This window comes from Malus domestica, chromosome 05 (genome assembly GCF_042453785.1).
Source record: "Malus domestica chromosome 05, GDT2T_hap1".
In the NCBI taxonomy this organism is placed as follows: Eukaryota; Viridiplantae; Streptophyta; class Magnoliopsida; order Rosales; family Rosaceae; genus Malus; species Malus domestica.
Window position 1 is genome coordinate 22,219,378 of NC_091665.1, and position 72,089 is coordinate 22,291,466.

At 39.6% G+C, this 72,089-nt stretch overlaps 1 protein-coding gene and 1 pseudogene across 1 annotated transcript; both read right to left on the reverse strand.

The window, feature by feature from the left end:
- Positions 1-39,664: 39,664 nt before the first annotated feature.
- LOC139196139 (pathogenesis-related protein 1-like) lies at positions 39,665-40,246 on the reverse strand (annotated as a pseudogene).
- Positions 40,247-66,183: 25,937 nt separating this feature from the next.
- Positions 66,184-67,089, reverse strand: LOC139196440 (pathogenesis-related protein 1-like). Its single transcript, XM_070822390.1, has one exon. The coding sequence runs from the start codon at positions 67,062-67,064 to the stop codon at positions 66,579-66,581; it is 486 nt and encodes a 161-aa protein (XP_070678491.1). The 5' UTR covers positions 67,065-67,089; the 3' UTR covers positions 66,184-66,578.
- Between the last annotated feature and the right edge of the window lie 5,000 nt (positions 67,090-72,089).

The following is a 72,089-nucleotide window of genomic DNA, read 5'->3' on the forward strand; positions in this document are numbered from 1 at the left end:
ATGGCCGTTCAGAGGATGGGCCATGGATGCCTTCGAAAAAATTACACCATCTTCTGGGTCCGCAAATCATGCATGGATACTTATTGCGACAGACTACTTCACCAAATGGGTCGAAGCGAAGTCATATGCCGAGTTAATGTTTAAAGAAGTTTGTAATTTCATAGAAGAAAACATCTTGACTAGACTCGGCGTACCAGAAACAATCATAATAGATAATGGTACCATCTTCACATCCGATGGGTTTAAGTGGTATACGGTGAACTTGAAAATTCGACTTGAGTAGTCTACCCCATATTACCTGCAGGCAAACGGGCAGGCCGAAACAAGTAATAAAGTTTTGATTGGTATTCTAGAAAAAATGGCGAGAGAAAGGCCCAGTATGTGGCATCTAAAGCTAAACGAAGTGTTATGGGCCTATCGAACTTCACTCTGGTCAGCCACTGGAAAGTCTCCATACGCGTTGACTTATGGAAACGATGAAATGTTGCCCGTCGAGCTAAGTATAACTCGTTGTGAATAATCGAACAAACTAGTTTGTTCAGTGCCGATTACATTCAGGCCATGAGACAAGAGTTAGAAGATTTAGAAAAAGCTCGGCTTGATGCTTATAACTTATTAGTGGCACAAAAGAAGATCGCCGAGGGAGCTTATAATCAACGAGTCAAACAAAAAACGTTCGGCGAAGGGGAGTTGGTTTGGTAAACGGTACTACGGGTAGGAATTAAAGGCCCCAGGTTCGGCAAGTGGTCGCCGAATTGGGAAGGGCCATTCGTTATTCATAAAGTTCTCGGCAATGGGGCATACTAATACGTAAATAACTTAACACACAAATTAAACCCTCTTGCTGTCAAATTGTAGTATAAATGCAAGTAGGGATCGTTCTAAACCGGGGATTAGGAGGGCTTGCTAAAACCTCTAAACTGACTTAAAAACATATAAACAAAGTTAAAAACACTAAACTAGACTCAAAGAACTTAAAACAAACTCAAAGGACTCAAAACAAGCTAAAAACGTTCAAATCTGCCTAAAACACAAACTGGGAAGATTTGGACTCTAACACACTTTTGGGACACCTAAAAACACAAATCAAAATAGATTTTGACTAATAAAACACTTTAAAGTAAATGGGGTTTTGGTTTTGACGAATTTGAATACAAAACAAGTAAATTAAAGAACTAATGAAATCTACACGAATTTGAGTAAATTGAATGGATGGAAGGCTAGCTAGAAGGTTTTTCTCCACACATGACATACTTTCACATAAACCAATTTTCAGTTGTTCTTTCGATCAATCATGAAACTCAACACCCCAGGTTAATTAAGTCCGCTTAAATTAACCTTCAAGTTCTCCTTAAGTTATTGAATTGGATGGGAAAGCGCATACAACAATTCAAGCATTCTTCAAAAGTTCTTTACGTGAACATCACAATAAAGATACAATCAAAGATCATTAAGCATTATGAAAACTATAAGTATTGACGAGGCATTCGTTACTATGATGGGCATGAAACTCCTACCAAGAATTCATTTAACGCGATCGTTTATAAGCGACCTCCACTACTTGTGAATATAAGTTTGTAACTATTAGGTGAAACTCCCTTATACTCTAGCATCATATTCATGCATGCAAACTAAGTGTGCACTCTTAATAAACATACACGAATAAGTTATCAATCAAGCAGTTAAACAAATTGAATTCACAATTGAAGGTAATCAAATCATATTGCGAGTATGAACATGGTTTCGAATTCCCCCTAGCTAAGGGGGGTTTAGTTTCTCATACTTACAAAGCAAAGATAAACAAATTTAGACATTGAAAACAAAAGAAAGAAAACACATAAACGCTCTAACGATCCAAGTTGGACAGCAAGCATGTCCAAGCATTTTCCTTCCCTTCCTTTACTACGGCACAAGGTGTTGGTGATTGTTTAAAGGGTTGGTTGTATGGAGGAATAGATGGTGCTCACGGCCAAGGAATGAATGTGTAAGTGTATGGAGTTGTGAGATGTGAATGTAGTGTCTTTGGATAGATCTCCCCCAAATTATGGTGAAGGGTGGATGTATTTATAGGCTAGGGAGATGAGTGTATGGAGTTGTAATGAGTGGATGTAATGGGTGTAGTGGGTGAGTGTTGTGGTAATGAGTGGATGTAATGGGTGTAGTGGGTGAGTGTTTGGTAATGAGTGGATGTAATGGGTGTAGTGGGTGGATGTTTGGTAATGAGTGGATGTAATGGGTGTAGTGGGTGAGTTTTTGGTAATGAGTGGATGTAATGGTGTAGTGGGTGGATGTTTGGTAATGAGTGGATGTAATGGGTGTAGTGGATGAGTGTTTGGTAATGAGTGGATGTAATGGGTGTAGTGGATGGATGTTTAGAGTTGTAGTTCAACACAGCTTTGATCTCGAACTGGTTTGGAATTCTGAGCGAGGAATATGAGAGTTCCTTGGTTTCAAATCAGACTCATTCTGCTGGGTTGATTTGATTGTGCACTCTGCATTCTTCTCTGCTTGTTTCTTCTGCATGAGGTAAAGGTGTTGGTCTGTTTCTTTCTTCAATCTTTCCAAGTGCCCACCTCTTGCTTTCTTTCTCCTTGTCCCTAGCTAAGGATGAATTGGCAAATTGTCTCCACATGCTTCGAGGTATCATTTTCACTTCCCTTATCTGTTCCCCAGGCAGATGTGGTAGACGAAGAGGAAGCATAAAATGATGAAGATGAGTACTCGAGAGCGAGGCTAGGTAAGCAATCAGGAAGGGGTTCCAGGCAGTCGATTCTAGATCGGAAGATTGATACCAAGTTCTGGCTGATTGCTCTCTTTCTCTTTGTCCTAAAACAACGACAAGGAGAAGGACATGGAGAAAGCATGATATGAGATACTCTTGCTTTCAACCTTCATGATATGAAATACTTTTACTTTGGATGGGTTGTTTGCAGAGGTACCCCAAGGAATAAGGAACACTGAGTGACTTGAGAGGGTTCGTTGGAAAGGCATTCTCGGAGATGACGGAAGGTTATGTATGTCTGCCTTGCCATGAAGGGTAAAGGTCGACATTTATAGGAAATAATAACCGATACTGTTTTTTCACTCTTGTCGGCAACCGTTGGATGATTGAACAGTAAACTTCACGTGCTTTCTACTTCACCAGAAATCGTCGACAGATTGCCCGTGATTTCCGTAAAGCTGAGTGTGCATGTGATAGACGCTGACACGTTTAGAAAAGCAAGTGCCTCTTTGATATCTGGAATTGGCGTTTCGACGAACTACCGGTGATTTTCGCAAAGCTGACTTTGCATGTGATAGATGTTGACACGTCTGGAAAAGCAGATGGTTGGAATCGGCGCTTCGACAAGCTGCCCGTGATTTCCTCAAAGCTTTCTCTGCATGTGACAGATGCTGACACGTCTGGAAAAGCAGATGCCTATCCGATATCTGGAATTGCCTCTTCGATCTCTGAAATCCCGTCGAGTGCAGAGGTTGCATGTGACAAGTGCGGACAAATCTAGAAAATAAGATTGGCCGTGGTTTCTGAGCAAGCCCATCTTTTGAGAAAGCTAGCGCCTCTTTGATTTTTTTAGTTGGCCTCTTCGATTTCTGAGCTCGCCTCTTCGATCTCTGAAATCCCATCACATGCTGATTTTTATAGAGGTACGCAGGACGTTCAAAGCACACTTGAATTTCTACTTGTAAAAACTCCCTTCTTGCACTTCTACGATCTTGACTTGTCTGACCTCTTCTTTCTTTAACACTTCTGAAAATGTCTGGCCCCTCCGATCGTTGTTTTGCCTTGAACCTTGGTGAAGAGGCTGCCATGCCTTCTCCAGACAACATATGGCGCCCATCCTTCATATCCCCTACTGGTCCTCTTACCATTGGGAATTTGGTGATAAAGAATGACCTGACTACTGCGGTGGTAGCCCAGAACCTTGTCACTCCTAAAGATAACAGACTGTTTTCAAAACGGTCTGATGAGTTGGCTGTTAAGGAGTCTCTAGCTCTTAGTGTGCAGTGTGCGAGTTCTGTGTCCAACATGGCCCAACGCCTATTTGCTCGAACCCGTCAAGTTGAATCGTTAGCGACTGAAGTGATAAGTCTCAAACAGGAGATTAGAGGGCTCAAGCATGAGAATAAACAGTTGCACAGGCTCGCACATAACTATGCTACAAACATGAAGAGGAAGATTGACCAGATGCAGGAATCTGATGGTCAGATTTTACTTGATCATTAGAGGTTTGTGGGTTTGTTCCAACAGCATTTGCCTTCGTCTTCTGGGGCTGTACCGCGTAATGAAGCTCCAAATGATCAACCTCCGATGCTTCCTCCTTCTAGGGCTCCACCGACTGCTGAGACTTCGCCGACTACTGAGACTTCTCCTAAACAGCCTTTGTGAAGGCTCCCTCTTGTATTTATTTGCTTAATGTTCCTTTCTTTTTTTATGAATGTAAAAATACCCTGCATAACTGTCAGTGTTTCAAAAATAAACCCACACCAAAAATAATTAAACAAGCAACAAATAAAAATGATAATCATGGCAAAATAAAATTGCGGAAAAGGGAAGGTTTTTAGAAACGCAAAACTGATTGTGGAGCGATTCAAAAATCTTCCTTATTTGAATACATGGGTTGCCTCCCAAGAAGCGCTTGCTTTAACGTCTTCCAGCTGGACGAAACTTCCTTCTAAACTTGGATAGGGCCCATAGCATGGAATTGATCCTTGAATGGAAGGTGATACTTGATGTGATCCGGCAATGGTTTAAATTCTAGTGTAGGTGCCTAAGTCATCAAAATCAACAAGTTAGTATATAATAAAATTGAAGTTGGAGAAAATGGCTTACTTACTTGCTCCAACACAAATTCAATTACGAACACCACATCTTTGAAGGTTGCAGGGATATGAGACTTGGCTAGATTTGGTGTTTTGAGAGTTATGACTTGTCCCGTGTCATAAAATCCAACTTCTTTAGGAATTTTAGTCTCAAATGTATCTTCTTTGATGAATTCTAGACATTCCCCATCCACTTCTTGCTCTTGATTCTTTGGAAAGGTTTCGAAGATGTCTTTCTCACTCTCTTCTTCCTTGGACTGTATGATCCTGCAAGGAATAAGGATATTTGGTGAAACGGGGTCAGGACAAATTGAATTTAGGCTTACCTTGGTTGTAGTGGACGACATAGAAGGCATATGAGGTTGCGACAATGGTGGTTCTTCCCTTGCCGTGGCCTTGTTATTCTCCTCTTCTTCGAGCAGCAGCTGTTCATCCATGTTTTGGCTTGGTTTGGATGTCTTCGGTTCACCCCCAACCTCCATAGCACTTCCCAAAGTGATAGCATCATGGATTTCAAAATCTTCCTTCAAATTTTCAATAGTTGAGTTGGAGAGTTCACTTTGCTCTTAAATTTGTGCCATGAACTCCATAATCTGCCCAATTTGCTTCTCCAATTCTCCCGTCTTCTTGGCTTGATTTTGCATCTCTTTGTTTCCATTTTCTACTTCCTGGTTCAAAGAGGTGAGTAACTTATTAAACATATCATTATCCAAAGACGTACCTGAATTAAATTGGGTAGATTGTTGTGGTGGCTGCATAGGTCTTGAATAGAATTCCTCTTCTTGCTGCCAATACCCATCTTGTTGGAATTGTTGAGGTTCTCCCCACATGTAATCTGAATAATCTCTCCAATCCGAATTGTAAGCGTTGGAAAACATCTTGTCCCCTGATTGGCTATGGCCTTGATAACCCCAAGCATCTTCATTTGCAGGGAATTGAGAACATTGATGAGTTTGATATCATTGCCCATAGGACACACCATCTGTAGGGACACTTTGCATTGTGGTCCTTTCGGCATATTGTGACAATTGAGAAGTAAGTTTCGCCAATTGAGCTTGAATGGTAGCAAAATCCATGTCTTACTTCTCTAGTACTTGAAATCAAGGAAACAAAACTAAATCAAATATCATAAGTAAAAATAAAAGACACAAATAGAAACAAAGTCAGTAACTAAAAAAAAAAAAAAACATGAAAAAGAAACAACGGGGGATTAGCAAAGTTGCTAATCCCTGGCACCGGCGCCAAAAATTTGATGCGTAAATAACTTAACACACAAATTAAACCCTCTTGTTGTCAAATTGTAGTTTAAATGCAAGCAGGGATCGTTCTAAACCTTGCTAATCCCCGGCAATGGCGCCAAAAATTTGATGCGTAAATAACTTAACACACAAATTAAACCCTCTTGTTGTCAAATTGTAGTATAAATGCAAGTAGGGATCGTTTTAAATCGAGGATTATGAGGGCTTGCTAAAACCTCTAAACTGACTTAAAAACATATAAACAAAGTTAAAAACACTAAACTAGACTCAAAGAACTTAAAACAAACTCAAAGGACTCAAAACAAGCTAAAAACGTTCAAATCTGCCTAAAACACAAACTGAGCAGATTTGGACTCTAACACACTTTTGGGACACCTAAAAACACAAATCAAAACAGATTTTGACTAATAAAACAATTTAAAGTAAATAGGGTTTAGGTTTTGACGAATTTGAATACAAAACAAGTAAATTAAAGAACTAATGAAATCTACACGAATTTGAGTAAATTGAATGGATGGAAGGCTAGCTAGAAGGTTTTTCTCCACACATGACATACTTTCACATAAACCAATTTTCAGTTGTTCTTTCGATCAATCATGAAACTCAACACCCCAGGTTAATTAAGTCCGCTTAAATTAACCTTCAAGTTCTCCTTAAGTTATTGAATTGGATGGAAAAACGCATACAACAATTCATGCATTCTTCAAAAGTTCTTTACGTGAACAGCACAATAAAGATACAATCAAAGATCATTAAGCATTATGAAAACTATAAGTATTGACGAGTCATTCGTTACTATGATGAGCATGAAACTCCTACCAAGAATTCATTTAACGCGATCGTTTATAAGCGACCTCCACTACTTGTGAATAGAAGTTTGTAACTATTATGTGAAACTCCCTTATACTCTAGCATCATATTCATGCATGCAAACTAAGTGTGCACTCTTAATAAACATACACGAATAAGTTATCTATCAAGCAGTTAAACAAATTGAATTCACAACTGAAGGTAATCAAATCATATTGCAAGTATGAACATGGTTTCGAATTCCCCCTAGCTAAGGGGGGTTTAGTTCCTCATACTTACAAAGCAAAGATAAACAAATTTAGACATTGAAAACAAAAGAAAGAAAACACCTAAACGCTCAAACGATCCAAGTTGGACAGCAAGCACGTCCAAGCACTTTCCTTCCCTTCCTTTGCTACGGCACAAGGTGTTGGTGATTGTTTAAAGGGTTGGTTGTATGGAGGAATGGATGGTGCTCACGGCCAAGGAATGAATGTGTAACTGTATGGAGTAGTGAGATGTGAATGCAGTGTCTTTGGATAGATCTCCCCCAAATTTTGGTGAAGGGTGGATGTATTTATAGGCTAGGGAGATGAGTGTATGGAGTTGTAATGAGTGGATGTAATGGGTGTAGTGGGTGAGTGTTGTGGTAATGAGTGGATGTAATGGGTGTAGTGGGTGAGTGTTTGGTAATGAGTGGATGTAATGGGTGTAGTGGGTGGATGTTTGGTAATGAATGGATGTAATGGGTGTAGTGGGTGAGTGTTTGGTAATGAGTGGATGTAATGGGTGTAGTGGGTGGATGTTTGGTAATGAGTGGATGTAATGGGTGTAGTGGATGAGTGTTTAGTAATGAGTAGTGTTTGGTAATGAGTGGATGTAATGGGTGTAGTGGATGGGTGTTTGGTAATGAGTGGATGTAATGGGTGTAGTGGATGGATGTTTGGAGTTGTAGGTCAACACAATTTCACACACATGCTGATTTCTAGCCTTCAAATCTTCAAAAACGTCCATCCTCATGTCTCCATGCTTGCACTATCCAATCTTGGCTAAAAAATGCTCAAAAATGCTCCAAAATGCACTTTCTTGCCAAATTTGTTATTATGACCTACAAACACACGAAAATAGCTTAAAATACATAATTAACTAAGAAATAACAACACAAATGCACAAGAACAAGCTAACTAAGTCGCATAAATATGCTCCTATCACATACCACCTTAGGGATTGAACTAGTGTAATTCACAAGTTGCCAATCAATGGGAAGTTTTTAAAGAAATACTATCAAGTCACATGGGAAATGCGGGAATAAAAGTTCATTCCATTAAGTTTGCAAAATGGTGTACAAATAGAGTTGGTCGATCAGTTTACAACTAAATAATTCTAGGGTGATGAAGGAATGAGAGATTTAAGAACGGCCTTCAACTCCAACCACCTCACCTCGTCCATGGTGACCTCAGCTTGCCGATTCCTCATATCCATCTTTAGTTGTTCGACCTGCTTCATGCTAACCTCGTATTCGGTTAAGCAAGATTTGTCGCTTAACTTAAAATCTCTTGCAAGCTCGGAAGCAACTGCTGACTTTTGATTTTAAAGTTCGGTAATTTAATAGTCAAGGTCGGCCAGTGTTTATTTTTTCGCCTTCAAAACTTCGACCTTTGGACAAAGAGCTTCTCGAACGGACGTTGCAGCTTTCAAGTCGTCTTCGGCCCGAAGAGCTTTCTCAAAAATACCAAAATATTCTCCAGTTATTCTACGGTAGAAGACACTCGAGTGATAGCTTCAGTGCTCAATTAACCATCTGCTGTGAGATCATTCAGACATGCACCCACTGAATCAAGGCCCTGGCGTTCAAGAACTTGTGAAGCTGAGAGAGATAAGAGCTCCTGCAGCCTAATAAGAGCATTTGATTTGGCCATTGATACGAAAGACCCGATTATAGCTGCCGAAAGGCCAGCCACTCCCGAAGTATTCAAAAGAAGAGCATCGAACTCGACTTCCTATGAAGGCTGCACATGAAAAGAATTTAGGAAAAAGGAAAACGTAAAAGAATAGAGCAGAGATAATTTGTTTTTAGACCTGCCGAAAGGAGACTTCAGCCATGTCTCCTGGTTCATTGCTTGAACCTAGAGAGCTTAATGGATGAGCCCATTATTTTAGACTGCTTCTTAATTCACGCGGCCGATGAAGGTTATCTACGTTCGACGGCCACTGAGGTGGCCAGGAAATATAGATAACGCTCTTAAGCACATAAAATTTTTGGTTAAATGAATAATTGGGCACCTGACATGTAATATTTTTCTCGATTTAGACTCGTTATAGCAAAGTTAACAAGAGAAAGTAATCGAGTTTTACAAATGTTGAAGTCGCTTCTTGAGAGGAAATGCCGAGGTTTTGATCATGCGGTTGAATTGGTGTTTCTACCGTCGCTTAAGGCTCAACATGAGGCTTTTTCCCATGATCAGCTGCAGGAGAAGCGACCTGGTTAATTGCCTCAACCATAGGGGGAGGCTCAATGGAAGGAGGTTTGGTTAGTTGAGGGTGACTCGCCAGCGGAATCTCGTCGTTCTCATCATCCTGAAATAAAAAGCTGTTAATACTTTTGAATTTAATAATAGAAGGGAGTTAACAACAACATAATCATACCTCTTCCAAGATGATCTCTGATTATTTTGGATTTTTAGGGAGACTTTTCCCGACCGAAGGGGTAACCTCCTCCAAGACGGGTGCAACGGTCGGCCCCTGAGCTGCAGGCTTTTCGGCCAGAAGTGTAGCAACTCATTCTACCACGGCCTTGGGAACATCATGGGAGGGTTGAATTTGGGTGCTGGGCTAGTTAGAGTTGGCCGCTTATCTGTCAAGGCATGGATAACAAGAGTAGGAGGAGAGACACTAGAAGTGGCCGCTCCCGTAGTCTGGCTGGAAATAACGTGAATTTCCCGTTCGCCAATTTCTTAACGCATTTTGTGGGACGAGGAGCTTCACCTGCTGTTTTGATTTTCTGGCGAGGTTGTTTGCTTGGCTAGTTTTAGTTTTCTTGGTGGAAGGGGACAACTTTTTCCTGGCCGCAGCCGCGGCGATCATGTCTGCTTGCTTCAGTACTCGACTGCCTGAAAAAGTGAAGTCAAGTTAGTAAAATCAAATAAGTGTTTGAAGAATAAAGGTAAAGATAGCCATATACCTTGGGTCGTCTCTTTGGATTAAGGGGTAAGGGTTTTTTTGAGTTGGTTGCCAAAAAGTTTGTTGACCACGTCTTTAACTGAAGTGCCAAAAATGTCATGAGTGTATCCTTCCCACCAGTCGTCGAAGGTGCCAGTGCCGAGAGATTCAGGAACAATTGGTCGGAGATGAATTTTTTTGCACCGTTCTTGAAACTTTTTCTCGGTATCTCTGCACTTCTTCTCTGAGGAACCAGAGAGGCGTCATTGGCTTAGGATGGAGCGGGAATTAAGTAAAGGCACCGGGCAACCTTGGAGATAGTCGAGTTATCGAGTAGCAAAGTGAGGGTGGTAGACCTCCCAGCTCGCTCGGTGAGAGTCGCAACCAAGGGGAAGGTCACGTGTTATCACAAACGACCTTAATTTTTTACGAAGACCAGCATCCTCACTTTCACTCCATGTTGATGTTGGAAGCTTGAGAGAAAAATGGTACTCTTGACGATGACATATCAAAAATTCATCGTCTAAGAGGACATTTAGGCTGAAGAAGTATTTGAAGACTTCTTCGGCCCGATGATGAGGCGCTGGTTGAGAGGCCAACATAAGGCCAAACGCTGCAGTAGACTGAAAGTTGGGGATCACTGGCTGAAATGTGGAAAAATAGACCTGCATTTAAAGCTAGAATACCTAAAGAGGTTCGTTCTCGTGTGGGTCGATCTTGTTGATGGTCGTTTTGGCCAGACAACGTAGAAGGTTAGCGAGGATAGCTGAATTGAGCACTAGAGAGTGACCACTAGCCAGGGCTTCAGCCACCGGCATATTTTCGACCAAACATTTATTTGACTTGGCACAACATATAAACTTGTTGTACCAGTAAAATAGGAAGGCTTTGTGCTCTTCGTTCCCCAAACTCTCCTCCCCTCAGCCAGCAAAATGGAGGATGAGGGTGTTATAGTTGAAGAATTTCTTGTGCAACTTCTGAACTTTTTCTTTTGAATGCTCTTGACCTTCTTAGCTCAATGTCTAGACGGTATGTTCGTCGAATAGTGCTTTAAGGTCAAGATTTGACGAGCACCCAAAAAGGAAGGCATCTACTAGGATGCCAGAGGGATAAGTCGTGAGGATGACTGAGATGTCGAGGATGGTAGGGGTAATAGGGCCGAAGGGAAGGATCATAGCGTTAATGGCCGAGCACTAGAAGCTCAGAGCTGTCATAAGGAGTTTAGTGGCATCGTGGATGCCAAGAGCCTCCCATTATTTGCCAAATAACCTTTCTATCCGTTCGACCCAGGCCACCTAGGTCGTATTGGTCGAAGGCCAGGCTCCTTGGGGCTTCGTCAGGCACCACTTCGACCAATCAAACCCTTGCAGCAAGGGTGTCAGGCAGTGGTCTTTGAAGAGGTTGGTGATGGACGATGGTACTGCATCCTTGAAAAATGGTCCTAGGATTTGATGAGTAGAGCTTAAATCACTCTAAAGCGCAGAGTCTTAATGGCGTTCCGGTCGATGAAGTCCTTGCACTTGTTGCATTTGTCGGAAAGCTTGAAGATGAAGGAGGCCATTGATGAAAACTCGAGGATTTCTGGGTTAAGAGCTTGGGTTTTCTAGGATTTTGAAAGAAAAATGGCAAGAAGGTTTCAAAGGTTTTGGAAAGTGTAAAGTACGAATGGAAAAGATTCAGGTATTTATAGGCATTTTGGAAGGAATGTTAAATGTTTGATTTTCAAAATTGGGGATAGAATCGAGCAAGAAAGTTGTTAATCATTGTGGATATTCAGAGAATCCAGGCAAAATGACCGAGGTTTTCACGGTTTGAGGATGCACGATTACGTGTTGCGGTAGATTTAAAGTAAAAGAGACGTTTCGGTTGTCGCACATTTTCGAGGGTCATGATTAAAGGCTGCTAGGTTAACCAAGGGACCGACACGTGGCATGATTGTTGGGAGAATCGAGATCGTGAGATCTTGTCTCATAAATACGCATAGTGACATTTCTTGAAAGGGTTCAATGTTTGTTTTAGGTGGGTTTCGCTTCTTCAAGGCCGAGGCTCGAACCAAGGAATGTAGGTTGACGACCTCAGAAGTAAGGGAGCAATGTTTGGGCCCAAAATACTAGTTTGGGCCGAGTTTAGAATTGTTCTCGGCCCGGAAGCGTTGCTCAATGGCCGGCCGTGTCCTATCAGGATGAGGTAGTTGAATCCTGATACAATAAGGAGTCTCGGCAAGATGAGGGTGCTGAAACTAGGGAATGAATACGGCCTGATAAGGGGTTCAGTTCAAAGTCCTAATAGGAGAAGGACTGGATGAGATATGATTGAATCGGGGTAAGGAGTCATAATCCGAGTATAGTTTTGATTCGATCAGAAACAGGTTTACTACTATAAATAGAGGGAAGAGTGCATCATTCATAGCCCCCTCCAATTCAACACATAAGCTGCCATGTGCAAATTCTTGCTCTATGCGAAACCTCTCAACAATCTTGAGATTTTTATTTTCTTTTCATTGACACATCTTCAGTTTAGATAAACAACATTGTTAAGGTAATCGGCGAATATCTTCAGTTTATATAAACAGCATTGTCGCCGTAGAATCAGCCGACCACGAAGCACCTTCAGTTTGGATAAACAGCACTGCGTTAAGGCCGACTGGTTATCTATCCAAGTATCGGTCGAGAAGGGTTTTTGAATCCTTATTGGCAGAGGTCACCTCACAAACCTTCTCGATGAAGTGAGGTGTTATGAATCACCAAGACTTGGTGTGTTGAACGTCGAGTTATTTTATGATTGAATACTCACAAGTTGGATTTAGAGTTCGGCATTCTGACGGTCGAACCACATTTATGATTAAAATGTACATCTACTTTGAATACTTGCGTCCATATAATCTGGTGTCGATTCAGCGTGCTTATACTCTTACAAATATAATAACCGTGACCGAATCCAACGTCGACGATTTGTGAACTTCGTAGAACTAGTAGCCTTGTCTTTAGGTTCTAAAATCCAAAGGTTAAGAGTGTTCCTTCCTCTTCCATAATCGTGAGATTGAGAAGTCAGCAGCGTAGCCAACGCAACCTCAACATATTTTACTCCTAGGCCGAGCTCGGTCGATGAGTTGGCATGCCCCGCATTAACTGAATGACGTAGTTAGCTCACTAGTTACTCAACCTGCGCTCCACGTAGGCTTGGTAGTTTTTAGGGTCAACATAAACATAAAGGAAAATTGTTCAAAAATCAACCAAAAAGAAGGGAGGGGTTCAGCCACTAGGTGGAATTCGGCTCCACTTGTCTTATTTCAACTAAAAATAAGTCTATGTTTAAGATTCTAATCTTCCATAGGGGTGGTATCTGCCTGAAAATCAGAAACCTCCATCTTTGTAGTCTCCGGTTCATCCACTTGCATGTAGTTTGATTCAAACTTCTTACGACGAGAATGATATTCATCTACAATTTTCTTGGGAGCTCAACAAACACGGGACCAATGGTCATTTGAACCATAGCAATAACATATGTCTGCATCCATGGTTTCAGGTGCTTTTCCCTTATTCTTGAAGTTTGGAGCCTTGGGAGCGAGGTTTGGGCGCTTCTAGGCTTTGTTTCCTCCCTTGGATGGGCCTTGACTCTGTTGACCTTAGTAGGATGGCTTCTGGCCACCCCCACCACTCTTCTTTTGGTGTTTTGGCCATTGATGATTACTAAAATGTGCTTCAGGCACAGCAGCTGCCCAAGTAGGCCGAGCTTAATGATTCTTCATCAACAACTGGTTCTGCTTTTCAGCGAGAAGTAAAACAGAGATCAAATTTGAGAACTTAGTGAACTTATAAGCTCTATATTGTTGCTGCAGGACAATATTAAAAGTAGAGAAGGTCGAATAGGTCCTCTCTAGGAGATCCTCTTCAGTTAAAGTTTCATTGCAAAACTTGAGAAGTGATCGGATTCAACAAACTTCAAAATTATATTCATTCACAGACTTAAAGTCTTGGAAGTGCAAATGCTGCCAGTCGTGTCTTGCTTTAGGCAAGAATATGTCATTTTGGTGATCAAAACAATCAGCCAAAGTGACCCATAATGCACGTGGATCCTTCTCATCAAGATATTCAGTTTGCAGAGCGTCCTGAATATGTCTTTGGATGAAGATCATACCAGTGGCTTTTTCAGTTTCGCCAACAAGGTCGTTCGTTGCTTCTTCAATGGTAGGACGCAAGTTCTTTGCAGTGAGGTAGAGCTTCACATCTTGGACTCATTTGAGGTAGTTCCTTCCAGAAACCTCTAAAGCGGCGAAGTCAAGTTTGTTCAAATTCGACATGTCCCTATCCCAAAATAGGTGGACAAGATATGGTTAGTGTAATGGAGAAAAATCAATCCATTCATGTAAGAGTAGAACATACAAGTTCTAATAGACATGATTTGGTTTAATTTTGCATGAAAAACTTCGGGTTTTCATGGGTGATGTGTTTAAATGAAAAACTTCAGGTTTTCAAACAAGGCATGTTTATAAGAAACTTCAGGTTTCAAAATAATTATGAACTTCAGGTTCATATATTCTGCAGGCAAACACAAATATATTTGCAAGCAAATATGCAACAAAAATATGCAATGAAATAATTTTAAGTTTATAATTATAATTGAATTTTAACTATTAGGACTTCGGGCCAAATTAAAGTGTGGGTGAAAAATATAAAACCCATTGGGCCTAAAATAATTAGGTGAATAAAACTCGGGGCCCAAAAGAAAAAAAACTAAGCCAAGGGTGGCTTGAAAAAAATGTTTCGTGAGACTTAGGCCCAAAAAAAATGGGCTAGGAGTCTTGGGTGGGACTACAGGCCCACAGGGAGAGCTAGGCAGGGGATTAGGCTGTTGCAGGCAGACCCAAAGAAATTTCTCTTTTTTTTCTTGCGGGTTGCTTTAGGCAAGCCCAAAAAAAATTTGTTTTTTCTTTTTTTTCACACACGGGTCGGGGAAACTCCAAAGCCCAATGGGCTGGAGCTATGTGTCAATGGAGGGCTGACGAAACCGAAGCCCATTAAGGCTCGGATCGAAGGGAATCAAGACACCCCAGCGGTGCTGGGTGTCGGATTTGAACCAGGGAAGGACGCTGGCGTCCCTTCAAGCGACTGTCCTCGGGGTCTATGGCACTACGAAGCACAAGAAACCAACTAGGGACCCGAATAGGAACAGAGATTGGAGAAATCTCGATGTGATATCAAAACCCTAGAATTTTCGATTGTAATTTCAAAGAAAAAAATCGAATTTTAGACAAGAACTCGTCGGGGACGACTTCAGGTCGTCGGGGGGGTGGGGGAGGGTGTAACTGGGCATGGCTGCAGGCCATGCTATTTGACGATGTCATGAAGGGTGATGCTTTCTGGATGTCGGGTCTAGGTGTTGGGCCTAGAGCTGTAACTCCAGGATGGGTTTTGATGTTGGGGCTAGGCCATCACAGGCTGCTGGCTTGGTGGCTTGCGACCTTGCATGGTTCAAGGGCATGGGTTCGAAGAACCCTAGGGTTTCCCGATTCCAGTTTTTTCTTTTAATTTTTTTTTTCAATTCAATCATATGCATATATAATTCAATTAAAAGACAGATTCAATTTGATGCAATTCGATAGTATGTATATGCAAAAATATATTTGATTCAATTCATAGAAAATTCAAATTCACATAATTTCAACAATTATGGTTATGAGGCATACACAATTTATGTAGAATCTAAAATTCGTAAAACGTAAAGTTGGGTCATGCATCATGGTGAATGTTCATGCTATCAGGGCTGCAAAAATATTGAGTTAAAAGCCGTTGTTTTGAAAGAACCTGATTGCGTAATGATATGGATGAACTTGTTTGATGCAAAAACATTCTTCAACGTCAGATTCCTAAGTGCAGCAATAAGAGCGTGCTGATAACGTGTTGTGGTCTATGTTATCTGACAATATTTAGGGTGGCCGGCGGCAAGGAGAAGAGAGAAAAAAAAAGATGTGTTTGTAGAATTGTAGGGCATTGTGTGTTGTTACCCCTCCTACTTTGTGCCTTTATTTATAGTAGTAGAAGCAGAGAAAATATTCCTTCATCCCCAAGGAATACAAGATACAATTGGAAAGGATAACTAGAATCAAATCTAATCTAGGATTTACACAATCACACATAAAGTAGGAATGTTTACAACAGATTATATATTTTGAATCAAATAACATTTTTGTATACATGGTAGGTAAATTATTTTTCATGTATGATTATAAATATTAGCCTATTAGGGATCTTTTTCTGGTAAAAATATATAAAGTAATATGTGTTCGTGGCGGGAATTTCCGTCGGGGATGTTTCCTGGCCGACGAGCACACAGCTCCCCTGGAGGTTGGCGCCGGTTGAGGGCTGCTGTTGGGCTTCTGCTTCGCTGTCGGGCGTTGTCGGGCAAGTCTCGTCGGGCAAGACTCTTCGGGCAAGGCTGAAAGAGAAGGACAGCGTTAACTTTGAGAGGTGCCTTTGTGAGGCCTTAGGTGTAGGCCTTGAGGCTTCCAATCAAGGTTAACATTTAGGTGCTTAGGCGTGCCGCTGCCATCTTTAGCATGGCAGATGTAACATGGTAGTCGTACTTTAGTTGTATATATGTATGTATCCAAGAAACCGTGTTAGTTATAACAGGTGCCTTTGTGGGGCCTTAGGTGTAGGCCTTGAGGCTTCCCATAAATAACTAAACCAGTGCTCGAACGCATCATATTTGTTCTCGTGATTGTAGGAGTTTTCTAACTATTATACTTCTGATTACCCGAATCCAAGAAGTAGAATGAGCCCAAATAGGTGCCTTTGTGGGGCCTTAGGTGTAGGCCTTGAGGCTTCCCATCAGAGTTCATTCTTATACTTAGACTCTTTAGATCGCTGAACGGAATGGATCCAAAGGGATGCCTTTGTGGGGCCTTAGGTGTAGGCCTTGAGGCTTTCCATTAGAATTCATTCCATGCTCAAACGTTCTATGGTAATCATGATATAATAGAAAGAAAACTAGAAGGTAGGTTGATTACTTGCGCCCCAAGTAACTTCGGACTTCTCGTTTATCAAGGACTGTTGTGGATGGGTTAAGTCCACATAAGGTTCTTTTTTTATGCCTTGAGGCCAAGGACTTTTAACTGATCAGATTTACATGCCCGAGGGCTTAGGACTTGGATCTGGTTTGAACACTAACGATATATTCAAATCGGATTCAAGTACTGAGAAAGCCTCTTAATAATCATGTTGCTAGAAATAACTCGCATATAACTGGAAGTACACAACATATTGAAAAGACAAAACCAAAGCAAAGAAGGTCGGGCAAGGTTAAACCTTATCGGGCAAGGTTGCTCGTCTTGCAGGTTCCTATCTTTGTAGTTTTGTCAAAGGTCTGAAAGCTTAGAGAGGTAGAGAGAGAGATTACAAAAGATGAATTGATACTACAGCAAGGTTGAACAAGGTAGCAGAGCTATTACAAAAGGTTGAAGAGAGGGTTATCCCAAAAGGGATGGAGGTTTATCCCGAAAGGGATGAAGGCTGACTACAGCTTTGTTTTGAAGGCAAATCTGGCTTTGAGCAGAGTTTGTGCTTGCATTTGTTTGTTTGATTGAGTGTCCTTAATCCTGGATTTTCTTTCTTCTTATATAGACAACTCGGCTTGGCCTTTGGGTAGCAGCAGCTTTGCCCAAATGCGGTTTGAGGGTGATGACTCATCAGCTATATTACATGTAATGCCACCATAAAGTGCTTTATGGGCTGTGTAGCTTATCAGTCTACACCACTTGGCCTTTGGGTAGGTAAGCAAGTGGTCTTCATGAGCTGTACCAAGTCAGAAAAGGCCTGCTCCTGCCTTCTGGGCTTTGACTGGGCCCCGGCTATCTTCCCTTTCGGGCCTCCCTTTGGGCCAACTCCCTTCTTGAGCCCAAAGTTCAAGTTTTGATCCAAACAGTGCCCCCTTCAATCAATATTTAGCCTGGAATTCCAGGCGCCAATATTGATTGAAAAAGCTCTTTATAAAACCCACGAATCCCTTGCGGTTGAACTCCTCGATCCCCTGTATTCCTAACAAGAAATCTTTCTCTAAGTTTTTTGCCCTCGTCATCTTCCTTAGTATTCCCTTCTCAAACTCTTTCAAATGACTGCGGAATCTAGCCAAACCCAGCCCTCTTACGAATCTGGCGAAGGAATCGCCATTCTGCGTCGTCTACTCAATGGGCTGCATCGCCCTCGGGCAGGTCTGCACTCCGAGCTTTTCTTTGAGGTGCATGGGGTACAATCATTGGTTTTCCCCAAATCCCTATTCGGCTAGGTCGGGCATCTCTTCCTCCAAATGGTCTTCATATCGTCGGGGTTTTCCTCTGATGAATGATCCTACCTGGGCTCAATGGATTGATGATTTAAAGCCTACTTTTAAGAGGAAATGGATGAATAATGGAATTTATGAGTTAATCATGCTTTCGAAGACCACTATTATTCCCAAGCCCGAACTGCTTGTTTCTGCCCTCCTTTTTTGGAATTCGGGCACAAATACCTTTGACTTCCGTATGGGCCCCATGTCACCCACAATTCTTGACATGGCTCAAGTTTTCGGTTTAAGGCCCTTAGGCAGGATAGTGGACGTCACTCAAGATTGGGTTCAGTCCTCTGCCACTGGAAGCTCAAGTTCTTTAGCCGCCTTCCTCTCTTTGAATTATAACTCTGCAACTTTCAAGAGTTATGGGACCTCCTTCAAAGGATTCATCCCCTTCGTAAAGGAGAATTTTGGGGTGGGCTCACCTCGGGTTGATAAAGATCAGGAGCATATGTATTTCCTTATATACTGGCTCAACAAGCACATCTTCCCCAACAAATCTAAAGGGGTGAGGGTTGAATGGATCCCCCTAGTAGAAGCTCTCCATAACTTTGATGACGTAGCTATAGGTCCATTCCTTCTTTCCCATCTTTATCATCTTCTTTTTTAAATGACTCAAGGTGAGCGATTTGAGACCAATTTGAATGGACCAATATGGATGATACAAACTTGGCTTCAATGGTACTTTCTGGAATTTCGGGCTGCTAATCTGGAGTTCCCTGAGGGTGTGGCCCCTGCCCGAATCCTGGCTGAAGCTGCCCCTATAGATCATTCCACTTTCGCCTGCTTCTATTTCTTCAGAGTTTGCAAGACTCGGTCAAATTTAGAATGGGGTGCGTCGGTCCTAAGAAGATATCCTTGGTTTTCTGACCAAGTCTTTCAAGATGCCCCTAGCGAGGATACTACCCCCTTTTGTAGGGAGAAATTTATTAGTTGCATTCAATCGAGAGACCTGGCCTGGGGAGTTCGGGGCAATAGATATGACCGAGGCCTGGAAGTGTACCATCCTAACTTCTGCAGCAGGCAGTTAGGATTTAGACAGGCCATTCCTGTCCCGTTCTTCGACTCTGTCCATTGTGGCACTTCCTTCCGGTTACCAACTCCATCTGAAGTGACATTCCGAGCTGCCCGACCAAGTCTTGACGTAATGAGTCAAGCGGCTCGAAAGTCCATTATCCTCAATTTTGAGTGCACCTCGCTCTTCTCTTTTTGGTGGGAAGACAAATGGACTAAGAAGTATGGAGGAGATTTGAAAGAGACCCACGATCGCCTTTTCAACCAACTTTCTCTTAAGTTATACCTTGGCTCGGGCGAACTTGAAAATTGGAAGGAAATGATTCAAGAGAAGAATCGGTCACTTCTGATAGGTACTTCTCTTTCAATTCGATTTGGCTTCCCTTCTGAAGCCCTTCTATCCTTACTTTTGCTGAATTCTGCAACTTCAGTGGATGTTGAATCAGAAATCATTGAATCCGAAGATGACTCGGCTGATGCTGCAATTCTTCATGAAGCTGCTGCAGAAGCTGGGAGACGAGAGGTTGGGGAGGGTGCAGATGTTTCAGAATCCTTTGGGGATTCAGGAGCTGAAGAAACACCTGAAGTTCTTATCAAAGCACCTAAGCGAAAGAAAGCGGCGGTGACTAAGACTTCAGATCCTGATCCAGTACCTCTGCCCAAAACCACCCGACCAACTCTTACTAGAAAAAGTAAGAGAGCAAGAACTACCGCTCCTCCTAAGTTATCAGCCCCATCAGTTCCTGAGGCCGGCAGAAAGAAGCATCAATCCTCAAGTGAGTTTCTGTTTTTCTTCAAACTGTTACCTTTCCCTTTTATCTAATTATCTCCATCACCGGTAAACAGGGCCCCAAGCATCTAAAAGACCAATCCTTGCTTCTAAGGAGGAACCACTAAGAGCTGCAATGCTCAAAAAGGCCGAAGAACTGCAAAATACTGCCCTTAGAGAACTTGAGGTATGATTTATATATTTTCTTTTAGGCCTCTTCTTGCTCTTATATGACTCTAAATCTGATTATTTGACTCAGGTCGCAAGAAAGGAAAAGCTCTCTCCGCCCGAAGCTTCTCCACAATTTGCCCGAGAGACAAGCCTACCTCCTTCTCAGGTCGACCCTTCAGAGGTGATTTTTCTTCTCTTCTAATTCTTGGATAATTTTCTAACTTCTGGACCTAATGTCTGAATATTGTTAGGCTGGAGCATCTGCTTCCTTGCCTTGTTATGGCCCTCCTCTGAGATCTATGACCTCTTCTACTGCTCTGGATGTAACCCCTTCTTCTCAATTTGATCCATCCACGGGAGTTATGCTGCACTTCATGGATGAAGATAGTAACTTGGTGAGTCGCATATTCCATATTGAACTTCTGCGCATTGCTTCCCAACTAACTTTTACTTATGTTCTCCACAGCCTTCTCCAGTATATGAGCCACCCCCTTCAATAGTGGTTCCAGATAATGAACCCATAGTCCCTGAGATCCCTGTAGCTTCAGAGGTAGCAATCTCGCGGGTATTTGCTTGCCCGACAGTTGATAAACCTCTTTCTCCTCCTCAAGACCAAACTCAGGTATGGGAGTATTCTCTCCTTGTTCTTTCTCTTAGGCTCTATTTACTGACAATTACTGCTATCTCTGGGTACCTCTAGGGCACTGGTACAGGTTCAGGTGCAACTCATCACTCTCCTGCTGGTGGTGCTGGTGGTGAAGAACCTTCCCGCCAACCAAGAATTAGTCCTCTTCCTGGTGAAACCCCAGGGCTGAGTCAGGTATATTTCATCTCTCCAAATCTTCTTTTGCCTCAAATCATATTCAAATTGTCTTGACCTGGTCTTTTGGCTTTCTACAGCAAGCTTTAAGAGAAACTTCTCCCCCCCCCATCTGGTCCGCAAATCAAAGCCCTCCCATCCTCACTCTTCTGGAGATACTGCGATCCCCCCTTCTGGAATTGAGTAGGTCGGGCAGGCAGAAATTGCCCCCTCAATGGGCATTCCTTCATTAGAGGAAGCTGCAGTGCAGGATTCTCCTTCTTTCACACCTCCACGCCCTGCTAAGTTGCCCAGACTGTTCGAAGCACTTGGACGGCTTGAGACGGGGTTGAAATCCTCAAGACAATCTTCAGCTACCCCCATTTCTTCAGAGCAAAAGCGAGTCCTTCAGGAATGGGCAAGGAAGGACTTCACCTCTTCATTCAGCCTCAGGGCTCTTTGTGATTTGGAGAAGATCATAACTGAGTCTTTCAAAACCGGTCGGCTATCAAAGTCTCAACATGATTCTTTTCTATCCTTCTTTGAGAATTTGAGAGCCCTTAGGGAACAATATCAGAGAGCGGACAAACAGGCTAATCGGGCAAAATGCTTCATGGAGAAAGAATCAAGCACCTCTGCTCAAATTGATCGGAGGATGGCAGAAAGCTTACAGACAAAAGAAAGGGTCAGAGTTGTCACTTCTAAAATCCAAGAGTTGGAGGGACAATTGGTTGCCCTCAAAGCAGAACGAGCAACTCTTCTAGATACCCTTGAAAATCAAATTGAAGGGGTGGAGAAGTCAAATTTGGAGTTAGAGCATGCCCGGTCTCAACTTGTGAATATCCATACTGTTTTGGCCGAACCCAGTAGGATATTTACCATTATGCAAACATATCATTCCCGAATAATCACCCTATGTGAAGATGTAAATTTTTTAGAATAGGATGATTTGTGACTCTTCTTTTATTGGAATGAACATGTAATTTGCTTCCTGCTCTGCTCTTTGGTACTGCTTATATTGACTTTGGGCAATTCTTTGCCCCCCTTTAATTCTCTTTCTTCTTTTGCCCTTGCTAACACCAATCTCAGGGCCTGATCTAGGTCCTTTGATCCCCTTCATGGCACTTTATGAAGGAAGATTTTGTAAAAACATGTTCTTTTAAGCAACATCAATAAGCATGCAATTAACAATTAAAGGCGGAATCATGCTAGCATGCACTTAAAAACAAAACATTAACCAAGAAATTCAAAGCCTAGTAGATTGGTGAACCATTAATCAACTCAAAACAAAGTGAGTTGAAATTGTACCTTTGTAGATTCCTCTTTGCATAAGCAAAGGCTAATCACCCAAAGAGAGGGCCTTCATTCCTTGCATAATAAATCTATGGATTTGGATGGATGAATAGGTTTCTCCAAGTTCCCAAAATAGGGAACCTCTAAGTCTCTTCACCAAGGAGAGATTGGAGAAGAAATGAGTGACCTTGGAGTAGTGGGATTGCAAGATGCACCCCCAAGGTGGCCGGCCTCTTTAGAGAGAAATGGAGAGACATGTTCTCTCCAATTTTCTCCAAAACAAACCCTAATGAATTTTAGGCTATAAAGTCATATTTATACCTTTATTCATTTGAGTGGCAAACTTGTAAATAAGTCCAAGTTCACTACCCTTAGCATCATGGCCGGCCCTAGGGTATTTTTGGGCTAATTAGGCCTTTGTGAATCATTATTCATTAAGTTGTCATACAACTTAAGTCAATGGGCTTGACGTTCGAAGCCCATTGGGCCTTAATGTCCAAAATCTATCCTGAGGTCTTTAACGAACTTATTCGTTTGATTAATTAACATATTAATTAATCCTTGCCATAAATAAGTGATTAAACCATTTAATCATTCTTACTCATCTCCATTGTTTCTTCAATCTCTACCTTACACGGTGTGCGATCCATTAGGTTCCTTTTAGCGAGGCAGTGGGCGATTAAAACCATTTTATATCGATTGTGAATTGAAACTTACTTTCAATTCTCCCTTTAGTGATTACACACGTTTAGGGCTTCCACAAACCATGAGTGACACCTTGCAGCATATCATGGTTACCCAAGCTAATCAGAAGAGGTAGAGAAAACCTATTCAGTTTGGGATTACAAATGCAATACGGTCTTTCTCTAATACAATACTCTTGACCACATTGTTTGGTTTGATAGTTTATTTATTCATGTCTACTATCCAATGTGATTCGTGTGCTTATATGATTACCTTGAATGTGATTTGGAACGCATTCCTAAATCTCATACATACTCTGGCCAGAGATTCTAAATCATATCATAGAGTATTCTCCCCCAACGGTTTGAAGGTTAGAGATCCCTTGTTGCGCATTCACTTGCCTCCATGGCTAAGTGGCTTAACCCCAACGATGCCGTGGACACTCCAATGGAATGACGTTTGACATAATCAAAGATCAAGGACTTAACCACAAGACAATTGTGATGCCTCAGGTCAAAGGACTACTTTGCATTATCCCAACCATGAGTTCTCATGTGACATGAGTATGAGAACTCTTCGTTGATCGCGTTCAGTGAACTCATTCTCTACTGAGCACCTACGTACTTGTCTTGATGTCACACACACCAATGACTCGAGACTAGTCACTCTCCCTGAGAGAAGACATAGCACGTACCGATCTTGACGGACTGTCAATGCCCAATTGACAATCCTATGATCAGGAACATTTAGGATGTGTCTACGAAAGAATGGTCTCATGAATCTAACTTCATTCGATTGCATTCTCCCAATCACATATTCCTTGGACTTTATCGTTTAAGCATATAACATTTATATGAGACGACTCAAACAATAATATTTGCCCTTTATATTTAAACTAGATTAGTTTAACATGTGAAATGTCCGTAAAGTATCATCATATGATTGGTTTTAGGGCACATTTCCAACACTTTATTCATGCAAAGGTGCTGGGATGACCTGGGCCCTTCTCTTTCCCTGCGATGCCCGATGGTGACCCTGGCTCTTGTAAAATGAGGTTGACCATATTGATAGGAGCCTCAGGGAAAGGGTTAGTATCTACCATCATACTGGCTTGGGGCGAATCAAGCAACAGCTTTCCCTTCACTATAAGATCTTGTATCCAGTCCCTAAACTAGACACAATTAACTATGGAATGGTTGAAGGTATAGTTGTTGGAAGTATGCCCACAAAGCCACTCATTTGATGTAATAGCTTTTTGGAATACTTAATGTATTAAACTTTTATATGTTTAATGAAGGGCAAATCTTATTGTTAATCACTATTTATTGTATCATGTGTTTAAGCAATAAGAGAATCCAAGGAATGTATTTGTTCTAAGAGATAAGTGATCTAAGTGAGTTAGATTATCGAGACCTTTCTCTTATGTTCATTCCTAAAACGTTCCTAGCCATAGGATTGCCAATTGGGCATTGACAATCCGCTAAGGTTAGTATGTGTTGTGTAAGCGTGAGTATGACTACTCTCAAGTCATTTGGTGTTGGACACTAAGACAAACACATAGGTGCTCGAAAGAGTAATCGAGTACACTGAACTACGATCAAAAGAGAGTTCGAACATACATGTCATGTATGAACTCTAAAGTTACAATATGCAAAGTAGTCCTTTGACCTGAGGCATCATAGATGTCTAATGGTTAGGTCCTTGATCTTTGATCATGTCAAACGACATTCCATAGGAGTGTCCACGGCATTGTTGGGGTCAAGCTATCTAGTCATGTAGGCATATGAATGCACAACAAGGGATCTCTAACCTTCCATGGTGGAGGGAGAATACTCTAAGATATGATTCTAAAGTCTTTGGCCAAAGCAAATGAATATGACTTAGGAAGTTTGTTCCAAATCATATTCAAGGGAATCATATAGGAAAGTATCACATTGGATAGTAGACATGAAACAAACTATCACTTAAACAATGTGATTAAGAGTATTGTATTAGAGAATGACCGTATTGCATTGTAGTTGTAACTGGATAGGTTCTCCAACCAATTCTACTTAGCTTGGGTAACCATGACATACTGCTAGGTGTCACTCATGGTTTGTGGAAGCCCAAATGATTAGGTAACACTAATCATTAAAGGGAGAATTGAAATGAAGTTTCAATTCACAAATCGATAGTTAAGAGTAACATCGCCCACTGCCTCGCTAATTGGAACCTAATGGATCGTACACCGAGTAAGGATGTATGTGAAGAAATTATATGAAATGGATAAGCAATTAAATGGTTTAATTGAAGAATGGTCAAGATTAGTTAATTAGTTAATTAATTTTACGAAAGGTTCGTATTGGGCATATTTGTTGGTTTTGGGTTTCGGGGCCCAAAAGCGTTTTGGTCCAAAAGGCCCATTATGTTCAAGTTGTATGACAACTAAAACAAAATGGGCAAATAGCCCAATAACACCAAGGAGGGCCGGCCATTAAGGTGAATGGGCAAAGTTTGCTTAATTGCAAGTTTGCCACTCACCAAAGAAAAGGTTATAAAAGCCACTTTATAGCTATTTTCAAATTAGGGTTTTTCTTGTTGAAATTGGGTGAAACATTTTCTCCATTTTCTTCTAAGGAGGCCGGCCACTAAAGGAGGGGACATCTAGCAATCTCTTCTTCCTTTAGTCATCCATATCATCTTCACAATATACAACCTTGGTGAAGAGACTTAGAGACATCAAGCTTTTGATGTTTTTGGAGAACAAATCCTTTTTCCTCTAATCATCAAAGGAGCACTAAAGGGAGGAAAACACAAGGAGGATTCAAGGAGCTTGGAGGTGACTTGAAGGCCCTCCACTTGGGTGAATCCCTTGTGTAAACAAGGATGAGCTTCAAGGGTAAATAATCACTAAATCTTTACTTCTCTTTAATTTTGTTAAAGAGTTTATTTTGGTTCACCATATACTAGGCTTTGAAAGTCATGGGTTTTATGAATTGTTTTTGGATGCATGCCTACTTTAAAGTGTTAATAGCTTGCATGTGAATTCAAATGTTCATACTTGTTCTTAGCTAGGACAAAATTTTTCCTTCAAGTGGTATCAGAGCCTAGGCCTAGTTTATGGTGAATCCTTTTGGGTTTTGTGATGTTCATATTTTGTGATTTAAATGTTGTAAATGTTACAAGCTTTGTTCTTGCTTTTGAATATATAAATTTTGCTAGAAAATTCAGCATCTCAAATGTTGTAGATGTATTTCATATAAGCATGAATATTGGAACTAAAATTTGGTGCCATAAATTTTGGGAAATTCGGCCAAATCCTTAGGGTGATTTTTTGGGTTCATGTTTGTCTTGTTAAAATGGTTTTAAGGTGATTTATGGAACCCCTAAGTACCCTAGGATAATAGCCCTCTTTTGAGAGGTAAAAATTTGAGTTTTGGTGAATGAAAACATCCATGGAACTATTATGAGTTTTCATGGTGTTCTTCATTGTTCTTGGTGTTCTTGCCAAGAACATAAAGTTTTGAAGTTTTGATTCAAAAGTTTTATGTTTATCATAAAGTTTTGGTATATAATTGATTTATTATTTGATGGGTGATGTTATTGGTGAGATGTGATGAAATGTTTTAATGTTTTGTCATAAACTTTAAGTCTTTCTTACAAACCATCACCTTCACCTTTAACCTCACCTAATAAAATCAACTTGCAAAAACTTTTTAGAAATTTTTTCAATTTTTCATTAAATGGCCGGCCACCCCTAGTGGGGGTCCTTTTGGGGCCTTTTGTGCAATTAACATAAAGTTTTGATACTTTAGTGTTTTTGCATTTTGGCCCAAAAGTTTACGTTTTTACGTTTAGGCTTAAAAAAACTCTAAAGGACAAATTGTTTTGATCCTTTAATGATGTTTTTACATTATTAAAATTTTGGGATCTAGTTGTATTTACATGAAGTTGTGGACTATTGTGTTTATACAAAGTGACCCCAAAAGTTTTTGTATTTGCATTATGGCCCAATTGTTGTGGTCATAGTTTCCTTTTGGCCCAAATAAAATGAGAACAAAATTGTTTTGTCTCTTTAATGAGAATTGGATTTTCATTCTATTTAGTTCCATTTAAATCAATTCTATGGATCCAAAAACCAATTGTTTAAAGATGCTTTCTTAGTTAATGTGATTGATTAAGAAAAGGGTGATTATGAACCAAAGGCCACGATAATTGAGCTATGTGATTGGCCGCTTTACATTATGAATGTTTGGGTTTGGTAGTGTAGATTTGAATGTTATTTGATTAATTCAATTTGTTGTAAATGGACATAAGTCCATCATTTGATTTATGTTGTAAAAGGGCATAAGCCCTTATTATTATTTCATGTATTCCTTTTTGTTTATATGTATGCAAAATGGAATAGTTGGGTCCAACGCCCAATAGGAAATAACGGTTTAATTAGATTAAACGCGTAACTAAAATCAACAACTATCTACCTTAAACCCAAGGTCCAACACAAGGCTCGTGTTGGATCAAATCAATCGGTTCATAATCATCCTAAGACCTAATATGACTACATAGTCCATATGAGGATGCAATGCATTCGTTAGTAGTTCCATATAGTCTCGCTTGTTTCAACGAAACAGTGGGAGTATTATATGCTACTAATTCATATTGACTTGGACCAATAGTTGTGATAGGCCCAAGTTCTTTTAATATGATTAAAATGTTTTGATGTAGCCCAAAACTACTCCCTCAAAACCGAATATTAAGTTGATAAGCGAGATATGCTTTGAACATCTCTTCGTAGGCCTTCCACCGTGGTGGGCTTCAATCGTTTGTGACTCATACACCGTATTCGTCCAGTTCTGGGGTATGCAAAGTATGTGCTTACATTCAGGAGAAGCCCATAAACATATGATGAAGTGAAAGTAGGCAACGAGTGTGGCCAATATGGAGTTCTTCTGAGGCCATTCTTGAACCCCTACTTGAACTAGCATGGTGGGAATGACTTAACTAAGTGCAATGGTGCCAATATGGAGTTCTTCTGAGGCATCATTCTCTAGAGGCCAAACTAGATGGGTAATTGCAAGAGGTTGTTGCAAATGAGTAAGCGTACTCTCTCATCATTATTGTTGCTAGCCAATATGGAGTTCTTCTGAGGTGGGCTTGGTAATGGTGAGTCTCCCATAACCCGCTAAGAGTTCAATATAACTCTCGAATTCTATTGAGGGATGTGGAATTTGCCAAAAATAGTGGGTGGTACTATTTGATTCAAAGACCCAATCAAATAGTTTTAAACAAACAATCTAATACGATTTCTGTTATGTTATGTAGTGAACGACATGCCTAAAATTATACCCACCATTATACTTGACAAAAGGGGCCTTAAGGGCCAACGTTTCCTTGCTTGGTATCGCCACATTGAGAATGTCTCAAAGGTGAAAGACATATTGTATGTGCTTAAGCAATCCCCTCCTCATGTACCTCCTACGAAATTAGCTTCAAAGGAGGAGTGTCAAAACTATGTTAGACACTATGAGGATGACTTACAAGCCAAATGCTTGATCCTTACTTCACTTAGTGAGGAGCTTATGAAGCTACATAAGCACATGGACACTTCTTGTGCCATGGTTGAAAGTTTGCATAAGATGCATGACATTGAGACTAGTAATGTACGATTCTCAAATGTTTGTAGTCTAATGAATGCCAAAATGGCAATGGGGACATCGGTCCATAAACATGGACAAAAGATGGAAAAGATATTTAAAGATCTTAAAAGTTTAGGAACTTCCATCGATGGGAAAATGGCCCAAGACTTTTTCCTTGCATCTCTCTCGGATGATTTCACTAAGTTTATTGTAAACTATAAAGTGAATAGATTCGATCATTCTTTGAAAGAGATGATTGACATGTGCTGTAGATTTGAAAAAGGTTTCAAAATGGACAGTGGGAGTGAGATTGCAAACATAAGGAAAAGGTTGCATAAGAAGAAGGCAAAGAAATCCAAAGGAACATGCTTTCATTGTGGAAAGGATGAACGTTGGAAGAAGAAATACAAGGTGCGCATTGCGAGCCTTATGACACGAACTTTTGAAGAGACTATTTCTGTCATAGAGAGTGCTTTTACAGTGAGCTCCAATTCCTGGATATTTGATTCAGGCGCTAGTCAACATATTTGCAATACGTTGCAGGGACTAGCTGGGAGCAGGTCACTGCGCAATGGGGAGATGGTTGTGCGAGTTGGGAACGGCACTAAAATCTCTGCAAAAGCAATAGGCACCTACATGCTTAACCTACCCTCTGGGGAAGTCCTGGAACTTAAAAATTGTTTATATTTTCCTTCATGTATAAAGAATTTGATTTCTATCTCTAAGCTTTTACGAGATGGGCACTCAGTATTGTTTGACAAAATGAGTTGCACTTTATACTTGAACGGTCGTATTATCTCTCATGGTAATATGATAGAGGGACTTTTTCACCTAGAGACGAATAGTGGGACGCACTGTATTGAAAGCGGGAATACCTCAAAACCCAAAAGGGCTAGAGAAGAAGTTAACCAAGAAAAGATGTGGCATCTTAAACTTGGACATGTGAACCTTGATAAGATTCGCAAGATGTCGAAAGACGGATATATCCGCCCATTAGGTAATGACCGGATGGGTACTTGTGAATGTTGCTTAAAAGGGAAGATGACCAAATCTCCATTTACTGGAAAAGGAGAGCGTGCCACAGAAATTCTAGGGTTAATCCACACTGACGTTTGTGGACCTATGTCTACTACGTCGAGAGGAGGCTTCTCCTACTATATCACATTCACCGACGATCACTCTCGGTTTGGCTATGTGTATCTTATGAAGTACAAGTCAGAATCCTTTGAAAGGTTCAAAGAATTCAAGAATGAAGTTGAGAAGCAAACTGGGAAACAGATAAAGACCCTAAGATCAGATCGAGGGGGTGAATATCTGAGTAACGAGTTCCTAGATTATCTCAAAGAGTGTGGAATAGTATCACAGTGGACTCCACCAGGAACTCCTCAGCATAACGGAGTTTCTGAACGGAGAAATCGAACCTTGATGAACATGGTTCGTTCTATGATGAGTTCTGCTAATCTACCAGTATCATTCTGGGGATACGCTCTATATACAGCAGCTTACTTGCTTAATAGAGTACCTTCCAAGTCAGTTTCACAAACGCCATATGAGATATGGCATGGCAAAAGCACAAATCTTAATCATATTAGGATTTGGGGTTGTCCGGCTTACGTTAAAAGGCTTGAAGCTGACAAGCTTGAAGCAAGATCTGTTAAGTGCTATTTTGTGGGGTATTCCAAACAGACTTTGGGATACGAATTCTATAACCCTGACGACAAGAAAGTCTTTGTCGCCAGAACTGCTATATTCCTTGAAGATGAATTCGTTCTCAATGGAAGTAGTGAGAAAACGATAGAATTGAAAGAAATTAATGAGATTAATGATGAACCACAAACCAGCACTCAACAAGATGACAACCCTGTTCCTGAACCCCTAGCTCCACGTAGATCTGAACGGGTTAGTAAGCCACCTAAGAGGTATGGCTTAGACAATGACTTTGATGAATTGTACCTTCTAGGTGACAATGAAACAAAGGAGGACCCTAGAGACTACACTGAAGCAATGTCCGACATTTATTCAAAGAGATGGCAAGAGGCCATGAAATCCGAGATGGATTCCATGTATCAAAATCAGGTCTGGACTCTTGTAGACCCTCCAGAAGGTATTGTACCTGTTGGAAACAAATGGGTCTTCAAGAGGAAGATAGGCGTTGATGGGAACGTGGAGACTTATAAGGCTAGACTAGTAGCCAAGGGTTACAGGCAAAGAGAAGGGATTGACTATGAAGAAACTTTCTCTCCTGTAGCCATGATTAAGTCCATTCGGATTTTGCTTGCTATAGCTGCATACCATGATTATGAGATATGGCAAATGGACGTGAAGACGGCCTTTCTGAACGGCTACCTAGAGGAAGAGCTCTATATGACTCAACCCGAAGGTTTCATGTCCAAGTCTGAAAAGACTAAGGTATGCAAGCTTCAAAGGTCCATTTATGGACTTAAGCAAGCCTCAAGGAGCTGGAACATTCGTTTCGACACTGAAATCAAAACGTTTGGTTTTACTCAAAACGAAGACGACAAATGTGTTTATCAAAAGGTCGTTGGGGAAGCAGTAGTATTCCTAGTGTTATATGTAGATGACATATTACTATTCGGGAATGACACTGCAATACTTTCTTCTGTAAAAGTGTGGTTGTCCAAAACCTTCCACATGAAAGATTTAGGAGATGCATCTTATGTACTTGGGATAAAGCTCTATCGTGATAGATCCAGAAGATTAATTGGATTATCCCAATCTATGTACATTGATAAGGTGCTAAGTAGGTTCGAAATGGAACATTCTAAGAAAGGTTTTCTTCCTGTGAGACATGGAATTCACCTTTCTAAGGCCATGGAACCTAAGACTCCTGAAGAGATACGGCAAATGAGTTGTATTCCTTATGCTTCTGCCATAGGAAGTCTCATGTATGCCATGATATGCACAAGGCCAGATATCGCATATGCTGTGAGCATTACTAGTCAATATCAATCTAACCCCGGATCAGAACACTGGGCAGCTGTCAAGACGGTCCTTAAGTACTTAAGAAGAACTAAGGACATGTTCCTCGTATATGGAGGAGCGGCAGAGTTGCGAGTGGAAGGCTATACGGACGCAGATTTCCAATCTGACGTCGATGATAGAAGTTCCAACTCCGGATATGTATTCACTCTGAATGGTGGTGCTGTCAGTTGGAAGAGCAAGAAACAAAGTGTAATTGCTGATTCCACAACAGAGGCTGAATATGTCGCTGCAGCTGAAGCCGGCAAAGAAGCGTTCTGGATGAAGAAGTTCATCACTGAACTTGGGGTGGTTCCAACCATTACATCACCAGTAACTTTGTACTGTGATAATAGTGGGGCGATAGCTCAAGCCAAGGAACCTAGGGCACATCAAAAGAACAAGCATTTTGACAGACGCTTTAATATCATTAGAAGATATGCTGCCGAAGGGAAAGTCAACATTCTCAAAGTTGCTTCAGCCGATAACGTAGCAGATCCACTGACAAAGCCAATGTCTCAAATCCAGCTTGACCGTCATATGGATAAGATGGGTATTAGATACATGGGAGGATGGCTTTGAGTGCAAGTGGGAGATTGTTGGAAGTATGCCCACAAAGCCACTCATTTGATGTAATAGCTTTTTGGAATACTTAATGTATTAAACTTTTATATGTTTAATGAAGGGCAAATCTTATTGTTAATCACTATTTATTGTATCATGTGTTTAAGCAATAAGAGAATCCAAGGAATGTATTTGTTCTAAGAGATAAGTGATCTAAGTGAGTTAGATTATCGAGACCTTTCTCTTATGTTCATTCCTAAAACGTTCCTAGCCATAGGATTGCCAATTGGGCATTGACAATCCGCTAAGGTTAGTATGTGTTGTGTAAGCGTGAGTATGACTACTCTCAAGTCATTTGGTGTTGGACACTAAGACAAACACATAGGTGCTCGAAAGAGTAATCGAGTACACTGAACTACGATCAAAAGAGAGTTCGAACATACATGTCATGTATGAACTCTAAAGTTACAATATGCAAAGTAGTCCTTTGACCTGAGGCATCATAGATGTCTAATGGTTAGGTCCTTGATCTTTGATCATGTCAAACGACATTCCATAGGAGTGTCCACGGCATTGTTGGGGTCAAGCTATCTAGTCATGTAGGCATATGAATGCACAACAAGGGATCTCTAACCTTCCATGGTGGAGGGAGAATACTCTAAGATATGATTCTAAAGTCTTTGGCCAAAGCAAATGAATATGACTTAGGAAGTTTGTTCCAAATCATATTCAAGGGAATCATATAGGAAAGTATCACATTGGATAGTAGACATGAAACAAACTATCACTTAAACAATGTGATTAAGAGTATTGTATTAGAGAATGACCGTATTGCATTGTAGTTGTAACTGGATAGGTTCTCCAACCAATTCTACTTAGCTTGGGTAACCATGACATACTGCTAGGTGTCACTCATGGTTTGTGGAAGCCCAAATGATTAGGTAACACTAATCATTAAAGGGAGAATTGAAATGAAGTTTCAATTCACAAATCGATAGTTAAGAGTAACATCGCCCACTGCCTCGCTAATTGGAACCTAATGGATCGTACACCGAGTAAGGATGTATGTGAAGAAATTATATGAAATGGATAAGCAATTAAATGGTTTAATTGAAGAATGGTCAAGATTAGTTAATTAGTTAATTAATTTTACGAAAGGTTCGTATTGGGCATATTTGTTGGTTTTGGGTTTCGGGGCCCAAAAGCGTTTTGGTCCAAAAGGCCCATTATGTTCAAGTTGTATGACAACTAAAACAAAATGGGCAAATAGCCCAATAACACCAAGGAGGGCCGGCCATTAAGGTGAATGGGCAAAGTTTGCTTAATTGCAAGTTTGCCACTCACCAAAGAAAAGGTTATAAAAGCCACTTTATAGCTATTTTCAAATTAGGGTTTTTCTTGTTGAAATTGGGTGAAACATTTTCTCCATTTTCTTCTAAGGAGGCCGGCCACTAAAGGAGGGGACATCTAGCAATCTCTTCTTCCTTTAGTCATCCATATCATCTTCACAATATACAACCTTGGTGAAGAGACTTAGAGACATCAAGCTTTTGATGTTTTTGGAGAACAAATCATTTTTCCTCTAATCATCAAAGGAGCACTAAAGGGAGGAAAACACAAGGAGGATTCAAGGAGCTTGGAGGTGACTTGAAGGCCCTCCACTTGGGTGAATCCCTTGTGTAAACAAGGATGAGCTTCAAGGGTAAAGAATCACTAAATCTTTACTTCTCTTTAATTTTGTTAAAGAGTTTATTTTGGTTCACCATATACTAGGCGTTGAAAGTCATGGGTTTTATGAATTGTTTTTGGATGCATGCCTACTTTAAAGTGTTAATAGCTTGCATGTGTATTCAAATGTTCATACTTGTTCTTAGCTAGGACAAAATTTTTCCTTCAATAGTGCACCTTACAATACTTTTTCCCCCTGAGTTCTTCCGACTTGGGCATTTTCTTAGTATTGTCGGGCAAGATTACTCTTGCCCGTACCAGTTCTTGATAGATCTCAGGTGTCTTGGATAGATCGAACGAATAGCTCTGGTACTTGGGTGGTTTTATGGGGACAAAACCACCATCGTTCATAACGACCTTCTGATCATTGACAGGCTGGACTAGCCCCTTTACCGTCAATGGTTTGAAAGGTGTGGTCATCTCAGCGGCACACACGTCTACGTCCTCTTCATCACGGCCATCCTCATGCTCTGACCTGGCTTCTCCCACTTCCACCCGATGAATTGCAGCCTTATTTTTGTAGAAAGGAGGAACTTTGGAAGTGTGCTTCACTTGTTGCTCTTCTTGCAACAGCCTCTCATACTTCGTGGCAGTAATCACCAATTCTTGCAGCTCATTAAACTGTGCATCATAAAATCTTTTTCTCAAAGGCAATTTCAAAGCCCTTTGAGCAATCGATATGAGCTGTGCTTGGTTGACGGGGAATTGGCATCTCATCCTTGTTCTTCTGAACCTCATCATGAAGTCCTCAGTAGATTCATGATCGTATTGCTTGACCTCAACAAGGTCGTTGATAGTCAATTCTGGCTCTATTCTGTAAAATTGTTCATGGAAGGCCATCTCCATTTGCCCCCAGTTGGCGATAGAGTTAGGGGGCAATAGAGAGTACCACTGAGATGCTAACCCTGCTAATGAATTCCTAAACAACCTCAACTTGTAGTTTGGGTTGTCCTCATACGCCACGCAATGATTGGAGAATTTAAAAATGTGGTCTCTGGAGGACACGCTGTTATCTTCACCTGTGAATATTGGGAATGCGGGCATCTTGAAGTTGAGAGGGAATGGATTTAACTCGTCAACATATTCAGGATAAGGCTTTTGATAAGTAATCCTGAATACCGGGCGAGCTCGTGGTTGAGCATTTTGAGCCACCGCCCTTCTTAACTCAGCTAATTCCTTCCTCAGCTGCTGAGTGGCGAGAAGATCATTATGACCGAAGAGAGCAGGCTCGATTTTTGGGCTACGGTCATTGCCCGCACTTGCTTCCTTCCTTGGTTCGGGCTTCCTCCAACTAGTTCCTCCACCTTTATTTATCAACGGGGGTGGTCGATAAGGTGGGGGTTTATCTGCAGTACTGGAGCCTTCCTTTCCGCTAGTTTCGCCCATCGTAGCTGGCATTCCGTACCTCGTTCTTTCTTGCTCGCTTGGCTTCCAAGGAGATTCTTTCCATGCTCTTCAGCACTTGGATCATCGTAGCCTGTAGCTCTTCATTAGTTCCCTTTCCTTCTGATCTCTCAGATGGAGTTGGGCTCTCTAGGACCACTTGTCCTGATGGGGAAGAAGGGTTTTCTGATTGATCTACCATTTGTGAAGACTTTCCTTCGGATTGTTTTTGCCAAGTTTTCTGGCTTTTCTTTTTGGACATGCAAGATTAAGAAGTTTTTTATCCCACCGGGCGTGCCAAAACTATGTTCGTGGCGGGAATTTTCGTCGGGGATGTTTCCTGGCCGACGAGCACACAGCTCCCCTGGAGGTTGGCGTCGGTTGAGGGCTGCTGTCGGGCTTCTGCTTCGCTGTCGGGCGTCGTCGGGCAAGTCTCGTCGGGCAAGACTCTTCGGGTAAGACTCTTTGGGCAAGGCTGAAAGAGAAGGACAGCGTTAACTTTGAGAGGTGCCTTTGTGAGGCCTTAGGTGTAGGCCTTGAGGCTTCCAATCAAGGTTAACATTTAGGTGCTCAGGCGTGCCACTGCCATCTTTAGCATGGCAGATGTAACATGGTAGTCGTACTTTAGTTGTATATATGTATGTATCCAAGAAACCGTGTTAGTTATAACAGGTGCCTTTGTGAGGCCTTAGGTGTAGGCCTTGAGGCTTCCCATAAATAACTAAACCAGTGCTCGAACGCATCATATTTGTTCTCGTGATTGTAGGAGTTTTCTAACTATTATACTTCTGATTACCCGAATCCAAGAAGTAGAATGAACCCAAATAGGTGCCTTTGTGGGGCCTTAGGTGTAGGCCTTGAGGCTTCCCATCAGAGTTCATTCTTATACTTAGACTCTTTAGATCGCTGAACGGAATGAATCCAAATGGATGCCTTTGTGGGGCCTTAGGTGTAGGCCTTGAGGCTTTCCATTAGAATTCATTCCATGCTCAAACGTTCTATGGTAATCATGATATAATAGAAAGAAAACTAGAAGGTAGGTTGATTACTTGTGCCCCAAGTAACTTCGGACTTCTCATTTATCAAGGACTGTCGTGGATGGGTTAAGTCCACATAAGGTTCTTTTTTTATGCCTTAAGGCCAAGGACTTTTAACTGATCAGATTTACATGCCCGAGGGCTTAGGACTTGGATCTGGTTTGAACACTGACGATATATTCAAATCGGATTCAAGTACTGAGAAAGCCTCTTAATAATCATGTTGCTAGAAATAACTCGCATATAACTGGAAGTACACAACATATTGAAAAGACAAAACCAAAGCAAAGAAGGTCGGGCAAGGTTAAACCTTATCGGGCAAGGTTGCTCGTCTTGCAGGTTCCTATCTTTGTAGTTTTGTCAAAGGTCTGAAAGCTTAGAGAGGTAGAGAGAGAGATTACAAAAGATGAATCGATACTACAGCAAGGTTGAACAAGGTAGCAGAGCTATTACAAAAGGTTGAAGAGAGGGTTATCCCGAAAGGGATAGAGGTTTATCCCGAAAGGGATGAAGGCTGACTACAGCTTTGTTTTGAAGGCAAATCTGGCTTTGAGCAGAGTTTGTGCTTGCATTTGTTTGTTTGATTGAGTGTCCTTAATCCTGGATTTTCTTTCTTCTTATATAGACAACTCGGCTTGGCCTTTGGGTAGCAGCAACTTTGCCCGAATGCGGTTTGAGGGTGATGACTCATCAGCTATATTACATGTAATGCCACCATAAAGTGCTTTATGGGCTGTGTAGCTTATCAGTCTACACCACTTGGCCTTTGGGTAGGTAAGCAAGTGGTCTTCATAAGCTGCACCAAGTCAGAAAAGGCCTGCTCCTGCCTTCTGGGCTTTGACTGGGCTCCGGCTATCTTCCCTTTCGGGCCTCCCTTTGGGCCAACTCCCTTCTTGAGCCCAAAGTTCAAGTTTTGATCCAAACAATATGTATATGATTGTTTGTAGGTAAAAAGATAAAATCAAAAGCATGATCCAAGTCCTAAGTATATGCAATATTTTGTTGTTGGTATACAATATTTTGCATCATTGGAAATGAACATTTCAAATAGTAGGTAGGTAAATTAATATGGTCTAATTATATAAATACACACACACACACACACACACACACACACATATATATATATATATATTTATACACATTTGAATCAGATAACATTTTTGTACATGGTAGGTAAATTACTTTTTTTTATATGTATTATTACATATATTAGGTTTTTTTTTTTTGGGTAAAACTACATATAATTAATGAATTCACTTAGGTCGATCCTAGTCACAGGGTTTTAGTAAAAAAATTATGCCAGGTTTTTCTATGGAAAATTTTGAATTTGACGGGTTAAAGTCATATTTTCAGTTCATTCATTTTATTCTTGAAAACATAGCTATAGCCTTACATAATGTCAGAAAGTACTTAATATAACAGATAATTAATGAACGCTTAAGTGATTGTTGAATATTAGTTAATTAGTAAGTTCTCTGTGTTGGAAATGTGCCCTAAAACCAATCATATGATGATACTTTACAGACATTTCACAAGTTAAACTAATGTAGTTTAAATATAAAGGGCAAAGATTATTGTTTTAAGCCGTCTCATATAAATGTTATATGCTTAAACGATAAGTCCAAGGAATATGTGATTGGGAGAATGCAATCTAAAGAAGTTAGATTCATGAGACCATTCTTTCGTATACATATCCTAAACGTTCCTGATCATAGGATTGCCAATTAGGCATTGACAGTCCGTTAAGATCAGTACGTGTTGTGTCTTCTCTCAGGGAGAGTGACTAGTCTCGAGTCATTGGTGTGTGTGACATCAAGACAAGTACGTAGGTGCTCAATAGAGAATGAGTTCACTGAACACGATCAACGAAGAGTTCTCATATTCATCTCACATGAGAACTCATGGTTGGGATAATGCAAAGTAGTCCTTTGACCTGAGGCATCATAGTTGTCTTGTGGTTAAGTCCTTGATCTTTGATTTTGTCAAAAGTCACTCCAAAAGGAGGGTGTCCACGGCATAGTTGGGGTTAAGCCACTTAGCCATGGAGGCAAGTGAATGCGCAACAAGGGATCTCTAACCTTCAAACCGTTTGGGGGAGAATACTCTATGATATGATTAAGAATCTCTGGCCAGAGTATGAATGAGATTTAGGATGTCGTTCCAAATCACATTCAAGGTAATCATATAAGCACACGAATTACATTGGATAGTAGACATGAATAAACTATCAAACCAAACAATGTGGTCAAGAGTATTGTATTAGAGAAAGACCATATTGCATTTGTAATCCTAAACTGAATAGGTTCTCTACCTCTTCTGATTAGCTTGGGTAACCATGATATGCTGCTAGGTGTCACTCATGGTTTGTGGAAGCCCTAAACGTGTATAATCACTAAAGGGAGAATTGAAAGTAAGTTTCAATTCACAATCGATTTGAAAGAGTTCTAATCGCCCACTGCCTCGCTAAAAGGAACCTAATAGATCGTACACCGTGTAAGGTGGAGATTGAAGAAACAATGGAGATGAGTAAGAATAATTAAATGGTTTAATTGTTTATGGCAAGGATTAATTAATATATTAATTAATCAAACGAATAAGTTCGTTAAAGACCTAGGGATAGTTTTGGACCTTAAGGCCCAATGGGCTTCGAACGTCAAGCCCATTGACTTAAGTTGTATGACAATTTAATGAATAAAGATTCACAAAGGCCCAAAAGCCCAAATCCCTTATGTGGCCGGCCATGTGTGTTGAATTAGTGTTTTTGGTTCTTTAGGTCATTTAAAGAAGTGACTATATAAAGAACTTTATAGCCCAAAATTCATTAAGGGTTTCTTTTAGGAAATTGGAGAGAACACAAAGCTCTCATTTCTCTCTAAAGAGGCCGGCCCCCTTGGAGGGATTAGCTAGCAATCCTACTCCTCCAAGGTCACTCATTTCTTCATCAATCTAACCTTGGTGTAGGCACTTAGAGGTTCTCAATTTTGGGAACTTGGAGAACCATATTCTTCCATCCAAAACCATGGATCTAAGAAGCAAGGAATGAAGGCCCTCTCTTTGGGTGATTAGTCTTTGCTTATGCAAAGAGGAATCTACAAAGGTATAAATTTCTCAACTCACTTTGATTTGAGTTGAGTCTTGGTTCACCAATCTACTAGGCTTTGAATTTCATGGGTAATGTTTTGTTTTTGAATGCATGCAAGCATGATTCCGCCTTTTAATTGTTAAATGCATGTTATAGATGTTATTCAAATGAACATGTTTTCACAAAATAATCATTCACTCTGCCCAGCGTAGTTGCCCCGGGGATCATAGTTGCACCCAATGAAGGTGCCTCCATTGTTGCACCACACTTTCGCGCACCCTAGACGGGTTGAACTGCGCCAAACAACCTGAGTATAATGCCCTCACACCTTCCCAGCAGCACAGGTGTTAGAGTTGTAATTATAGTCAGCTTTTTCACTCACAAACAAGTTCACGGCTGCAGTGCCCGACAGGTCACCGGTGCTCTTTGCTATGTTTTCGTTGTAGGGCCCACCAAAATGAACAAGATTGCAGTCACCGATGCGGGAGTTAGCGTATCTTTGTGCATAATTGGCTAAGTTAGTATCCCATGACAAGGGAGCAACGCCCACCTGCGCTCGAGCGGCGTTGTGGGCATTGAGGTAGTCTTGTGGTGAGTCTTGGGCATGAGAGGATGGGAGTAGGGTTATGCTTATGAGACAAACCAAGGCAAATGAAGTCTTCCACAACCCCGTAATATTGGTTTCTACTAACACTGCAAATATTTGAAATGAGAAAGTGTAGCATGTAGTAGTTATAATGAAAAAAAGGAGAAAGGGGATTGTATTTTCCATAGAGATACCATAATTTCCAACCACCTTAATTTGATATGGTATATCAAGATTTAATGTATTCATGTGACGTATCAATGTATGATGACGTCGTATAAACGCCAGTGTATGATGACATTATTTTTCTCTCTTTGTCCGCAATGTCGTCATGACCTAAATGGCTAAACCCTATGATGACGTCAAAACTGTTAGAAGGCAATCTAAACCCCGATGACTGAAGGATTATATTGACAAAGAGTGCAGTTAAACTCATCTTATTGACCTATTTTCTCACCCACTTGTTAATGAAAATTTTAATGACATATTTATTCTTTTATAAAAAGACTTTTAAACCCCTATGGGGTCCTACGTAGACCTGGCAATTTCTGACACAACACAAAAACGACACGAAAATAACGGATTTCGGGTCAACACGATAACTAATCGGGTCATTATCGGGCGACCCGTTAAGAATCCGTAATTAACGGGTTCTTAACGGGTATACACGCAGGTAACACGTGGGTGACCCTGTTTCGACCCGTTAAGAAAAAAAATTATTTTGATAATTTTAAAGTTTAATTACTAAAAGATTTATTATTATAAATCTTTTAGTATATACAATATACAATAGCCATATTAATATATACAATATATTCTATATAACAATATACAATATATACAATAGTCATATTGCTAAAAGATTTATTATAAATCTTTTGGATCATGTTTGTACAACAGCCATATTAATACACACAATATATTCTATATTAAATATATAGTTTTGTATTATTATTCTGTATAAGTTTAAAAAAAAAAGTTTTAGTCATTATTTATTTTTATTATGAGAGTTTCTTATTATCATTACTAGGATAAATTTTACTTAACATGGTGTTGTCCAAAATTAAAATAAGGGATACTTTGGATGCGATCCCTAATCCTTAACATTCTTTAACTAAAACCTTAATGATATTCAAAGTTTGATCAAAGTCCCTTGACTTTGTACACCTCATTATATTACAATTAATATTTATATTTTTATAGTTTTGACATTAATTGTTTGATATTTTATAAGATTTATAATCCTATACATTTAAAATCCCTCATTATAATACTATTAGAAATAGTTAGAATAAAAAAAATTCAAACATTTTGATTGAATAAATGGATAAAAACTATGTAGAAATAAGAAATAATAAATGGAAAAAGAAAGTATCCATAGTGTTAAAAAAAATCGGTACATTTTACAAAAAAAAAAAATCGTACATTTCACATATAACAAAATGGTACATTAATAAAGAAGAATGAGTATATTATAAATAAATTAGGGTAAAAATAAAAGATTACAAAATTATGAGTACAAATGAATTTAAAAAAAAATATAGGCGCTAAAAGAAATTAATACATGGGTACAAAATAAAACTAAAAAGAAAATACTTCAAATTTAAAAAAAAATGTTGCAAATTAAAAGTGGGTACAAACTAAAAATATAAATATATGATATAAAGTTTAGGCATAAAACATAAATATACCATATGTAATTTTTCTATCATTTATTAAATATACAATGTCACGTAACTGTATACACATGGGTACAAACACAAATAAAACTTTAAAAAATATGGGCACAAAAAGAAACTAATAAATGGGTACAAATTAAAAATGAAAAACAAATTGGTACAGATTAAAAATAGGTACAAACTAAAAATAAAAATATATGATAAAAAATTTAGCCATAAATATAAATATACTAATTGTAACATTTTTAACACTAAAGGAATATATTTAAAAATAAAAATATTTTATTATTCAAATAATTAATGATGCTATTAATATCCAAGGACCTTGATCAAAAATTAAAAATGAATAGGATTTTAATTAATGAAGTAGCAAAAAGAAGGATGTGAACCTAATTTCTTGTTGAACAAAAGGCATCGACAAAAGGCCTTGAAGATCAAAAGTGTGAAATTAACAAAAATGGGTTGGTATCAATCATTAGGTAGTGTGTTTGGATTATAACAGAAACTCCAACTGATTAGTTATCATCGACTCTGCCAATGTGTTTTTTTTTTTCTTTCTGTAGTGTTTGGAACATTAGGTGGCAGCGACCACATGTATGTCAAACTAAAAGTCTAGAACACAAATTGAGGTTTCATTTTTAGACACCCAAGTATAATTTCATAACACAAAAGTAAAGTGACAGTAAAAATCAAAACTAAATTCCCAATTTTTTCCTGATGAAAAAGACAAAAGAAACCCTAGAACACCCCACAATCAGAAAGATTTGGCAAAATATATTGACTCACTTAACTAGTACCCCGCCCCAAAAAAGAAAAGAAAATAAAATCCCATCTATATTCATTTCGGACAAGGATTGTTTGCTCTCCACTTTTGGTGCCCTCCCCGTGCCCTCCTGTTTTGTGTGGTCACGGTTAAGCCACGTCAATATTTTATATTGTTTTTTTATAGATATAATAAGACAAAAATGAATAGTAATATCAAATGTTGACGTGGCTTAACCGTGACCTCACAAACAGGAGGGCACGGGGAGGGCACCGGAAGTGGAGGGCAAACAATCCTTGTCCATTCATTTCACCACAAGCAAAACCGTACTCGCATCTTCCAAAACAATAAATTGCGGAAATGGACAATGATGAAGCTCTGACCCATCCACCATATGGTGTTGAGAGTAGGATGGACGAATGGCATTGGCTCTGCGGTTATTTTTAAAATTTATAAATTCTGGAAATGGACGTCTTCCGGAGTGAAACAGCTGGACGGTTGAAGCAGTTTCCTATCGAGAATAAATTTGTTTTTCAATTTTAGTATTTTTTTTTTTAGAAGAAACGAAAGAATTTTATATAAAAGGGAGAATTTACACAAGTGGAAAAGAGTTCCACCTAGAACCGGGAGTAAGTAGAAAGGACCTTTAAGGTAATGCTAATTAAACAATGGTAAGGCTAAACAGTATCATTTAACGACTGCTGACAAATCCTTTAGTATATAAGAGATAGGGTAATCTCTAAACTCAATTGAAACTGAAGCCCAAAGAGCTGCCCAGTGTCTTACTCTATCCCAACCCCCACTCCCTTATAATCCTCAAAAAGTCTTTTATTACACTCCAACCAAATATTCCAGAAAATTGTCAATAGCAGAGAGCCCTACAATGCTTTGGCTTTCCTCCATTTTCCTAGGGCGTCAAATTTAGTACTTAGAAGCTCGAAACAAGCCTTTGGAGGTACCCAACAGCCTCCAACTTCCTTGAGCATTTTCCACCACAGTTGTATGTTAAACGAACAGTGAAGGAAGACATGATTGACGCTCTCCTCCCCATACATACACAAAACTGGGGAAAAATATGTAAAAGGCATTCGCCTTTGGACTTGATCACACATATTAACCTTCCCAAGCGCCACTAACCATATAAGAATTTTGACTTTTAAAGGAACATTTGCATTTTAGAACTGAGAGAAAGGAGGGAAGTGTTGCACATCTTCATTGTTGCAAAGGAAATAGTTATAGGATTTGCATGTGAACATGCCTGATCCTTCTAAGTTCCATCTTCCAATATCTTCTCTAGATTGACTTAGCCGCACAGACTCTATCTTCTGTAGTAAACCAGTTGCCTCTACCATATCTGTTTCACTGAGATTTCTTCTAAAATCAAAATTCCAGCTGACCAGCTGAAGAGAAAAACCACAAAACTGGAAATGCTTTGGTTTTTTGTCCTTGATAACAAAAATAATCTTGGGAATTGCTCTTTCAACGATTCGCCCTCCAACCAACCATTATCCCAAAACCTCAACCTCTCCCTATTGCCAACCGTAAATTTACAAGAGTGTAGAAAATAAGGAAGACCGGCTGAGATATCTGACCAAGAACTTCAACACGAGCCCCGACTCGGGCAATTAGCATCCCAACCATTTGCCTCCAAACCGTACTTGCTCCTTATCACCTTATGCTAAAGAGAGTTTGATTCCAGTAGGAATCTCCACAAACACTTAGCTAGTAATGTTGCATTCTGATTTCACAAGTTTCCCAGACTTAAGCCTCATTCCTCCTTACTTTTGCTTACTACCTCCCACTTAACTAGGTGATTCTTCTTTCCTTCCTCTACCATTTCCCAAAGAAACCCTTTCATTAGCTTTTCCAACCTACCAATGACCTTGCAAGGAGCTTTGAACAAAGACATGTAGTAGATTGGCAAGCTTCCCAAGACAGCTTGAATCAAGGTTAATCTTCCGCCTCTAGATAAGAACGCTTTCTTCCAACCTTGAAGTCTCAATTCCACCTTTTCTACCAATGGGGTCCCAGAATTTAATAGTTTTTGGCCTTCCCCCGAGAGGAAGACCCAGATACCTCATTGGCCAGCTTCCCACCTCACAACCCCAAGAACTTGCCAACCTTGTGATTTTCTCATAATCAGAGTTAATTCCCACCAAGGAACACTTTGCTTTGTTAATCTTCAAATCTGAAACCATGCCAAAAAGATGCAGCAATTCTAATAAATTGTTCCAACCCTCCTCTGGCCCTGCCAAGAAGAAGTTGGTGTCATCCGCGAATTGAAGGTTAGAGATCTCCACATTATCTTGCCCAATGCACAACCCTTTGATCAAGTGATTTTCTTGTGCCTTCTCAAACAATCTACTCAACACGTCTACTGCTAGGGTGAACAGAAAAGGTGACAGTAGGTCTCCTTGTCTTAAACCTTTTGAAGCTTTGAATATTCCCCTAGGTCTCCCATTGATCATAACTGAGAAGTTTGCCGAACTTAAACAATCGAGCACCCATTTCCTCCATCTAAACCCGAAGCCCTTTTTAGTAAGACTTCTTCCAAAAATCCCAATTTGACATGGTCATAATCCTTCTACAAAATCAATCTTAAGGACCAAACCCTCCTCATTCTTCTGCCTTACCTCTTCTACCACCTCAGTTGCTACGAAGACTACATCCAGAATTCGTATGCCTTTAACAAAGGCTCCTTGAGATGGAGATATTGTATTGCCCATGACCTCATTTGGCCTTTAACTACGCTTGTAGTCCCTCAATTTCACAGAATCTAACTTTTTCAGAATTAAGCAAATATAAGTTTCGTTTATCACTGCATTTATAATTCCTTTCTCGAAAAATTCCTCCATCACTTTCAAGATATAAACCTTCAAAATATCCCAATTACTTTGAAACATTTGCATAAAGGAACCGTCCAGGCCTGGGGACTTATCTCTTCCGCAATCAAATACTGCTTTTTGAACTTCGGCTTCCTCGAACGACCTTTCAAGCCAAGCTACCCCAATAACACTTATTGAGCACCAATTAATTCCTTCTAGCCCCCAACACGCATCTTCATTGCTGATGTACAAGGATTTGGAAAAATTAATAATTTCGTTTTCGATCTCCTCGACCCCATTTACCATTCCGCCAATCTATCTATATAATTTCTCTTCCTTCTCTCGCTTGCTATCATATGGAAAAAGCTAGTCTTACCATCCCCATCTTTGGCCCACTCCACTTTACTTCTCTGTCTCCACTTCTTCTTTAAACGCTAGGTTTTCCACTAGGAAAAGTAGCTCTTCCCTCTTTCTTTTTTAATCAAAATCTAATCCTTCCCTCCCTTCCTTGATGTCAATTTCCTCTAATTTGGCTTGAGTTTCCTTGAAATTTCTCTCAATGTCCCTGAAGACCTCCTTGCTCCAAGATTGCAACTTCTTTTTTAGAGCTTTCAACTTACTTAAGAATTTGTAACCCTCCCAACCCTCCACTAGCTCAGAATGCCACCACTTTTTGAGATTGTTTCTAAAGTCTAGGTGTCGTAGCCATGAATTTTCAAACCTAAAAAGGACTGGCCCCTACTTCACCTTGTTGGTATCTAGTTCAATTGGGCAATGATTAGAGGTTACCCTTGCCAGAGCCTTTTGTGTTACATTTGGAAAGAACTCTTCCCAACCAACGGAGAACAAGAATCTGTCTAATCTTCGACAAACTGTTTCTTCTCGAAAATTTGATCAAGTGAACTGAGCGTTGTGCATTTCCAGATCTTTGAGTTCCGAATCTTGGATAAACTAGTTAAATATCCTCATACTTGTAGTCGACCTTCCCCCATTTGACTTCTCATTTTCGAACCTCACCACATTGAAATCTCCTCCCACACACCATCTTGGACCACAAGGGCCATAAAGGCCGGCTAATTCTTCCCAGAAATCCTGTTTCTCTATATTTTTGCAAGGGCTATAGACCCCTGAGAGCCACCACTCTAAGCCAGTCGAAGCTTTAATTTTGATGGAAACCGAAAATGCTCCTACTAGAGACTCGACTACTGAGATGTGTTTTGTCTTCCAAATCATTGCTATGCCCCCTGATCTTCCTTGTGCAGGGGCAAAAACCCACTCTTTAAATTTGCTTCCCCACACACTTGCCACTAGCTTTCTGTCTATTAAGGCTGTTTTTGTTTCTTGCAAAATTATGATGTCGAGCTTTGCATGACGAAAATGCTCATTCTAAAGTACCATTTTCCTTCTACTACCCAAACCTTTTATATTCCATCTAATTATCTTCATTAAATTTGACCATACCCTTTTTTCTTTTTCTCTTCTTTTCTCTTCCCACCCACGCCACTGAGCTCTTTCTCCAAAATAAGGAATTTTTAGTGGCAACATCGAAATTTTCATGTTTGACATAAAATCACTAGATCGGCCTGTGACCTCCCATTTGCCTGAGACAAAATCGGACCTTTTGCTCTTACTATATTTTAGCAACTTCTTATTCTCTTCAATTGCCATAATTTGAACTTGTTCCACTACCTCTGAGTTTTCTTTGTTTACTCGTAGAGAACCCCCTTCTTTGGGCACCATGGTCATTTCTATGGCTCCATCGGAAAAGAGATTGTGAAGTGTACCTTCACAGCTATCAATAACATCAAAAGTTACCTTTTCATTTCGATGAATCCCCAAGCTCTTCTTCTGATCCAGATAGCTGAGACCAATTTCTTCCTCTGCATGCGGGACCTGACAAGACTAATCGAAATCCATAGTTGAACGAAAATTGTTGGCGAAGCTATTATCAGCTTGGAGATTGGATGAACCACTTTCCTTTGGCTTAGCTTCCTCGATGAGGTACTGTTGCGACCCAAAGTCTTTTGGAAAGAAATGTTTAAATCTTTTGTCAACAGTAGTGGTGTCTCCAAATTTCGCAAGAAATTTCAAATTAAAATGAGTTGGAATGAAGTCGGTTTCCTTATCCATAATATGAGAAGTGCTCCTTGCTGTTGGCGTCCAAACTGTGTACCTTGGTTCCACCGAAAAAGTTGCCTGCTTATTTTCCTTGACTAAACTTTCCTTGTGAGATCAGAAAACTTAGCCCATTGAATTCTAAAGTTATGGGGCACTGAGGAGGCCTAAGTGCCAACCCAACTTGAAGCGGTCCAACAAAAAGTTTGTGTGGGCCAAACCCCACCTTTCTTGCATAGTTAATATTAAAATCCTCCTCATTAGTGGAAGGCCCACATGCCTCCCAAGCCTTATCTTTATCCTTATAGAACCTACTTTTCAAAAAATTAAAAGACCCAATTGGGATATTACTAAAATGCCCTTTTGGCAAATTAAAATAATACCCGTCGCCTATTGTAGACTTCTCTTCATCCTCCATAACACACTTTCCTTCTAAGGAGTTGCTCCCAACTTATGTCAACTTTTCTAATCCTAACAGCACACCTTGCTTTCTGCCAAAACCTATAGTGACAGGACATTCAAACTTTCTAATTCGAAAACACACACTTGTCCCCGCTATAGGGCTTGACTATTGTTCTATAGTTGAAATTGTCTTTGTCGGAAAGAAGATTCTGGTCACTTTTTGTGTCTTCAGTTCAGCCATCATGGGACGTTGTGACATATTTGAGTAAAGAGAATCACCATTATCTGCTACCGAAACCTTAGATATCCTTGTTGGCGAGAGTTGTCTGATTTTAACCCTAAAAACAGAGTTTCCTTCTACCACGTTAATGAATAAACCTTGTGGTGTTTTGTTTGAGTTTTAATTTTGCTTCAAGCAAATATTCAAAATCAGCAGTTCTACGATCAATTTCTACTAGACTGCTGCAGGCGGCGCCAATCTTTTGAAAAAAGTCATTGGTCCATAGGTGTGGCGGTAAGCCTTCCAGAGCAATCCATCCACCATAACTAACTAACTTATGCTCGCCCGATTTGATACTTTCCCACCACCAAGACAGCACCACATCTGGGAACTCACTCATGGAAAGAGTGCCAAGTTGAGCAATCTGAAGGAAATATTTGTGAAAACAAGTTCATTTGAGCAACATCTATGCATGCTATTAACAATTAAAAGACGGAATCATGCTTTTATGCACTCAAAAACAAAACTTAACCCATGAAATTCCAAGCCTAGTAGTTATGGTGAACCAAGACTCAACTCAAAACAAAGTGAGTTGAGAAATCTTATACCAGGTTATCATACAAAATGGTTCCTGAGATTTGCATGATCAATAGAAATGGTCTTTGAGATTGAAAATCAATAGAAATGGTCCCTAAGATGGTCCACCATCCATGATTTTGGTCATTCCGTTAAAAACGATTTTGGGCAATTTTCAAAACTTTGTAACTCAATCGTTTCTTAACCAAATTTGATCCATAATATATCAAAATGAAGATAAGAAAGTGTAGAATAAGATTATACCTATTTGGAAGCCCAACGGTTGCCGAATATTGTTGGAAAATAGCCTGAAAGATGACCGGTCAGAGGGAAAACTAGAAAACTCGCCGAAAACTGGGTAAACTTCAAACATTCATAACTTCTTCAATACTCAACCAAATAGAGTGATTCAAAAATGAAAATAATACTTCTTGACGAGACAAAGAGAACGGTACCTTTTCCGAAGGCTAACTCGCTGTGGTTTGGTCGAACAACGGCTCGAAAGTGGCTAACCATTTTTTATTTAGCCACTTTAGAGCAGTTTTCCGGCCAAACCACGACAAGTTATCAGTAAAGAAAGATACCATTCTCTTTGTCTTATCGAGAAGTATGATTTTTATTTTTGAATCACTTGATTTCCTTGAGGATTGAAGAAGTTATGAACGTTTAAAGTTTACCCAGTTTCCGGCAAGTTTTCCAATTTTCCCACAAACCAGTGACATTTCAGGCTATTTTCTGGCCATCTCAAGCAATCATTGGGCTTCCAAATAGGTATAATCTTGTTCTACACTTTCTTATCTTCATTTTATATATTATAGATCGAATTTGGTTAAGAATCAATTGAGTTATGAAGCTTTGAAAATTGCCCAAATAGTTTTTAATGGAAAGACCAACATCATGGATGGTAGACAATCTCAGGGACCATTTCTATTGATTTTCAGTCTTAGGGACCATTTCTATTGATCATGCAAATCTCAGGGACCATTTTGTACAATAACCCTTTTATACCTTTGTTGATTCCTCTTTGCATAAGTAACGGCTAATCACCCAAGAGAGATGGCCTTCATTCCTTTCTTCTTAGCTCCATGGATTTCTTGGAGGAGGATGGTAGAATGGATTCTCCAAGTTCCCAAAATAGAAAACCTCTAAGTCTTTACACCAAGGAGAGCATTGATGAAGAGATGAGTGACCTTGGATGAAATAGATGCTAGTAATTTTTCCAAGGTGGCCGACCTCTTAGAGAGAAAATGAGAGCTTGTGTTCTCATCTTTTTTTCCAAAAGAAAGCCTAAGGATGAAATGGCTATAAAGTTGTCTTTATACCACCTCACAATGGAGTGGCAAACTTGCAATTAAGCCAAGTTTACTACCCCTCACTCTTATGGCCGGCCATATTGGGTTTTTTGGGCTTTGAGGCCCTTTGTGTTTCAAGTTGTCATACAACTTAAGTTAATGGGCTTGACATTCAAATCCCATTGGGCCTTGCGGCCCAAAACTAACTTGAGGTCTATAACGAACATATTCGTTTGATTAATTAACATATTAATTAATCCTAGCCATAAATAATTAAACCATTTAATTATCCTTGCTCATCTCTGTTGTTTCTTCAATCTCTACCTTACTCGGTGTATGATCCATTAGGTTCCTTTTAGCGAGCCAATGGGCGATTAGAACTCTTCAAATTGATTGTGAATTGAAACTTACTTTCAATTCTCCATTTAGTGATTATACACCTTTAGGGCTTCCGCAAACTATGAGAGACACTCTGCAGTATGTTATGGCTACCCAGGCTAATCAGAAGAGGTGGAGAACCTATTCAGTTTAGGATTACAATGCAATTCGGTCTTTCTCTAATACAATACTCTTAACCACATTGTTTGGTTTGATAGTTTATTCATGTCTACTATCCAATGTGATTCTCTTACTTATATGATTACTTTGAACGTGATTTGGAATGACTTCCTAAATCTCATTCATACTCTGGCCAGAGATTCTTATTCATATCAGAGTATTCTCCCTCAAACGGTTTAAAGGTTAGAGATCCCTCAAAGGTTCCTTACGTGATGAGCACAATAAAGATACAATCAAGAATCATGAAGCACAATGAGAACTATAAGTGTTGACGAGGCATTCGTTACTATGATGAGCATGAAACTAGTGCCAAGAATTCATTCAACGCGATCGTTTTCAAGCGACCTTCACTACTTGTGATTATAAGATTGTAACTATTAGGTGAAACTCCCTCATAATCTAGCATCATATTCATGCATGAAAACTAAGCGTGCACTCTCAATCAACATACACAAATAAGTTATCAATCAAGTAGATGAACGAATTGAATCCGCAACTTATGAAATAACAACTGAATGTAATCAAATCATATTGCAAGCATGTACATGGTTTCGAATCACCCCCCAACTAAGGGGGTTTAGTTCCTCATTCTTGCAATACAAAGATACATAAAATTAGACATTAAAATCAAAGGAAAGAAAACACCTAAAATGCTCCAACTTGGAAAGCAAGTGCATCAATGGATCTCCCTTCCTCCTTGTTGCGGCATGAAGCTTGTGGACAGATTGTTGGGTGGATTTATGGTGTAGAATGGATGGGGAATGATATGGAGGGGTTTAGGGTGAGTGTGGAAGAGTGTTTGATGGTTGGAAGGTGGTGGAGAACTAGGCAAAGAGGGTGGAAGAAGGTGGAGTGGCTGTTATGTTTTCTAGGCACTAGAATGATGTTTTTGGGGTGTTTTGCTTCCTAGGGTGTGTATGGACGAATTTCTGTGATAAAATGATGAATATGGGGGATTGTTCTTTGGCCAAGGGGTGTAAACATGTATTTATAGGCCCCAAAAACCTTAGAAAATCAGGTTAGGCTAGGGATGAAATGCATGGCAAGTTGGTGTGTGTGGTGTGCAATGGTCCAAGGGTGAAAATGAAGTGATGATGCAAAGTGTGAAAGGTAAAATGGAGTGGTGTTGCAGCTAGGGAGCATGAATGATTGTGTACATTGCATAGAGATGGAAAGGGAGGTGAAATGTGTCAACAAATGGGTCAAAGGTGCAACAACATGTGTGACACATGCCATTGGATTCCAAATGTGAATGATGGAGCATCAATTGGTGCATGTAATGGATGTAAAGATTGTCTAAAATCTAATGGGTGAAGGGAACAAGAGGTATCAAGCAATTGAGTGAAATAATTAAATGAATTAAAGCATGAAATCAGAAATTATGTAGGGGACAAGAGTGATCAAGCATGGCATGGGAATCCAAAGGGAATTCTATGTGTTTTGCATGGCAAGGAGTGTGCAACTTGGAGTGACATTTTTGGGCTGAATTCTTTATCTTTTGGACACTAATTCTTCACATTCTTGGCCTCTTTAGTTCTCAAATTCGTCCATCCACTTTGGCCCATGCATTTGCTATCCATTCCAAGCCCAAAACATGCTCCAAAGGCCTCCAAAATGCATCTTCTTGCATACTTTGTACTTAGAGTCTTTCACTTTGCATGTGGGCTTCTTTGCATGTGTATGAGTTGTCATTGTTTATCCTTGCAATTACACACACACACTTGCACACACATATGCCCAAAACGTCCATCCTTATGCATGCAATCCATTTGAGCCCAATATTGATCCAACATGCACCAAAATGCACTTTTCTTGCCAAGGTTGTTATTAAGACCTACAAACAAATGAAAATGGCTTTAAACACTAAAATAACTAAAGAAACACAACGTAAACGCACAAGAACAAGCCAATTAAGTCGCATAAATATGCTCCTATCAATGGTGCATGGATGGTCCTACTTGGTTAATTCGCATTGGGGGACCATGCAATTATATGCATGCCTATGGTCCTTCTTGGTTAATATGCATTAGGAAACCATAAGCATTCTAAAAGTGATCAAATCTGCCTAAAAACACAAACTGGGCAGATTTGGACTCTAACACACTTTTGGGACACCTAAAAACACAAATCAAAACAGATTTTGACTAATAAAACACTTTAAAGTAAAGGGGGTTTTGGTTTTGACGAATTTGAAAACAAAACAAGTAAATTAAAGAACTAATGAAATCTGCACGAATTTGAGTAAATTGAATGGATGGAAGGCTAGCTAGGAGGTTCTTCTCCACACATGACATACTTGCACTTCAACCAATTTTCAGTTGTTCTTTCGATCAATCATGAAACTCAACACCCCAGGTTAATTAAGTCCGCTTAAATTAACCTTCAAGTTCTCCTTAAGTTATTGAATTGGATGGGAAAGCGCATACAACAATTCAAGCATTCTTCAAAAGTTCTTTACGTGAACAACACAATAAAGATACAATCAAAGATCATTAAGCATTATGAAAACTATAAGTATTGGCGAAGCATTCGTTACTATGATGAGCATCAAACTCCTGCCAAGAATTTATTTAACGCGATCGTTTATAAGCGACCTCCACTACTTGTGAATATAAGTTTGTAACTATTAGGTGAAACTCCCTTATACTCTAGCATCATATTCATGCATGCAAACTAAGTGTGCACTCTTAATAAACATACACGAATAAGTTATCAATCAAGCAGTTAAACAAATTGAATTCACAACTTATGAAATCATAACTGAAGGTAATCAAATCATAGTGCAAGCATGGACATGGTTTCGAATTCCCCTCTAGCTAAGGGGGGTTTAGTTCCTCATACTTACAAAGCAAAGATAAACAAATTTAGACATTGAAAACAAAAGAAAGAAAACACCTAAAAATGCTTCAACAATCCAACTTGAATGGCAAGCACGTCCAAGGGTCCTCCTTCTTCTCTTTGTTGTGGCACAAGGTGTGGTTTGATGGATGAGTGGTAAATTATGGTGGTGGATGGATATAGGTGAGTTATGGTGAAGGGTGGATTGGTGGATTGTGTTCTCTCTGGTTTTTTTCCCCCTTGTTATGGTGAAGGGTGGATGTATTTATAGGCTAGGGAGAGGACTACCATCTAATTAAGGTGGTAGTGATGAGTGTTGTGGTAATGAGTGGATGTAATGGGTGTGGTGGATGGATGTTTGGTAATGAGTGGATGTAATGGGTGTGGTGGATGAATGTTTGGTAATGAGTGGATGTAATGGGTGTAGTGGTTGGGTGTTTGGTAATGAGTGGATGTAATGGGTGTGATGGATGAGTGTTGTGGTAATGAGTGGATGTAATGGGTGTTGTGGGTGAAAGTTTGGTATGAGTGGATGTAATGGGTGTAGTGGATGAATGTTTGTAGTTGTAGATCAACACATTTGCACACACACATGCTGATTTCTAGCCTTCTAATCTTCAAAAACGTCCATCCTCATGTCTCCATGCTTGCATTATCCAATCTTGGCTCAAAAATGCTCAAAAATGCTCCAAAATGCACTTTCTTGCCAACTTTGTTATTATGACCTACAAACACACGAAAATAGCTTAAAATACATAATTAACTAAGAAATAACAACACAAATGCACAAGAACAAGCTAACTAAGTCGCATGAATATGCTCCTATCAAATTCCCCCGCACTTAGCTTTTGCTAGTCTTTGAGCAAAACAAAAGAAACAAAACCAAACAAAACAAACAAAACCAACAAAACACAACCTAACCTTCCAACATTTGCCTCAGGGATTTTCAATGAAACATGACATGCCAAAGATCACCACTTACATAGATTTAAGTATTCCTAACCCTCGAGCATACTTAATCATAGTCACCATTCACTAGCTCACATTTAATCAATTAAAATAGCATTTTGAATATAGTAACATGCCTTAGAGAATTTCCTCAATTCCTTACTAGATACACTCTTATTTTCACACAAGAAATTCTTACTACACTCCCTATACTAGGTATATGTGAGAAGATTGAGGTAAACATGAAAACTAGTATTCACATATGTTTTTCAACAAAGAAGCAATTTTTGGAATTATTAATTCATGTAATATATTATCTCATGAATGGAATGCTACTACTTAGATGCGAGAACCAGTGACACCATATGCTCATATCAATTTCAAACTCCACAAATTGAAACACACAACACTCAAGATTGAAGTCAAGGGTTGTAACAAGGCTTGGGGGTAATGGCTAACAAAGAAAGGATAGGAATAAGAAACATTCTTAAAGCGATAGCAAGCAAAGTAATGGAATCAACACTTGGAATTCACTTTAGAATGCAAAAATCAACTTTTAAACACAAAGGGAAGATTCATGCAACACTTAGGGTCGAATTCAATGCTTTGGATCATTTCTTCAACAAACAACACTTTAGAGCTCTTTCTCATAAATTTTCAACTCTTTTCACAACTTTTCTTCTTTTCATTCTATTTTCCACGAATTTTTCTTTTTCTTTTCCTTTTCTACCTGTGCCTTATGAAGGACTTTGGCACATACGCACACACACAAGAATCACTTCCCCCACACTTGTTTTTCTGCAAGAGTTCAACAAAAGGAATTCCTTCTAAATTATGCTTTACTATGCTTCAAGAACAAGGGTATGGATGGTCCTAATCTAGGCTAGGTGAGGATAGTGTGGGTAACAAAGAACATAGGCAACACAAGGCTCAACAGGGTTAAACTTAAACACATAATGAATGGGATAGGCTTTTTGGCTCTTGGCTCACTAAACAACTTCGTCTTGAATATGTGTTATGCAAATCAATAACATGCTTTGAATGAAATAGGCATGAGTTCTAGCATTTGGAACTAAATGATGAAACGCCTTCTAAGTAGCAACCAAGCAAAGAATAATGAGATCATGCAACGACTTTAGAAAACAAAAAACATTGCACAGATTAATAACTCTCCAAATAAACGTTTAGGCCCAAGTCTCTCAAGGATGTAGCGTTAGTTTGAGTTCCTTCTTTCAAGCATGTTACAAAAACTGATTTTTCCTTTTATAATTGCATGTGAATTCATAAATTATAACCACAACTAAGCATACACCAAAGAGTAAATCAAATTTTCATCCATATTTATAACTCTCTTTAACAGTCATGTAATTAAAAACCAAATCTTCATCATTGTGTTGGAAGGTACCCTAAGACACAAATAAACACACAAAAACAACTCTTTTTGTGTTTTTCAAAACAATTTTTCAAATTTTTATGAGATTTTCGGATTTTTATGTCAAAACACACTAAAACACTCCAAAACAGCTTAAAAACACTTAAAACAGCAAGGAACAACACTAGAAGTAATGGGTGATAAACTCCTACAAATTTCATGCAAAGCAACTTGTTTACCCCCCCCCCCCACACTTAAATCAAGCATTGTCCTCAATGTTTCAAGCATAAACTCACACAAAAACAACCAAACAAACAAACAACGAATAAACATGACAAGTATGGCAAAGTAAAAACCAGACAGAGTAGAGTTTAAGAACGCAAATCTGGTTTTGGAGATAGATGATCTTGTTGACTTTCCACAGCTTTGATCTTAAACTGGTTTGGAATTCTGAGCGAGCAATATGGGAGTTCCTTGGTTTCAAATCAGACTCCTTCTGCTGGGTTGATTTGATTGTGCAATTTGCATTCTTCTCTGCTTATTTCTTCTGCACGGCAAGCAGGCACGAGGTAGAGGTGATAGTCTGTTTCTTTCTTCAATCTTTCCAAGTGCCCACCATTTGCTTTCTTTCTCCTTGTCCCTAGCTGAGGATGAATTGGCACATTGTCTCCACATGCTTCAAGGTATCATTTTCACTTCCCTTATCTGTTCCCCAAGCAGATGTGGTAGACGAAGAGAAAGCATAAGATGTTGAAGATGAGTACTCGAGAGCAAGGCTAGGCAAGCAATCAGGAAGGGGTTCCAGGCAGTCGGTTCTAGATTAGAAGATTAATACCAAGTGCTGGTTGATTGCTTACTTTCTCCTTGTCCCAAAACAACGACAAGGAGAAGGATAGGGAGAAAGCATGATATGAGATACTCTTGCTTTCAACCTTTATGATATGAAATACTTTTGCTTTGGATGAGTTATTTGCAGAGGTACCCCAAGGAATAAGGAACACTGAGTGACTCGATAGGGTTTGTTGGAAAGGCATTCTCGGAGAAGAAGAAGGGTTATGTATGTCTACCTTGCAATGGCATTTATAGGAATTAATAACCGGTATTATTCTTTCACTCTTGTCAGCAACCGTTGGATGATTTAATAGTGAACTTCACGTCCTTTCTACTTTACAAGAGATCTTCGATAGATTGCCTGTAATTTCTACAAGGCTGAGTGTGCATGTGACAGGCTCTGACACGTCTAGAAAAGTAAGTGCCTCTTCGATATCTGGAATCGGCGTTTCGACAAACTGCCCGTGATTTCTGCAAAGCTGAGTGTGCATGTGACAGATGCTAACACGTCTCGAAAAGCAGATGCCTCTCCGATTTCTAAGCTTGCCTCTTCGAGTTCTGAGCTCGCCTCTTCGATCTCTGAAATCCCATCGAGTGCAGAGGTTGCATGTGACAAGTGCGGACAAATCTGGAAAAGAAGATTGGCCCGTGGTTTCTGAGCAAGCCCAACTTTTGAGAAAGCTAGCGCTTCTTTGATTTTTGAATTGGCCTCTTCGATTTCTGAGCTCACCTCTTCGATCTCTGAAATCCCGTCGAGTGCTTATTTTTATAGAGGTATGCAGGACGTTCAAAGCACACTTGAATTTCTGCCTGTAGAAACTCCCTTCTTGCACTTCTACGATCTTAACTTGTCCGACCTCTTCTTTCTTTAACACCTTTGAAAATGTCTGGCCTCTTCGACCGTCGTTTTGACTTGAACCTTGGTGAAGAGGCAGTCCCGCATTCTCTAGACAACATATGGCGCCCATCCTTCATATTCCCTACTGGTCCCCTTACCGTTGGGGATTCGGTGATAAAGAATGATATGACAGCTGCGGTGGTGGCCAGGAACCTTGTCACTCCTAAAGATAACAGACTACTTGCCAAACGATCTGATGAGTTGGCTGTTAAGGATTATTTGGCTCTCAGTGTGCAGTGTGCAGGTTCTGTGGCTAATATGGCCCAACGCCTATTTGCTCGAACCCGTCAAGTTGAATCATTGGCGGCTGAAGTGATGAGTATCAAACAAGAGATTAGAGGGCTCAAGCATGAGAATAAACAGTTTCACAGGCTCGCACATAACTATGCTACAAACATGAAGATGAAGATTGACCAGATGCAGGAATCTGATGGTCAGATTTTACTTGATCATCAGAGGTTTATGGGTTTGTTCCAACAGCATTTGCCTTCGTCTTCTGGGGCTGTACCGCATAATGAAGCTCCAAATGATCAACCTCCGATGCTTCCTCCTTCTGGGGCTCTGCCAACTGCTGAGCTCCGCCGACTACTGAGACTTCTCCTAAGCAGCCTTTGTGAAGGCTCCCTCTTGTATTTTTCTACTTAATGTTCCTTTTTTTTCATGACAATGAATGTAAAAATACCTTGCATATCTATTAGTGTTTCAAAAATAAACCCACACCAAAAACAATTAAACAAGCAACAAATAAAAATGACAATCATGGCAAAATAAAACTACAAAAAAGGGAAGGTTTTTAGGAATGCAAAACCAATCGTGGAGCAATTCAAAAATCTTCCTTATTTGAATACATGGGTTGCCTCCCAAAAAGCGCTTGCTTTAACGTCTTCCAGCCAGACGAAACTTCCTTCTAAACTTGGATAGGGCCCATAGCATGGAATTGATCCTTGAATGGAAGGTGATACTTGACGTGATCCGGCAATGGTTTAAATTCTAGTGTAGGTGCTTGAATCATCAAAATCAGCAAGTTAGTATATAATAAAATCGAAGTTGGAGAAGATGGCTTACTTGCTTGCTCTAACACAAACTCAATTACGAACACCACATCTTTGAAGGTTGCAGGGATATGGGACTTGGCCAGATTTGGTGTTTTGAGAGTTATGACTTGTTCCGTGTCATAAAATCCAACTTCTTTGGGAATTTTCGTCTCAAGTATATCTTCTTTGATGAATTCTAGACATTCCCCATCCACTTCTTGCTCTTGATTCATTGGAAAGGTTTTGAATATGCCTTTCTCACCCTCTTCTTCCTTAGATTGCATGATCCTGCAAGGAATAAGGACATTTGGTGAAACGAGGTCAGGACAAATTGAATTTAGGCTTACCTTGGTTGTAGTGGACGACATAGATGGCATATGGGGCTGCGGTAATGGTGGTTCTTCCCTTGCCGTGGCCTTGTTATTCTCCTCTTCTTTGAGCAGCAACTGTTCATCCATGTTTTGGCTTGGTTTGGATGTCTTAGGTTCACCTCCAACCTCCATAGCACTTCCCAAAGTGATAGCATCATGGATTTCAAAATCTTCCTTCAAATTTTCAATAGTTGAGTTGGAGAGTTCACTTTGCTCTTGAATTTATGCCATAAACTCCATAATCTGCCCAATTTGCTTTTCCAATAAACTCATCTTCTTGGCTTGATTTTGCATCTCTTTGTTTCCATTTTCTACTTCCTGGTTCAAAGCGGTGAGTAACTTATTAAACATATCATTATCCAAAGACGTACCTGAATTGAATTGGGCAGATTGTTGTGGTGGCTGCATAGGTCTTGAATAGAACTCCTCTTCTTGCTGGCAATACCCATCTTGTTGGAATTGTTGAGGTTCTCCCCACATGTAATCTGAATAATCTCTCCAATCTGAATTGTAAGCGTTGGAAAACATGTTGTCCCATGATTGGCTATGGCCTTGATAACCCCAAGCATCTTCATTCGCAGCGAATTGAGAACATTGATGAGTTGGATATCCTTACCCATAGGACACACCATATGTAGGGACACTTTGCATTGTGGTCCTTTCAGCATATTGTGACAATTGAGAAGTAAGTTTCACAAATTGAGCTTGAATGGTAGCAAAATCCATGTCTTACTTCTTTAGTACCTGAAATCAAGGAAACAAAACTAAATCAAATATCATAAGTAAAAATAAAAGACAAAAATAGAAACAAAGTCAGTAACTAAAACAAAAGACATGAAAAAGAAACAACGGAGGATTAGCAAAGTTGATAATCCCCGGCAACGGCGTCAAAAATTTGATGCGAACATTAACTTAACACACAAATTAAACCCTCTTGTTGTCAATTGTAGTAAAGAATGTAAGTAGGGATCGTTCTAGACCGGGGATTAGGAGGGATTGCTAAAACACTTGAAAACGACTTAAAAATGTAAAATTAAGTTTAAAACACCAAACTAGACTCAAAAGATGCAATACAAACTAAAAGGACTCAAAACAAGCTAAAAACGCTCAAATCTGCCTAAAAACACAAACTGCGCAGATTTGGACTTTAACACACTTTTAGGACACCTAAAAACACAAATCAAAACAGATTTTGACTAATAAAACACTTTAAAGTAAAGGGGGTTTTGGTTTTGACGAATTTGAAAACAAAACAAGTAAATTAAAGAACTAATGAAATCTGCACGAATTTGAGTAAATTGAATGGATGGAAGGCTAGCTAGGAGGTCCTTCTCCACACATGACATACTTGCACATAAACCAATTTTCAATTGTTCTTTCGATCAATCATTAAACTCAACACCCCAGGTTAATTAAGCCCGCTTAAATTAACCTTCAAGTTCTCCTTAAGTTATTGAATTGGATGGGAAAGCGCATACAATTCAAGCATTCTTCAAAAGTTCTTTACGTGAACAGCACAATAAAGATACAATCAAAGATCATTAAGCATTATGAAAACTATAAGTATTGACGAGGCATTCGTTACTATGATGAGCATGAAACTCCTGCCAAGAATTTATTTAACGCGATCGTTTATAAGCAACCTCCACTACTTGTGAATATAAGTTTGTAACTATTAGGTGAAACTCCCTTATACTCTAGCATCATATTCATGCATGCAAACTAAGTGTGCACTCTTAATAAACATACACGAATAAGTTATCAATCAAGCAGTTAAACAAATTGAATTCACAACTTATGAAATCATAACTGAAGGTAATCAAATCATATTGCAAGCATGAACATGGTTTCGAATTCCCCACTAGCTAAGGGGGGTTTAGTTCCTCATACTTACAAAGCAAAGATAAACAAATTTAGACATTGAAAACAAAAGAAAGAAAACACTTAAAAACGCTCCAACAATCCAACTTGAATGGCAAGCACGTCCAAGGGTCCTCCTTCTTCTCTTTGTTGTGGCACAAGGTGTGGTTTGATGGATGAGTGGTAAATTAGGGTGGTGGATGGATATAGGTGAGTTATGGTGAAGGGTGGATGGGTGGATTGTGTTCTCTCTGGTTTTTTCCCCCCTTGTTATGGTGAAGGGTGGATGTATTTATAGGCTAGGGAGAGGACCACCATCTAATTAAGATGGTAGTGATGAGTATTGTGGTAATGAGTGGATGTAATAGGTGTGGTGGATGGATGTTTGGTAATGAGTGGATGTAATGAGTGTGGTGGATGAATGTTTGGTAATGAGTGGATGTAATGGGTGTAGTGGGTGGGTGTTTGGTAATGAGTAGTGTTTGGTAATGAGTGGATGTAATGGGTGTGGTGGATGAGTGTTGTGGTAATGAGTGAATGTAATGGGTGTAGTGGGTGGATGTTTGGTAATGAGTGAATGTAATAGGTGTAGTGGATGAATGTTTCTAGTTGTAGGTCAACACACTTGCACACACACATGTTGATTTATAGCTTTCTAATATTCAAAAACGTCCATCCTCATGTCTCCATGCTTGCACTATCCAATCTTGGCTAAAAAAAATGCTCTAAAATGCTCCAAAATGCACTTTCTTGCCAACTTTGTTATTATGACCTACAAACACATGAAAATAGCTTAAAATACATAATTAACTAAGAAATAACAACACAAATGCACAAGAACAAGCTAACTAAGTCGCATGAATATGCTTCTATCAAGGGTGAGGAGCCTTAGGAATTGGCCTCAGAAATGGCCTCTCCTAATTGTGAGGGTAAGGGGTCCTTTTATAGAATAAGGACTCCTCACTTATTACATATTTACCCCTTCCTTTATCACATAATTACATTTAAGTCCACCGAGTATTTATACGAGGTCTAAATACGAGGCCCTAATTATGGTATAAACAGTAGTCCCCCAAGTCTTCAGTCAAGAGAGTCTTTTGGCTTGAGACTTGAAATTCAGTCCCTGTGTGGGCCGAAGTAACTAGATGCTGTCTTGAACCGATGCTCGATATGAGGCAGTGCTCAATCTGAAATGACGCTCAACTAGAAGTAGCACACGCTGGGAGGCTGCTCGGCTCGTGGCTTATGTTGCCTTGGTTGGCTCGGCTTGCGGTGTTTGAAGGTGAGGGAGTCCCTTTTATAGAATAAGGGCTTACTCCTCAATACATGAATGATGGGCTAGAGTTGATGCTCTCTAATGATGGTGAGGGAGTCCCTTTTATAAAATAAGTGCTCGCTCCTCACTACATAAGTGATGGGTTATGAGTGATGCTCTCTAATGATGGTGAGGGAGTCCATTTTATAGAATAAGAGCTCGCTCTTCAGTACATGAATAATGGGTGCTTTCTAATGAAAGTAAGGGAGTCCCTTTTATAGAATAAGGGCTTGCTCCTTAATACATAAATAATGGGCTAAGTCCCCCAAGTATTTTTCATGAGGCCCAATTGGGGCCCAATATATGGTACATAATGTAGTCCCCCAAGTCTTCGGTCAATAGAGTCTGTTGGCTGAAGACTTCAAATTGAATCCATGTATGGGCCGAAGTGGCGGTTGTTCAGAGGCGGTATTTGTATACCCTGTACTGAAGCTTTTGTGGGTGAAGCTTTGCAAGTAAAGCTTTGAAGCTAGAGCTCTGTAAATGAAGCTTTCGAAGTTGGAGCTTTTGTAAATGAAACTTTTGAAGCTAGAGCTCTGTAAATGAAGCTTTTGAAGCTAGAACTCTGTAAATGAAGCTTTTGAAGCTGTTTGACATGAGTGATGCTCATGAATGTTTATGTTGATTGACATGAGTGATGCTCATGGATGTTGTCATGAGTGATACTCATGAATGTTAACATGAGTGATGCTCATGAATGTTAACATGAGTGATGCTCATGAATGTTAACATGAGTGATGCTCATGAATGTTGACACGAATGATGGTCATGAATGTTTATGTATGATTGTCACGAGTGATGCTCATGAATGTTTATGTATAAATGACATGAGTAATGCTCATGTACAATTTAGAGTACTGGGCATACTTTTGTTCACCTGATTGGTTTGGGCTTTTTTTTTTTAATTACCCTTTGATGGGGTTTATACATATTACCCTCTGATGGGGTTTATACAGATGTTTCCAAAAGATCTGAAAAATAAATTACATCATTCAAAAATAAATAAAGCAATCGTTGGTGCTTTGCTTTTGCTTTTGTTTTCGGCTTTGCTTTTGCTTTCTTTTTTTGCTTTCTCTTTTCCTTTTCCTTGCACTTCTCTATAAACCAAACCAGGATGCTTTGCAAGCCTGTGGAACAGCAGAAGCAGATTTGCTTTTGCTTTGCTTTTACTTTCTTTTTCCTTTTCTGTTTTTGCTTTTGTTTCCTTTTCTTTTCATAAAGTCTGCCTTGCTTTAACATAAGTGCAGGTGCCTGGGGTCCATCGGCGGCCTTCCTGGATTTTCCTTTCCAAAAATCCCTTTAGCCCTTGAGAAGCTGCAATCGTCCTGATAAGTTCAACAAGGTTCTTCTGTTCGCCATGAACTACATATTCCATATTTAGCCTCTTAAAATGAGCAATGAACGTCCTTGAAACCATAGCAGCAACAACTCCAGACCAAAGATGCTTGGTGGTATTCATAGCTCCAGACCACAGCTTCTCGACGACATCTTGAGCTGCTGGAGGTTGTCACTGGACGACACGTGTGACAAAAGCTGGAGAAGACACAACAGGTGCTGGACGACAACGTTGGCGGCCGCGGCTGCCGCTGCTCTAAGTTCGTCGGCAGCTGAATCGGTGAGTTCCATTTATCCGAGTCAGGGTTTGGAGCTCCAGGTCGATGCTCGTACCCTTTGATCAGACAGCTGAGATTTGACACGAACAGAAAAGAGAGGTTTTGGCTTTTGGGTTCGAGGGAACACACAGAGGAAAAAGAACCAGAAATGAAGACCAAAAGCGGACCGTATCGACCTGACACTCTTTCTCTAATCTTTTTTTTCTTTATTTTTTTTTTGAACTGCGATGTGAGGTCTGAAGAACCCATCTTTTACTTTTCCTCATCTCCTATCTCCTCAAACCCATTTTACGGGTTGCTAAAGGCCTTTCTTCTCGGTGACTCAACTGAGAAATCTCTGAGATCGTCCATGGAAACCGCCCGGGTCAACTTCCTCGTCAAGTCGTCGATCGGCGACAGCAAAAAGGGCGACAGCGATGACGCCGAGAGGGTAACGGAGCGAGTTCTCTAGATTTGCTGCACCATTTCCGGTTTGCTGATAAAAAAAATGTTGAATCTTTGGAATACTGCAGCCAGGAGTTGGGTGCCGGCGTCGATGAGCTCGAAAGATTAAAACATTAAGGGAGAGAGAAACTGGGTTTGTGAAGGAATTTCGAGGATTTTTCAGGTGACATGTGAGGATATGATTGATCTGTGAGTTTTGATTTGATGGGTCTCTGCAAATTCCTTGGAGAATGAGGAGGAACAAGGTAGCAAGCGGCTGATGGTGGTGCGGCAGGCGAGCAAACGGGATCCAAGTCGACGACTATGAATCGCTGTGTTGATCTAGCGGTGCTCAATCTGCTTGATCATCGACATCGGGAAGCAGATCCACTTGGCTGACGAGTTGGGAGAGCCTTAGGTCACTTTCTGGATCTTTGGACTCAAATCCCACTCTTCCTCGCCGTCCAATGCATCTCCAAGTCCCTCTTGGGGATTTCTCGCCATATTTCTTTTACTTGTGTTGACAAAACTCCACCAGTTACTAACTTTTTTCTGCAACTGCTCAGATGGGTTTTGTAATTTACAGTAAGAAACATGAAAGGTTTGGTGAGTAAAGAATTAAAGCTGGGTTCTTGATGCTCTTTTTAGAGAGAGACAGTCACAGAGAGAGAGAGAGAGAGAGAGAGAATGAACCGTTGGGTTTTTGTGAAAGCTTTCGGTTTTTTGCAGATTCACAGTGGTGAGATTTGATGAAAAAATGAAAGATAACCGACATAGTTTTTTGTGTCGATTCCCACAGACAACGTCAAATGTTGATGCACAAAACCGGAGGTCTTGGAACAACGTAAATCCGACCGTGAATCTGCAAGAAATGTAAATAACACAAGATGTATCGCGGTTCATCCCAAGGTTTGGGCTACGTCCACACTGATTATATTTCTCTGAGAGTATTTGTGAGGGAGAGAGAGAGAGCTCTGAGAGTGAGAGCGTTAAGAGGGTGAGGAGCCTTAGGAATTGGCCTCAGAAATGGCCTCTCCTAATTGTGAGGGTAAGGGGTCCTTTTATAGAATAAGGACTCCTCACTTATTACATATTTGCCCCTTCCTTTATCACATAATTACATTTAAGTGACCCGAGTATTTATACGAGGTCTAAATACGAGACCCTAAATATGGTATAAACAAAAGTCTAATGTAAAAAAAATCTGAATAAGATGACTTCACGATGTTATAAATATTAAACGGTCTAGTGGTATTCCTCTTTACTTGTAAGTGAGAGGTTTTAGGTTCGATTTTAATCAAAGACGAATTTGAACCACATTATTGCTAGCCCATTATGAGGCTAAGCCCACTCTCTCTCCGTTAATGTAGATAATATCGTTTGTTCCAAAAAAAATTAAAAAAACAAGACATCACATTCGTCTTTAAAGTGTATCACATAAAAGTTTTTGAAATGTAAATTGTGGATTTAGCGCAAAGGTGTAAGAGAATGTTTTGCTAATTTGTGCTCTGCAATGGATTGAGCTGCACCTTTCCTTGCACAGAAATATACAAAACTTTCATTCTTCGTTCTTTGAGTTTTTCTTCAGTCTTATTTCCCAATCCATAACTTAAAAAAACAACATCAAATACTAAAAACCAACACAAGTCACGTAATTTAAATTGAAAAAAACTAAATAGATTACAATCTAGTAGAGAAGGGAAGAATTTGGAGGTTTTAATGAACTTAAGGACATTTGTTTGAAAAAATATCATTAGGGAACTTAATTTTTTAAATGGTAGGATTATGAGAGATATGTTGAAAAGTGTGTGATTAAGGAAATGAACTCAAATAAAAACTAAAAACTATTTTTAACTTGTATTTATTTTGAAGATTTTGTTTTTTGTTCATTTTTCTTTGTTTCCTTCATTCCCTTCCACCAGTATTCTTCATCCCTCATTTTCGCCTCCACTCTTCTTCATCCCATATTTCCTCCAAATAATTTCTCCATAACTCAAACACATAAAAATGAAAACTAAAAATAGAAAACATTTTGATAATTATCTCACAAATATGATCTCACATTTCCACCATATAATTTCCCTTTATATTTATGGAATAGTTATTAGCACTTAAAAGTCATTATGCACTCTTTAAATATATAGATTTGACAAACCGGCATTATATCTATCAAAGACAAGGAGCAAGAAATAATTGCTTGGTCACAAGCCAGTAATTTCTTTCTAATTAATATGTGTAGTAGATTACCAAGAGAAGTTTACCACAAACATTCATCGTTTCAGCCAAATAATGTAAATTAGGGTTTTCTTGGTTGAGGCAATAGTAGGACCTCAAGCTAGGCAAGTAATTATGCAACTTTGATCGTAGCATGCATGTCTTACTAGCAAGTTACCAAAATTTATTTTAAATAAAAAAGAGTGAATTCTTGATCAATTGAAATTTACCGTCCACCATGCCAGTGGAAGGTATACACAAAGGATCGATCATCACTTATTTATTCATTTTCTTTATTCTTAATAACCTACTTATCTTCTTAGATATATCCATCAGCAAAAATTGCTAGAGTGGTTGTTGTTCTTCCATAGCTAGTAAGGCTTCTCCCCAACATAGTTGCCTGGGGGATCATAGTTGCATCCAATGAAGGTACCCCCACTGCTGCACCTCACTTTTGCGCACCCTACACGAGCCGAGTTACGCCAAACCACCTGTGTATAATGCCCACACACCTTTCCAGCAGCACACGAGTTCGACTCATAACTGTAGTCGGCTTTCTCCGCCACCCACAGGTCCACAGCCGCTGTTCCCGACATGTCACCAGTGCTCATGGCAAGGTTTTCACCGTATGGCCCACCGGAGTGCACGAGATTGCAGTCGCCAACATGTTGGTTGGCGTAGTTTTGTGCATAGCCTGCTACATTGTCATCCCACGTCAAGGGACCAACGCCTACTGCTGCTCGAGCGGCGTTGTGGGAATTGAGGTAGTCTTGGGGTGTGTCTAGGGCATGAGAGGATTGTATTAGGGCTGAGCCTAAAATGAAAAGGAGAGCTAGGGAAATATTACACAACCCCATGTTAATGGTTTGTTCTCTTTGTGGATGGGCAAATGAGATGTTATGGTGCGGAATATTTATAATAGCGGGGAACGGTAAATGTTGATATTATGAGCTCTGAGAAATTGAGGATGTGGAAATTTATTTGCATGACTATCAAAGTTGAACGTTCACATTGCGTTATCAACTGAAGAAACCAAACCGTCGCCGAACTGATAAAACAAAACCCTACTTCTATATTTCTTTACTTACAACGGCTTACTTTTACAAGTAAAATTTATGAGAGGATTAACTTTTTCTAGTACTACAAACGATATTCTACATAGTCTAGACAAGGATGGAGATAGTTTGAACTAGGAAAGAGGATATGAACTACTATGACAATCTACCACTTGCATGAGAAGTACGAAGATTAGTCAAACTTTCTCGAGGTAATTAAATTGTCAGTATAACAAAAATAAGCAATCGTAACACCAAAAACGTGGCTACTGCTGGGGTAACAATAATATCGATCACTGACCTAGATATTATGTTGTTATGTAATACTTTAATTTCCCGATATTTGTTAACACAATTAACAATCCCTTGAAACCTTTGAAATTCATGTTGATGATGCAACATTGGAACAAATTGGAACTAATTGCTTTGGTAAATAAGCAGATCTGCTTCTTCGAATTTACGTTTGAAATTTACGTTTGTCATATCTGTTTACTTTTCTTTTAGAAAAGTATATGATCGATGCATGTAGGAAACGTATATGTTCATCTGTTGAAGGAAAGGTCTACTAAGCCTTCCCGTCATATTCTATGCACTGTTGCAATACGTGTGGTATACGGGTCTTCTCCGAAGTTTTATTTTCTTGAAACAAATATATTTTGGATGTGGAAGTCTCACTAAACTACACAATCACCTAACCATAAATTTGGCATTATTTATGGTTTTGAACTCCTCTTTAGGAAAACTGAATTTAAGACTTTCAACTTACAAGTTAGGAAAAAATAAATACCACTATATTGTAGTAGTAGAGGTGCGAGTCTTCTTTCAATTAAAATAAAATAGAATATTATGAACCTCTCATTTTTTTTCCCTAACATTATAGAGGAGAATAATTGAGTTAAGTCACACAATTGTTAGGGTTCAAGATTTTTGTATATGAATTTCGCTGTAGTAATTGAGAGAATAAAGGACTGCATTTTCTGAGAATGAAAGATGTAGTTGCAGAGAGAATGTTTGAAGGACTGTATAAGATGCAATCCATTACCAATCCTTTCATATATTTTATAATATACATATTTATTTGTTTAATTACTACTTTAAGTTTTAAAATTGTTAAATTATTTTATCTCATTATATTATAACATGTGAATAAATAACATCATATTACCCTTAATATTGTGTTCAAAAGGGATATCTGTTGTACGTGGTTTAGTGTTGTCCGCGAATGTCCTCAACGCAAGACTTTTACCCGAATTGTGATGGCATTATTAGCATTAGCATACTTTTGGACATAAAGGCTACTACGTCAGCATCCTACGTCAGCATCCTACGTCAACTTTGGTAGCATTGAGACGCACGAAAATGTGGAACACGATGGCCTGTATGTATTGGGATATAGTGTGGAAAAGTTGGCGGCGAACCGTCTGGCGTCTCGGCGTTGTAAGGAAGCATGTGATTTAATTTGGGTCGATAGGTCCCCATCTTCCTTTATTCATGTTTTGTGTAATGATGACCTTCTTTGTTCCTCCTAATTGCTTTCTGGTAGTGCAAGGTGAGACGCTTTAGCATTAGATGCGTCGTCGTGGTTTTTCTGACCCCCCTTTGCACTACTCTTTTCTAGTAGTTTATTTGGTTGTTTGCCTCGGTGTAGGCTTTCTTGTTTCTCTTTGACATATTTGCCCGGTTATTGATATTTCCGTTTTCCCAAAAAAAAACTTGCTTTGTTGAAGTCCACATAATTTTTTTTTAAATTTAAAAAAAAAAATTGGAACCATGTGTATGTCTTTGGTTCCGGACGAAAGTGTTGGAAACTACGACCTGTCTATATTCAGAAGTGTGGAAAATATGGGACACAGACCCCTCTTTCCTTTAAATTATTGTACTAATTTTGAATCATTCATCCTACCCTTAATAATAATAATTTACAAAAAATTGGAACTATATTAGATCAAGTCGTTAGTCACGGAAGAAAATGTGGACACTATACCAGTATGTATTGGGATATATTGTAGAGAATTTGCTTTGTTAATGTCCGAATGGATTTAGGTACGACTACAGTTGTAATATCGTTAGTTGTCATTAGTATTACTGTTTAGTGAAAATATTCTCCATTTGTAAGTGGGGAGGTCTCATTTTAACTTTGAGTTCAAATCTAATTGTCACGCCCCAATCCTGACATACGTACATGATCGACATGTGACATCACTTAGTACTCGTATATCTAACATACCCCGCCTCCAGGATATGGACAATCACAAGAAAGATCCAATTGCGTAGTAATTTTTCGTATACTCTATGGCTGCATCTAACCTCTTTGTTAGATTGCCTTCGTACCCTCCGATGAGATCAAGCCATTCGTAGTTCACTATTTGTTAAACTATGAACTATTCGTAAAATACTTCCTAGCAGAAAACATAGAGTACCACACTACACATCAATCATAAGCCAAGCAAGAGTTGTCATCTTACCATTCACACACACATATGCTTTCCAACACCATTCAACAATCACATCAATCAATAACACATACAATACACCAAAATGCAGGGCTAGAGCGACACAGTTCGGGAGAAGCCTACATCCCTGAAGCTTTCTCAATTTAGACCGAATCCAAGGAATCAGCGAAGTCAAGGATGTGATTTCGGACCACTCAACGAAATCCTACAAAATTGGGTTCCGGACCACTTAACGGAATCAAAGTACCAAACGAGATTCTGGACCTCTCAACGGAATCCAAATCAGGATACGATTCCTGACCACTCAATGGAATCACGGAGTAAAAGGGATTCTGGACCTCTCAACGGAATCTAAGTGGATACGATTCCGGACCACTCAACGGAATCTAGACGGAGCAGGGAATCAGACCACTCAATGGAATCCCAGCAGAACCCGGTTCTGTACCACTCAACGGAACTGAGTGGAAGTCTAGGAAACATAACAACGACTCGAAGAAACAAGACATGAATCAAGTTACTCAATTTAGAATGGCTCAACAAAATAAGAGATGAAACAATGAAACTAGATATGAAACAAGCTTCGAAGCAACAAACCCCAGGACAATGGGTTAACGGTTCACTACGAGCCCTCACATTTCATCAAACAATTCAACAAGCACTTCGAATCACATTTCAAAAATATCATCAATACACAAGTCAAATCACATTTAATAAACATAGATCAATGGCTAAATATAAAAAAAAAAAATATCACATTTCAATAGAAATCACATTTATAAAATCAAGTGATATCCACAAAGGATACTAAATACAAAATCAGGGTAATAACCATATCACATATCTTAAAGTCACTCACTAACCAATGTAGGCCCACTAGACTTCGCTTAATCTCTAATAGTACTAATTTTAGTATTTAAGAACGATTTGAATCATGTTGACCAAAAGTCAACTCTCTGTCAATGGTGGGTTCCGCAACCCTACATAATTCGATCTGGAACATCCGCCCACAGATTTCTGATCTGTAACCTCCCAAGAGTCTCATTAATCTTCTAGAACAATATTCTAAAGTTTTAGAACGATCCAACTGTCGGATCTCCGCCAATCACTAAAATTAAATTGCGGTCAATGTTTGGTTTTACAAATTTAGAAATTCAATTTGGGAAGATCCGTACCTCGGATTTCCAATCTGTAAGTTCCTAAGGTCCTCAAATATTACGTTTAATAACATATTAACATTTATTGACAATCTAACGGTTGGATCTTCGTTTGCTACATTAGTCAAGTGGTGGACCCTAATGGAACTAGGTCCAAACGACAGAATTTCATCGAACGGAGGTCAAATATGAAATTAGAATATCAAATTTAGCCTAGAAATTTAAAGTTGGCCCACTGGCCAAACGCTGCATGCGACGGTTTCCAGCAAACGAAAACCTAATTTTCCGACTAACTCCAAAAATTACCAAATTTTATAGGATTATAGAGCACAACAAGGGGAACAAATTTCATACCTAGGCTGAAGTCCAATTCGTCCAGGAAACGCCTGAAAACATCGTTGATCCGTCAGAACCCTAGAAATGGGTGTTCCTCGATTCGTTGAATTTGCAGCTCTGCCGCCCGCAAACTTGTTTGGGCTATATTCCTGGACTCAAGAGATGCCTAAGGGTGGTGGTGGTCGATGGAAATTTTTTCAGAAATGGCGGATTTGTTGCCTACACGCACGAAGCCCTCGGCTTTGATTCTTACAGAAAGACACCAAATCAACTCGGGTTTTGGGGGGAAATGGAAAATGACTTAATGCTGAGTTGCTTCCAGGTGATGGGTGGCTACGAATCACCAGAAAAAAAATGCCTGAAAAGGCGTCAGAAAACATGGTGCCGCCGGATTGGGTCTCGAGTTAAAGGGAGGGATCTGATTCCCTCATTCTCTCATCCCTTCTTTCCCCTCCTTGATTTTCCTTCTAATTCGCCTGTTTCTCCCACCTCTCTCTCCTTATCTCCCCATCCTAGCCACATAAATGGCACCAAATCAATGCTCCAGCAAATCTGAAGCCTTTCAGATAATGGTCAAATGATAATTTTGCCCTTGTCTTTACTTGTATATATCTCGTTCGTTATAGCTCCGTTTGGTGAACAGTTTTCCCTTACACACTCGTGAGGTCAAGCTCTATCCAAATATGTAAATAAGAATGACAAAACATATAGGAATTAAATACATCATCGAAAAGTACGTTTAGTTCATTAAGGTCTTTTTCATCCTTTTACTTATCGAAAAAAAACTATACGCCGTAATTATAAACGCATCGAAACTAAGAATACGAAATACGTAATTTTAAATAGTGAAATATGAGGACGGGATTTCACACTACTTCGACCAA

Coding starts and splice junctions, on each gene's coding strand:
- LOC139196440 (XM_070822390.1), bottom strand. CDS start 67,064: ATGGGGTTGTGTAATATTTCCCTAGCTCTCCTTTTCATTTTAGGCTCA.